Source organism: Pongo pygmaeus, chromosome 20 (assembly GCF_028885625.2).
Source record: "Pongo pygmaeus isolate AG05252 chromosome 20, NHGRI_mPonPyg2-v2.0_pri, whole genome shotgun sequence".
Classification (NCBI taxonomy): Eukaryota; Metazoa; Chordata; class Mammalia; order Primates; family Hominidae; genus Pongo; species Pongo pygmaeus.
Genome location: NC_072393.2, coordinates 61366417 through 61435774, shown reverse-complemented (window position 1 = coordinate 61435774; position 69358 = coordinate 61366417). Strand labels below are relative to the sequence as shown.

At 50.5% G+C, this 69358-nt stretch overlaps 3 protein-coding genes and 1 long non-coding RNA gene across 7 annotated transcripts in view; 3 read left to right on the top strand and 1 right to left on the bottom strand.

Moving 5' to 3' along the window:
* The window catches only part of LOC134738834 (uncharacterized), a 4638-nt gene extending 2534 nt beyond the window's left edge, over window positions 1-2104 (top strand). The window contains exons 2-3 of the long non-coding RNA XR_010124971.1: window positions 1-1087; window positions 1897-2104. The exon at window positions 1-1087 is cut by the window's left edge and continues 1307 nt beyond it. This is a non-coding gene — a long non-coding RNA (uncharacterized LOC134738834). The remainder of the gene's footprint in view (window positions 1088-1896) is intronic.
* The window catches only part of EPS8L1 (EPS8 signaling adaptor L1), a 12466-nt gene extending 8293 nt beyond the window's left edge, over window positions 1-4173 (bottom strand). The window contains exons 1-4 of one of the 3 annotated variants that reach the window (XM_054463803.2): window positions 3759-4173; window positions 2739-2792; window positions 956-996; window positions 544-602 (exon numbers count right to left, since the gene is read on the bottom strand). In XM_054463803.2, coding sequence (XP_054319778.2) covers window positions 544-602; window positions 956-996; window positions 2739-2755 — 117 coding nt within the window. In that variant the 5' untranslated portion in view covers window positions 2756-2792; window positions 3759-4173. Of the gene's footprint in view, window positions 1-543; window positions 603-955; window positions 997-2738; window positions 2873-3758 lie in introns of those variants that run through there. The other 2 variants (XM_054463806.2, XM_054463804.2) reach the window with 2 other exon arrangements.
* A 13750-nt stretch (window positions 4174-17923) lies between these two features.
* On the top strand, window positions 17924-37680 carry RDH13 (retinol dehydrogenase 13). 2 transcript variants are annotated; one of them, XM_054463799.2, is made up of 7 exons: window positions 17924-18127; window positions 21833-21951; window positions 24601-24756; window positions 33210-33314; window positions 33432-33644; window positions 34459-34560; window positions 36628-37680. In XM_054463799.2, exons 1-7 carry the CDS (start codon window positions 18063-18065, stop codon window positions 36861-36863), a joined length of 996 nt encoding a protein of 331 aa, XP_054319774.1. In that variant the 5' UTR covers window positions 17924-18062; the 3' UTR covers window positions 36864-37680. The 2 variants fall into 2 exon arrangements, with proteins under 2 accessions (XP_054319774.1, XP_063514088.1); XM_063658018.1 differs by lacking the exon at window positions 21833-21951 and having other exon boundaries at window positions 17983-18127.
* GP6 (glycoprotein VI platelet) lies at window positions 36890-66338 on the top strand. The gene is made up of 9 exons (XM_063657397.1): window positions 36890-36968; window positions 37024-37104; window positions 48968-49000; window positions 49110-49367; window positions 53987-54271; window positions 56049-56102; window positions 62180-62230; window positions 64894-64944; window positions 65458-66338. Exons 1-9 carry the CDS (start codon window positions 36890-36892, stop codon window positions 65691-65693), a joined length of 1128 nt encoding a protein of 375 aa, XP_063513467.1. The 3' UTR covers window positions 65694-66338.
* Window positions 66339-69358: the final 3020 nt, after the last annotated feature.

Genomic DNA, 69358 nt, shown 5'->3' with positions numbered 1-69358 from the left:
CTAACCACACCTCCTCCAGGAAGCCTTCCTTGATCACCTGTTCCACAAATCAGCTCCTCCTCCCAGTGCCCTCTGTTTCCCTTTCATCAGAGTGACTAGCACCTGAGTCTGGCTTCTCACATACTGGAGGCTCCTTGCCGGCAGGGAAGGAGTCTGGATTATAGCTCTCTCCTTCTAAATGCCTCCTCGGGTCTCCCGCTGTGCCCCCTGCCACCTCCATTAGAGCACCAGGCACCTCCGTGTGTTCCTCTGGACCTTGTCTACCCCCTCCTCATGCAGGGCTGTGTCTTGATTTGTCTCCATGGTCCCACTGTCCAGCACAACAGCTGGCCGGGAGGAAAGGCTGGCAGATTTGAGAGGACCCGAGGCCCCTGACTTCATATCCATGACTGAGGTGAGGCAACGGAGGTCCATTTTATGGATGGGCAAACTGACTTTCCACATGCTTCCTGCTTGGGGGCCCAGCTGCTTTCAAAAGCCCTATCTCCTGAGGCCACCTTTGCCCCAGAAGATGTCCTGGGGGAACACAGATCCCAGACTCACATTGACTGGGTACTGGGATACATCAGCCATAACAACTGTGGAGTAACGCTTCCTCTGCTCTGCGAGGGGAGAAAGAGAATGAGCCTGGGAGTCCAGGCCCAGCCCCTCCTCCATCAGACTCAGGAGTCCAGGCCCCCAGCCCCTTCTCCCTCAGACCTAGGAGTCCAGCCCCCCAGCCCCTCTTCCCTCTGACCCAGGAGTCCAGACCTCCAGCCCTTCCTCCTCCCTCAGACCCAGGAGTCCAGGCCCCCAGCCCCTCCTCCCTCAGACCCAGGAGTCCAGGCCCCCAGCCCCTCCTCCCTCGGACCCAGGAGTCCAGGCCCCAGCCCCTCCTCCTCCAAGACCCTGGATGCCAGGTCCTGTTTCTTTAGACCCAGTTCTATGGGCCTGGGGCTCCCTTGACCCCACTCACCATAGATAGACTTGGCGCTTGGCTTCGGGGCAGCTTCTGGGCTGGTGAAGAAAAGAGGAATGAGAGAGACTGTGGAATTGGGGGCAGATCCTATGGAAATGCCAAGCAGGGCAGCAAGGGATCATTACAAAGGTAATGGGGAGCGATGGAAGGGTTATTATTATTATTATTATTGAGCAGGAGAGCTCAGAGCCAGAGCTGGACTTTAAGAAGACAGGTAGGCTGGGCGCGGTGGCTCACGCCTGTAATCCCAGCACTTTGGGAGGCAAAGGTGGGCGGATCACAAAGTCAAGAGATCAAGACCATCTTGGCCAACATGGTGAAACCCTGTCTCTACTAAAAATACAAAAATTAGCTGGGTGTGGTGGCATGCGCCTATAGTCCCAGCTACATGGGAGGCTAAGGCAGGAGAATCACTTGAACCTGGGAGGCGGAAGTTGCAGTGAGTCGAGATCGCGCCACTGCACTCTAGCCTGGCAGCAGAGTGAGACCCCATCTCAAACAAACAAACAAAAAAAGACAGGTCAGGTCAGGCGGTGGTGCTGGGTGGTAGGGGAGTGTGATCTGTATCATGGCATACTCCTGGATTCAAACCTTCTGTCTACTGCCTCCTTCCATAAGACCTTGAGAAGTGGATTTAATCTCTCCTGCCTCAGTTTTTCTTTCTGTAACATAGTAATCATCTCGTAGGGCTGTTGGGCAAATTCAATCAGATGATGCAGGTGAAGTATTTTGAAGCCTCGATAACTGTTATTATCATTCTTAAGATGCTGCCAGGGCTTAGCACACAGAAGTTGCTCAATAAATGGGAATGGTTACAATAGCATTAGTGGTATCTGAAGTAGACAGGGAATTATCTGCGTCCCCTCCTACTCACATGGGCCAGGCGCTTCCCAGCCACATCCTTCTCTGTCTCCTCCTGTCCTCAATTTCTTCCTAAGGTTACCTTTCCTAAGAATTCTTGAATCCCCACTCGCCGGCACATAACAGAAGCTCAGCGATCAGGTGGCGTCAGGGGAACTGAAAAAGCCTTTTTCCCAAACTCCTGTTCCTCATCCCACTCCTGCCAGTCTGATGTCACCACAATTTGATTACCTCTGGGCCAGAGAGCTCACTACCTACCATGCAGGTATTTTGACTCATCTCTCATTGTTTTTCTCCCTGCTTACTCTGGGGCACTTGAGTCTTCATTATAAACAGCCCTGATTTTCTAGCAAAGGGTTAATATTTACTAACAACATAACAATCACAATAGCGGCTCCTATGAGTTGAGCACCTGCTGTCAGTGAGGTGGGCGGCTAAGTCCTGTAATGCACTATCCCTCCAATTTTTCAACATTGTCCCTGTGTCACAGAGGAGGGGCTGAGGCTCCAAGAGGTGATATCCTCTGACAAGGGTTACATCAGCACTGAGTGTGAGGGCCGAACTGGAGCTCAGGCCTGTCTGCTCTGCAGTGGGGGCCCCTAACCCCAGGCTGGGTAGGGAGGGGAGCGGCTCTGGCTTCCTCCTGAGTGTCGGGGCTTGGGCCAGAGTCTGGGCTGCCGCAAACAGGATCTGCGGGTGTGGGTGAGGAGGCGAGGGGAGGCGGGAGGCGAGGGGAGGCGGGAGGCGAGGGGAGGCGGGAGGCGAGGGGAGGCGGGAGGCGAGGGGAGGCGGGAGGCGAGGGGAGGCGGGAGGCGAGGGGAGGCGGGAGGCGAGGGGAGGCGGGAGGCGAGGGGAGGCGGGAGGCGAGGGGAGGCGGGAGGCGTGCTGGAGCTGGGACCTGGGATCCGGGGGCACTTACCCTGTGGCAGTGCTCATGGTGCTGAGTGGGAGCTCCTGCCCACCTGGAGGTGTCCTGGGAGCCAGCAAACATGTGAGGGCCTGGCCAGTAGGAGCCTCTAATTCCTACCCCAGCCTCCTCCCTCAATGCAGGCATCCAGGCCCCATCCCCTCCTCCCTCAGACCCAGGAGTTCAGGCCCCAAGCCCCTCCTCCCGCAGACCCAGGAGTCCAAACCCCCAGTCCCTCCTCCCTCAGACCCAGGAGTTCAGGCCCCCAGCCCCTCCTCTCTCAGACCCAGGAGTCCAGGCCCCCAGCCCCTCCTCCCTAGATCCAGGAGTTCAGGCCCCCAGCCCCTCCTCTCTCAGACCCAGGAGTTCAGGCCCCCAGCCCCTCCTCCCTCAGACCCAGGAGTCCAGGCCCCCAGCCCCTCCTCCCTAGTTCCAGGAGTTCAGACCCCAGCCCCTCCTCCTTCAGACACAGGAGTTCAGGCCTCAGTCCCTCCTCCCTCAGACCCAGGAGTCCAGACCCCAGTCCCCTCCTCCCTCAGACCCAGGAGTCCAGGCCCCAGCCCCTCCTCCCTCAGACCCAGGAGTCCAGGCCCCAGCCCCTCCTCCCTCAGACCCAGGAGTCCAGGCCCCCAATCCTTCCTCCCTCAGACTCAGGAGACCAGGCCCCCAACCCCTCCTTCCTTGGACCCCAGGGGTCTAGGCCCCCAGCCCCTCCTCCCTCAGACCCAGGAGTCCAGGCCCCCAATCCTTCCTCCCTCAGACTCGGGAGACCAGGCCCCCAGCCCCTCCTCCCTTGGATGCTGGGGGTCCAGGCCCCCAGCCCCTCCTCCCTCAGACCCAGGAATCCAGGCCCTCAGCCTCTCCTCCCTCAGACCCAGGAGTCCAGACCCCAGCCCCTCCTCCCTCAGACCCAGGAGTCCAGACCCCCAGCCCCTCCTCCCTGAGACCCTGGAGTCCAGACCCCAGTCCCCTCGTCCCTCAGACCCATTGGTCAAGCCCCGGCCCCTTCTCTCCGGACCCGGATCTCCTTACCTGCCTGCTCAGGCTCTGCCCTGCTCTCCGCTGTCCTTTCCCTTCCAGGCTGCCGGCCCCTCCTCCTGCTCCCTCCCAGGGCCGTCCTGCCTCCGCCTCCGCATACCTGAGCATTCACCTGGCACAGCCTGGCTGGAGTGACCCCGGGGCGGGGCTGGCAGACAGATCTAGGAGGGGCTGGGGGGACTGCAGGGGAGCCGGGAAACTAACCATCTGCCTTGTAGCAACAGACTAATAACAACGAACAGTACATTTGATGTCACACTTGTTCACAGGTCAGAGTTGAAAGCTCTGTCTTTAAAACTCCCTTGAAATTCTAACAGCGGGAGGAAGTTCGAGGTTTGATTCCTGCTCCACAGATGAGGAAGCTGAAGGCCAGAGAGGTTGAGCAACTGGTCCATTTCAGCACTTGGTTAAGGAGGGATTTGAACCCGGGGCTGACCTGTCTCCAGGGCCAGTGGCAGTCCGTCTTATGTGGACACCTCCTGTCCGTGATCACTGCCTCTGCTCATGCCCTCACCCCCCCATCCCGTTCCCCCTTCCTTTGGAAATTTCCCTCAATGACCCCCCCAATTCTGACAAAAGCTAAGATTTAGCTCGATAATGCCTGGCCCAGCTCCAAGTACATCACAAAAATGAACAGGCTTCCCAGGCATAAACACCTTTCTGAAATCACTTTTCGAGAACTCCCTCCATGCTGTAGAGGTTACTAGCAAAGCTTTCCACATCATTTCTCCCCAGAGCCCCTTGAGGTGAGTGTGTCTGGGTGGGAGGCTGTCTTCGTCTCACAGATGAGAAAATGAGGCAGAGAAGGGTTAAGAAACTTGCGTGGGTGCAGTGGCTCACATCTGTAATCCCAGCACTTTGGGAGGCCGAGGCAGGTGGATCACCTGAGGTCAGGAGTTCGAGACCAGTCCAGCCAACATGGTGAAACCCCATCTCTACTAAAAACACAAAAATTATCCAGGTGTGGTGGTGGGCACCTGTAATCCCAGCTATTCAGGAGGCTGAGGCAGGAAAATCACTTGAACCCGGGAGGCGGAGGTTGTGGTGAGCCGATAATTGCACCACTGCACTCCAGCCTAGGCAAGAGAGCGAGGCTCCATCTCAAAAAACAAAATACAGGCTGGGCGCGGTGGCTCACGCCTATAATCCCAGCACTTTGGGAGGCCGAGGCGGACAGATCATGAGGTCAGGAGTTCGAGACCAGCCTGGCCAACATGATGAAACCCTGTCTCTACTAAAAATACAAAAATTAGCTGGGCGTGGTGGCGGGCACCTGTAATCCCAGCTACTCAGGAGGCTGAGGCAGGAGAATCACTTGAACCCGGGAGGCGGAGGTTGCAGTGAGCCGAGATCACGCCGCTGCACTCCAGCCTGGGTGACAGAGTGAGACGCTGTCTGAAAAAACAAACAAACAAAACAAAACAAAACCCCAAAAAACAAAAAACAACTTGCCCAAGATTACCTATGCAGTGAGTGAATGATGAGAATGTCAGACTCCAACACCTAGATGGCGGAGATCAGAAAGCAGAGAGCAGGGCACGGGACAGACCTGCCCATTCTTAGCCTTTCACGTGATCAATGATTCCCATCTGGTTCCTGCCACCGCTGCCTCTCACCTGAACCACTGCAGTAGCCTTCTAACTAGTCTCCCCTCTCTATTCTCCCTGCTAAGTCTAGTCTCTGTTCAGGGATCCTGTAGAACCCGAAGTCGGCTCATGTCATTGCTGTTTAGAATCCTCTACGGCTCCCCATTTCTCTGTGTATAAAAGCTGACATCGGCGGGGCACGGTGGCTCACGCCTGTAATCCCAGCACTTTGGGAGGCTGAGGCGGGCGGATCACAAGGTCAGGAGATCGAGACCATTCTGGCTAACACTGTGAAACCCCGTCTCCACTAACAATACAAAAAATTAGCCGGGCATGGTGGCGGGCGCCTGTAGTCCCAGCTACTCGGGAGGCTGAGGCAGGAGAATGGTGTGAACCCGGGAGGTGGAGCTTGCAGTGGGCTGAGATTGCGCCACTGCACTCCAGCCTGGGCAACAGAGGGAGACTCTGTCTCAAAAAAGAAGAAGAAAAAAAAAAAAAAGCTGACATCTTGCAAGGCCTTAAGGGACATGATTCTGATCTCATCTCTTCCTTCCGTGTGTCAGCACACTGGTCTCCTTGCTGCTCTTGGAACACCCAGAGGCGGTCCTGCCTCAGGGCCTTTGCATTTGCTGTTTTCTCTGCCTGGAATGCTCTTCTACCAGATACCCTCATGCCTCACTTCCTTGCCTCCTTCGGTCTCTACCTGAATGTCAGCTTCTCAGAGGACTGGGTGACCACCCTGTTTCAAATGGCAGCATCCCTTACTCGACTTTTTTTTTTGAGACAGAGTTTCGCTCTTGTTGCCCAGGCTGGAGTGCAGTGGTGCAATCTTGGCTCACCGCAGCCTCTGCCCCCCTGGTTCAAGTGATTCTCCTGCCTCAACCTCCTGAGTAGCTGGGACTACAGGTGCATGCCACCACACCTGGCTAATTTTGTACTTTTAGTAGAGACAGGGTTTCACCATGTTGGCCAGGATGGTCTCGATCTCTTGACCTCGTGATCTGCCTGCCTCAGCCTCCCAAAGTGCTGGGATTATGGGTGTGAGCTACCGCGCCCGGCAACCCAACTTCTTTGTAGTCTCTTTCCTCTCTCCCTACTTCATTTTTGTGTGGAGCACTTTTCACCTTCTTACCTACTGTGTTCCTGGTTCATTTTGTCTGTGTCTCCTCCATTAGAATGCAAGCTTCACAGGCTGGGCACAGTGGCACACGCCTGTAATCTCAGCACTTTGGGAGGCTGAGGCCGGTGAATCACTTGAGGTCGGGAGTTCGAGACCAGCCTGGCCAACATGGTGAAACCCTGTCTCTACTGAAAATATAAAAATTAGCCGGGGGTGGTAGTGCACACCTGTAATCCCAGCTTCTTGGGAGGCTGAGACAAGAAAATCACTTGAACCCTGGAAGTGGAGGTTGCAGTCAGCCGAGATCATACCATGTCACCAACATGGTAAAACCCCATTTCTACTAAAAATACAAAAAATTAGCCAGAGTTGGTGGTGCACACCTGTAATCCCAGCTTCTTGGGAGACCAAGGCAAGAGAGTTGCTTGAACCTGGGAGGTGGAGGTTGCAGTGAGCCAAGATGATCATGCCACTGCACTCTAGCCTGGGTGACAAAGCGAGACTCCATCTTAAAAAAAAAAAAAAAAAAAAAGCAGCTGGGCGCGGTGGCTCACACCTGTAATCCCAGCACTTTGGGAGGCCGAGGCAGGCGGTTCACGAGGTCAGGAGATCAAGACCATCCTGGCTAACGTGGTGAAACCCCGTCTCTACTAAAAATACAAAACAATTAGCTGGGCTTGGTGACGGGCGCCTGTAGTCCCATCTACTCCGGAGGCTGAGGCAGGAGAATGGCAGGAACCTGGGAAGCGGAGCTTGCAGTGAGCCGAGATCGCACCACTGCACTGCAGCCTGGGTGACAGAGCAATACTCTGTCTCAAAAAAAAAAAAAAAAAAAAAATGCAAGCTTCACAAGGGCAAAGATTTTTGTGTGATCAGTCCCCCACTTAATCTGCAGCACACGGAATTGGTTCTAGCACATAGAAAGTGTTGGAGAGATACTTGTTGAGTGAACAAGCTTTTGGCATTTGGTGCATTTATGTGCATTATTGCTTCATTGCTTCATTCAAGATATGTTGCCTCCACGGTCTATGGTGAGTGAGGCTGGAAATCAGAGAAGGCACATTTTTGCCTTGGATTGATGGGGATGAAGGAACAGAGAGAAAGAGATATAGTGTGGTCTGATGGCAGAGAGCCTCGGGCAGGTGTGGGTCTGAATCCTGGCTTTGCCACTTGATAATTTTGGAGATACTTATTGTGTGCTTATATCTTCTCAGTACATCATAAATGTGTGTGTGTGTGTGTGTGTGTGTGTGTGTGTGTGTATGCATAATCCTCAACACATCCTATGGAATGGGTCCTATTATCCCCATTTTTTTTTTTTAATTGAGACAAGGTCTCTTTCTGTGGCCCAGGCTAGAATGCAGTGTCATAATCACAGCTCACTGCAGCCTCGACCTACTGGACCCCTCTCAGACCCTGCCTTCACTCTCCCAACCATAGGTGACCATGCTTGGCATATATATATATATATATATATACACATACACACACACACATATATATACACACATATATACACATATATATACACATATATATACACACACACATATATATATATACACATATATTTTATATATATATATATATATATATATATATATATATATATATTAAAGATAAAGTCTCCCTATGTTGCCCAGGCTGGTCTCCAACTCCTGGGCTCAAGTGATACTCCTGCCTCATCCTCCTGAAGTGCTGGGATGACAGGCATGAGCCACCACGCCCAGCTTATTGGGAGGATAAAGTCAGGTTGTAGAGAGTTGTCAATACAGTACCTGGCAAAGAGGAAACGCAAGGCCGGTGTTAGCAACGGCGAGGACGATGGCCTTTCTTCCCATGGGTGCTGCAAGGGAGGACACGAGGGGCTCTGCCAAGGCCAGGATAGGCTGCTGAGGGTCAGGACAGGCTGCCTGGAGGAGGAGGACAGGCTGCCTGGAGGAGGAGGACAGGCTGCCTGGAGGAGGAGGACAGGCTGCCTGGAGGAGGAGCGCAGGCCAGTAATCACCTTGAAGGATGAGTTTGACAGCCAGTGTCAATCCTAGAAGATAGGGGTGTTCTGGGCCGTGCAACTGCCTGAGTGAAGGAGGGGGGCTGCAGCGGTGGCCAGTGGGGCTAGGCTGTGAGCTCTTGGCTACCCAGCAGGTGGTCCTGGTGTGTGTAGCAGCGGGTGGGGGAGGTAGGGGTGGAAGGAGGGCCCTTACGCTTCTCTTTCTTTGGCTTCTGCAATTCTGTGTTCTCATCACATTCATGCCACAAGTATTTTCTGTGCTTGACCCTACCTGAGTTGGGGTTTGAGGGAAGGAGCAGACCCCTTGCCCCATTGACAGAGGAGAAAACAGAGGCTCAGAGAGGGAAGTCAGTAGCCTAAGGTTACAGTGGCCCTGGGCTGTGACACAGATGCAGATCTGACTGGGCCTGGGCTCATTTCTTCATGAGCAAGTGGAGAAAACTATCTCATAGAAGCATTCGGTGTGGGTCCGAGGCCTCTTGGGTCTGAGGGAGGAGGGGCTGGTGTCTGGACTCTTGGGTCTGAGGGAGGAGGGGCTTGGGGCCTGGACTCCTGGGTCTGAGGGAGGAGGGGCTTGGGGCCTGGACTCCTGGGTCTGAGGGAGGAGGGGCTATCTCATTGCTTTGGGGGTGGCGCAGGCGGCCCTCCAGACCATGGTCTGGAGCAGCAGGTGAGACCGAAACCTGAGCCTCCACCCAAGTCCCAGGGCCCAGGGCCTCTTTCCTCCTTCTCTGGCCACAAAGGAGGCCCCTCCCTCTCTGTAACCCACAGCAAATGCCTCCCAAATACCAGTCAAAGTGTCCACCCTTGCACAGTCTGACTCAGCCAGTCCAGGGCGGAGGCAGTAAAGCCCTGTCTTGGCAAGTCACCAGGGAAATCCATCACCGAAGCGCCTCTCTCCCCCCTCGGCCTGGCTGTTCTGTCATTGGCACCTGTTCTTGGGTGAGTGACAGGGCTCTGTGGTCAGGGTTTGCCTCTGTCCCAGTCTGGGATAGCTGTCTTGGGGGGGTTGGCCTTTCTTCCCTCTCACCTGGGATGTCCCAGGAATGGAACAGAATTCTCCCCTGGGGCTTGAAGAGCTCACCTCCCCATCTCCTCCATTATCCCCACCCCCATACCACCCAACACACATCCTCTAGTCTGTAGAATTTGCTGACAAATTCCTATGACAGCCGGGTGTTTTGCCTCACACCTGCTACCCAGCATTTTGGGAGGCCATCACTTGAGATCAGGAGTTCGAGACCAGCTTAGCCAACATGGTGAAACCCCATCTCTACAAAAGTAGACGGGAGTGGTGGCGTGCACTTGTAGTCCCAGCTACTAGGGAGACTGAGGCAGGAGAATTGCTTGAACCCGGGAAGCAGAGGTTTCAGCGAGCCATTACGCCATGCACTCCAGGCTGGGTGACTGACTGAGATTCTGACTCAAAAAAAAAAAAAAAAAAATCCTATGACAAGATGAAAGGTCAGATTCCCCGGCAATGGGAGCTGAGGCATGTTCTTGAGAAGGTGGGAGGTTATAAATTAGATGGGGGCTGGGTCTCAGAGAGATATAGCTACTTACATATTAAATAATGAGGCTGAATGTGGTGTCTTACACCTATAGTCCCAGTACTTTGGGAAGCGGAGGCAGGAGGATCCCTTGAGCCTAGGAGTTTGAAACCAGCTTGGGCAACATAGGGAGATTCCATCCCTACAAAAAAAAATTTAAAAATTAGCCAGGCATAGTGGCATGCATTTGTGATCCTAGCTGCTTGGGAGGCTGAGGTGGGAGGATCGCTTGATCCTGGGAGGTCAAGGCTACAGTGAGCCACGATTGCACCACTGCACTCCAGCCAGGGTGACAGAGCAAGACCTTGTCTCAAAAAAAGTAGTTAATTTATTTATTCAATACGTAGTTCCTGAGACAAAATGTGTGCCTTACTCTAGACCCTGCTGGTGTGCACAATTCATGGGGGATATGTGCGCTAATGGAAGTGTGGCACAGGGCAAGGGTGTCCCCAGAGAAAGCCCTAATCCAGCTTTATGGGTGGTTGTATGAGGCACAGAAGCCTTTCCTGGTTAAGGGATAAATGGATGGGGTTTCAAAGGATGAATAGGAGTTTGCCAAGGATAATGAAGCAAAGATTGACATTCTAAGCATTGGGAGTGTCCTATGCAAAATCCCAAAGTGATGTAGTAGCAAATACTTAAGCACCTACAGTGTGCCAAGCATGTTTCATGTGCTGGAGATACAGAGGAGGAGGAGACAGATGAAACCCCAGCCCTTGTGATATTGTCATCCTAGTGGGTGTGATGGGGAGATAAACAAGTAGACACCTGCATGAATAAGACTTTCAGATTGTGGTAAATGCTGTGGAGGAAACGAAACAGGTGAAGGAACTGAGTGACTAGGAGCAGGCAGGTGCGGCTGCTTCAGATAGGGTGGTCAGGGAAGGAGGTGGCATCTGAGCTTTGACCTCAATTTCGAGAATGAGCCAGGAATGCGGAGAGGATTTCAGGCAGGGGAAACCTCAGGGAGGCTGGCGGGTGAATTCTGCAGGGGTGTGGCTGGCCGGAGGAAGTGAGGTGTGAGACAGTCATGTTGATGGTGACAGCAGCAGTGACCGTAGCAGCCAAGAGGTGGCCGAATACTTACTCTAATGGGCTGGCCCAAGCCTGAGTGTCTAGAGTTCCCAGCTCGCTTAAGGAAGGAAGGAAAACAGGCAGCTCTAAGTGTGCGATGAGAGAGGTCTCATCGGCAGTGAGGAAGCCCAGGCGGGTCCCCTTCCCAGCTGAAAGGAGTTCGGGTAGGTTTTTCCTGGGCGTTCCTCTGAGAACAGCCAGCCCTGGTGAGGGTGCGGGGAGAGGCGCTTATGGCACAGGGAGGGTGGGTCTGGGAACCGGCCTGGCAGGAGGAGGAGGGAGACTGCGGCGGCCAGGAGCTGTTTGTTCTCTGGGAGGGATCGTGGCGGGGCGGTTTGTGCAGCCCTTTCCTGAAACCGGAGGAGCCTGGCTCCTTCCCAGGTCTCTGGGGGATGGGTTGGGGTGGGGGGTGGTGACGGGGATAGGACCCCAGACAGACTTGAATTTGGATCCTGGGTTGGAGCTGGTGACTTCACTCTCAGCTCCCTGAACATCAGGGCCTGCCTTTTTCTTTCTTTCTTTCTTTCTTCCTTCCTTCCTTCCCTTCCTTTTCCTTCCCTCCCTCCCTCCCTCCCTTTTTCTTTTCTTTTCTTTTTTTCTTTTCTTTTCTTTCTTGACAGAGTCTTGCTCTGTTGCCCAGGCTGGAGTGCAGTGGTGTGATCTCCGCTCACTGCAAGCTCCGCCTCCCGGGTTCACGCCATTCTCCTGCCTCAGCCTCCTGAGTAGCTGGAACTACAGGCACCTGCCACCATGCCCGGCTAATTTTTTGTATTTTTAGTAGAGATGGGGTTTCACCGTGTTAGCCAGGATGGTCTCGATCTCCTGACCTCGTGATCCGCCCGCCTCGGCCTCCCAAAGTGCTGGGATTACAGGCCTGAGCCACAGTGCCCGGCCTCCTCTTTTTTTTTTTTTTGAGACAGAATCTCACTGTGTCACCCAGGCTGGAGTGCAGAGGTGTGGTCTTGGCTCGCTGCAACCTCTGTCTCCTAGGCTCAAGCGATTCTCCTGCCTCAGCCTTCCGAGTAGCTGGGACTACAGGTGCGTGCCACCATGCCCAGCTAATTTTTTGGTACTTGTAGTAGAGACAGGGTTTCACCATGTTGGCCAGGCTGGTTTCAAACCCCTGATCTCCAGTGATCTGCCTGCCTTGGCCTCTCAAAGTGCTGGGATTAAAGGCGTGAGCCACCGTGCCGGGCCGTGGAGTAGCTAAACTTATCTTACACTGCTGAGGTCTCTTAAGATGTGTGTAGGGAGAGAGAGTTGAGGGGAGAGGGAGAGACAAAGGAAAAGAGGAAGAGAGAGAGAGGGAGGAAGAGAGGAAGAAAGAGGAAGAGAGAGAAACAGGAAGAGTGAGAGGAGAAAGAGAGGAAGGGGGAGAGAAAGAGAGAGAGAAGGAGACACAGGAGGGGGACAGAAAGAGGGAGAGAGAGAGATGAGAGAGAGAGAGAAAAGACACAGAGGAGGGGGGGAGAAAGAGGGAGAGAGAGATGAGAGAGAGATTGATGGCACCCAGCTAATCAATCACTGGCTTTAGTACCATGAGCTAGAAGGCAGGAATGGATACTGGGGAACAGTTGGTTGACTTTCCCTAGTGGGACAGTCCCTCTTTCTAGAACTACCTTTCCTATGTCCCCGGTGCTTCTCTCCAGTCCATACTCTACATCTCAGCTAGAAAAGAAGAAATTCTAAAACATGTACCTGCCCGTGACCCTCCGTGGCTCAACACTCTTCAGCAGTACCCAGCGCCCTCTGAGTCAACGCCAAGCTTCTTACGATGGCATTGGAGCCGCGCTCTGGGTCCTTTTACTGATGGCTCCTGCCTCATCCCTTCCACCCCCTCCCATACCCTGCATGCCAGCCCAGGCAGCCCCTCCCTCCTCCCACAATATCTCCGCTGCATTCCTGTCCCATGCCTTCTGCTTAAGCTGTTCCCACAGCCTGGAGTCTCCTCCCTGGCTGAGGGAAATCTTGCCGGCTCACATGGCCGTGATCCCCATCACTTCCTGCAGAAAGCTTGCCCAGCTCTCCGACACAGGGACCTTCTGCCCCTCCTGAGCCCTGAGTCCCCTCCATCTTAACTGGGAGGTCACCTGTTTGCGTGGTGTCTGCTCAGCTTGCAGGCAAGGCCACTAACACCCTCCTTTCCTGTCTTCTTTCCTTCCTACCATCCTCTCCTATCCACCCTCTGCCCCTTCCTCGCTTCTTCTCTTCTTTCCTTCTAGTTATTGAGCCATGCATGTGTTGCACGCAGCAAGGATGAATAAAACAAAATAAACCTAGAGCAATCATTCCAGTTACTATGGCCATGTAACAAATTATTCTAAAACTCAGTGGCTTCAGACAAGGATCATATCTATTTTACTCAAAAACCTACTATCTGCACAGGCCTTGGTGGAGGCAGCTTATCTGTGTGCCCTTTGGTGATGGCTGGGGCTGTCAAGAAGCTGGGGCGGTGCTTGGGCTGGAAAGACTCAAACGGCTGGAGTCTGGACAACTGGAGCTCCTTGCCCCCCTTTGCTTATCTCTACACAGCCTCAGGGTCGCTAAACTTACCTTACACTGCTGAGCCCTCTTAAGATGTGTGTAGGGAGAGAGAGTTGGGGGGAGAGGGAGAGAGAGAAGAAGAGAGGAGAGAGAGAGAGAGAGACAAGAAGAGAGAGAGGAAGAAAGAAGGAGAGAGAGGAAGAGGGAGGGAGAGAGGAAGAGAGAGAGAAGGAGAGAGAGGGAGAGAGAGAGGAGAGAAAGAGACAAGAAGAGAGAGGAAGAAAAAAGGAGAGAGAGGAAGAGAGGGAGAGAGGAAGACAGAGAGAAGGAGGGAGAGGGAGAGAGGAAGACAGAAAGAGAGGAAAGAGAAAGGAAGGGAAAGAGAGAGATGTGAGAGAGAGAGGGAGAGAGAGACAGGGAGAAAAGAGAGGACAGAGAGGAAGAGAGAGAAAGAGAGGAAGAGAGAGGGAGAGAGAGGGAGAGAAGACAGGGAGAGAGGAAGAGAAAAAGAAGGAGAGAGAGAGGGAGAGAGAGAGAGAGGAGAGAAAGAGACAAGAAGAGAGAGGAAGAGAGAGGGAGAGAGGAAGACAGAAGGAGGGAGAGGGAGAGAGAGAGGAAGAGAGAAAGAGAGGAAAGAGAAAGGGAAAGAGAGAGATGTGAGAGAGGGAGAGAGAGAGAGAGGAAGAGAGAGGGAGAGAGAGGTAGAGAAGACAGGGAGAGAGGAAGAGAAAAAGAAGGAGAGAGAGAGAGAGGGAGAGAGAGAGAGGAGAGATAGAGAAGAACGAGAAAGGAGAGAGAGAGAATGTGAATGAGAATTGGGTGCCGTAAACCCTCTGATGGGGAAAGCAAAGGGCATTGTGGGAGACTCCTCTCAGCACCTGGGACAGCACCCAATGCTGATCAGGAACTTGTTAACAACCAGGAAAATGGTAAAGGGGTGGACAGCCCACCTGGAGTCCAAATAGATGTTCTAACTCCCTTGGGTGTGTCTGGGAATCAGGTAGGAGATCCTCAGAGGAGGAATTTGCATGCATTGTTCTCTTTATAATCACCATATTAACAGCCAGCAATGTTCTGGCACTTACTATGGATTAAGTCCTTGTTTTGAATGACTTCATGCCATCCTTCTAAATTCAATGACAGGTAGCTGGGCGCAGTGGCTCACGCTTTGTAATCCCAGCACTTTGGGAGGCTGAGGCAGGTGGATCACCTGAGGTATGGAGTTCGAAACCAGCCTGGCCAACATGGCAAAACCCTGTCTCTACTAAAAATACAAAAATTAGCCAGGTGTGGTGGCGAGCGCCTGTAATCCCAGCTACTCATGAGGCTGAGGCAGGAGAATCACTTGAACCCAGGAGGCAGAGGTTGCAGTGAGCTGAGATTGCGCTACTGCGCTCCAGCCTGGGCATCGGAGAGAGACTCTCAAACAGGAGCTGGCAAACTGTGGCCCACAGCTTATTTTTGTAAATAAAGTGTTATGGGAACACAGCTATGCTCACTTGTTTTCATATCATCTATGGCTGCTTCCCAGCTCCTATGGCAGAGTAGGTGCAACAGGCACTGTGTGGGTCACAAAGCTGAAATTATTTACTATCTGGCTGTTTGTAGAAAAAGTTTGCTGATCTCTGTCCTGGAAGTCAATGATATTAGGATTTCAGTTTACAGAAAAGGAGAAAAAGACATAGAGAAAAACAGTGTTTTTTTTTTTTTTCCAAGATTGAGAAAATGAACATCTGAACCAATTGCCCATGTTATTAAATTTAAACATTTATTATTATTATTTTTGAGACGGAGTCTTGCTCTGTCACCCAGGCTGGGGTGCAGTGGCACAATCACGGCTCATCATAGCCTCGACCTCCTGGGCTCAAGCAAACCTCCCACCTCAGCCTCCCAAGTAGCTGAGGCTGCAGATGCGTGCCACCAAACCTGCTAATTTTTGTATTTTTTGTAGAGATAAGGTTTTGCGGTGTTGTCCAGGCCGCTCTCAAACTCCTGGGCTCATACTGTTCTCCACTTTGGCCTCCCAAAGTGCTGGGATTACAGGCATGAGCCACCATGCCCAGCCTAAAATTTTTCTTTATTTTTAGTTGTGGTAAAATATGCATAAAGTAAAATTTACCATCTTAACCATTTTAAGTGTACAATTCAGTAATGTTAAGTATATTCACATTGTTGTGCAACCATCACCACCGTCCACCTTCAGGTCTGTTTTTATTTTGCAAAACAAACTCTGTATCTATTAAAAAACAGCTTCCCGGCCAGGTGCGGTGGCTCATGCCTGTAATCCCAGCACTTTGGGTGGCCGAGGCAGGTGGATCACCTGAGGACCTCGAGACCAGCCTGGCCAACATTGTGAAACCTCGTCTCTACTAAAAATACAAAAATTAACTGGGCTTGGTGGTGGGCACCTGTAATCCCAGCAACTCGGGAGGCTGAGGCAGGAGAAAGGCTTGAATTCGGGAGGCAGAGGTTGTGGTGAGCCAAGATCACGCCACTGCACTCCAGCCTGGGCAACAGAGTAAGACTCCGTCTCAAAAACAACAGCAACAACAACAACAGCTTCTGGTGTGGCATGGTGGCTCATACCTGTAATCCCAGAACTTTGGGAGGGTGAGGCAGGTAGATCACCTGAGGTCAGGAGTTTGAGTCCAATCTGGCCAACATGGTGAAACACCATCTCTACTAAAAATGCAAAAATTAGCCAGGTGTGGTGGCACGTGCCTGTAGCCCCAGCTACTCAGGAGGCTGAGGCAGGAGAATTGCTTGAACCCAGGAGGCTAAGGTTGCAGTGAGCTGAGATCGCCCACTGCTCTCCAGCCTGGGTGACACAGTGAGACTCTGTCTCTCAAAAAACAAAACAAAACAAAACAAAACAAAAAACAAATCCTGTGACTTCCCAATCTCATCTCCTGCAGCCCCTTGCAGCCACCACTCTATTTTCTGTCTCTATGAATTTGAGTTCTCCAAGTGCCTCTTATACAGCATTTGGCATTGTGTAACTGGTTTAATACATTTGAGATGGTGAGAGCTTAAGGTCTACAGGACTAAGGTTTTTTTGGTTTTTTTTTTTTTTTTTTTTTTTTTTTTACAGAATTTCACTCTGTCGCCAGGCTGGAATGCAGTAGGGCAATCTCAGCTCACTGCAACCTCCACCTCCTGAGTTCAAGTGATTCTCCTGCTTCAGCCTCCTGAGTAGCTGGGACTACAGGTGAGCACCACCACATCCAGCTAATTTTTGTATTTTTAGTAGAGACGGGGTTTCACCATGTTGGCCAGGCTGGTCTCGATCTCCTGACCTCGTGATCCATCTGTCTCGGCCTCCCAAAGTGCTGGGATTACAGGTGTGAGCCACCATGCCCGGCCATGGACTAAGGTCTTAAAATAGCTCTTCCTGCCTGTGTAATCTGCATTATGGCAGGGCTCATATAAGAAGATGACAGTTCATCTGATGGGGAAGAAAACTTACTCCTAGTTAGAGTGACTTGGGTTGAATTCTTCCCTGTTTCCAACGGTGTCTGCTCCTGGCACCTCAGGCACTGTCAGGGGTAGGAGGTGGTGATCAGATATGCTGGCTGTGAGCAGTGCAAGGGGAAGCAGGTGCCCAGAGGTGCATCTCGGTTTGGTGGGGGTGACTAACATGGACAGGTAAGTGCAGGAGTGTGTGCAATACTCAATCTAAGAAAGGTAGTTCAGGCAGAGTTCAGGGAAGATATCTCTGTAAAGGCCCAGACATGGGGATGAGATTCTGATAATTTGGGAATGAATCAGGCCCCCAGCCCCTCCTCCCTCAGACTCAGGAGTCCAGGCACCCGCCCCTCCTCCCTCGGACCCAGAAGTCCATGCTCCTGGCCCCTCCTCCCTTGGACCCAGGAGTCCAGGCCCCCAGCCCCTCCTCCCTCAGACCCAGGAGTCCAGGCCCCCAGCCGCCTTCTCCTGCAGGACCCTAGGAGCTTGGGTACCCACAGGCTACTAGATCCTTGTTTCTGTGCATGGAAATTCTCAAATTATCCCCAAAAGTCTATGAAGAAGGTAAACACACATTTCCAGATGAGGGAATAGGCTGATATAGTTGAAAGACACACAGAGGGTCTCAGTCTGGAATTGACAGTGATGGGATTCGAACCTATTTCACCCCAGAACTGCGTCGCGCCTTATACGGTGCGGCAAGTGTGACGTCATTCGAACAAGCCATAGGCTCCGCCCCCGGACTCAGCCACGCCCACAGGCTCCTGAAACCACCACTCCCAGCTGTGACAGCGCTCAGGACCGATGCTCATAGGTCTCGCCCCTGGGATCCCCGCCCCCTCCGCCCGCGCCCCGCCCCTCGCAGCCCAGTTCCGGAACCCGCGGTCCCAGCGGCGCCTGCGCCTCGGCTCGTGTGTGTTTGCGTCGCGCGCTCTTCCTCCGAGCTGCCCAGGTGGCTGGTGTGCAGCAAGCTCCGCGCCGACCCCTGACCCCTGTCCCCGTCCCGGCATGAGCCGGTACCTGCTGCCGCTGTCGGCGCTGGGCACGGTAGCAGGCGCCGCCGTGCTGCTCAAGTGAGTACATTCTAGCCCCGCGTGCGTCGTCCTGGCGGGCCCCCAGAGCAGGGGCCGGGAAGGCGGCGGAGACCCCCGCCCCTCGCACCCGGGTCGAGGCCTCGTAGCTCCCGACCCGCAGTGCCTACCCGGAGTGGGGCAAACCTGCGCTCTGGCCGGCCAGGTCACCGGCCCAAGGTCACTCGGAGGGAAGGGCGAGCCTGGGCCCTTGTAAATGTTGCTTTCCTTCCAGACTTTTAAACTCTTTATTTTGTTGTTTTGTATTATTTATTTGTTCGTTTATTTTTAAAGGCAGAATCTGGCTCTGTCGCCCAGGCTGGAGTGCGGTGGCGCGATCTTGGCTCACTGTAGCCTTGACCTCCTGGGCTCAGGTGATCCTCCCACCTTAGCGTCCCCAGGAGCTGAAACCACAGGTGCGCCACCACGCCCGGCTAATTTTTGTATTTTTAGTAGAGACGGGGTTTTGCCATGTTGGCCAGGCTGGTCTCAAACACCTGCCCTCAGGTGATTCGCCCGCCTCGGCCTCCCAGAGTGCTGGGATTACAGACGTGAGCCACCTCGCCCAGCCTACTTAATTTAAATTTTATTAAAAATTAGCCTCAGTGGCTGGTGGCCACTGTATTGCATGGTGCCCTTCTCTCCTGTGGGTGCAGTGCTGTTTACCTGCTCAGCCTCCTGTTGCTGGACACTGCCTTGTTTCCAATGTTAACCTCTGTGGGACATGGGTGTGGTGGGCAGAGTCCGTGACTCCGTAGAGGGGTTCACGTCCTAATCCTCGGAATGTGTGACTACATTACCTCACGTGTCAGAGGTTCTTGCTGATGTGTTAAGTGAAGGATCTTTTTTTTTTTTTTTGAGACAAAGTTTCACTGTTGTTGCCCAGGCTGGAGTGCAATGGCACAACCTTGGCTCACCGCAACCTCCACCTCCCGGGTTCAAGCGACTGTCCGGCCTCAGCCTCCTGAGTAGCTGGGATTACAGGCACGTGCCACCACGCCTGTCTAATTTTGTATTTTTAGTAGAGACGAGGTTTCTCCATGTTGGTCAGGCTGGTCTTGAGCTCCCGACCAAAGGTGATCTGCCCACCTTGGCCTCCCAAAGTGCTGGGGTTACAGGCGTGAGCCACCATGCCCGGCCAAGTGAAGGATCTTATGATTATCATGTAGTCTTTTTTTTGGAGACAGGGTCTCTCTGTCACCCAGGCTGGAGTGCAGTCATGCTGTCACAGCTCACTGCAGCCTCAACCTCCTTGGGCTCAGGTGGTCCTCCCACCTCAGCCTCCCGAGTAGTTGAGTCTAGAGGTGTGCACCACCAAGCCCTGCTAATTTTTGTATTTTCAGTAGAGATGGGGTGTCAGCATGTTGGCCATGGCTGGTCTCGAACTCCTGACCTCAAGTGATCCTGCTGCCTTGGCCTCCCAAAGTGCTGGGATTATAGGTGTGAGGCACTGTGCCGGGCCTGCCTTGTGGTCTTATAGGGTCCTTATAAGAGGGAGCAGGAGGCTCAGTCAGAGGGGAGATGGAAGATAGAAGGAGAGGTTGTCGGGTGTGGTGGCTCACGCCTGTAATCGCAGCACTTTGGGAGGCCAAGGCAGGCAGATCACAAGGTCAGGAGTTCGAGACCAGCCTGACCAACATGGTAAAACTCCATCTCTACTAAAAATACAAAAGAAATTAGCCAGGTGTGGTGGCATGTGCCGGTAATCCCAGCCACTCAGGAGGCTAAGGCAGGAGAATCGCTTGAACCTGTGAGGCGAAGGTTACCATGAGCTGAGATCGTGCCACTGCACTCCAGCCTGGGCGACAGAGCAAGACTCTGTCTCAAAAAAAAAAAAAAAAATCAATCAATCAATCAATAAAGGAGCGGTTCCAGTGAGGATGCAGTTTGAAGATGGAGGCGGGGCCAAGAGTGGAGGAATGTGGTGGTCTGTAGGATCTGGAAGTGGATTCTCCCCTAGAGCCTCCAGAAGGAACCTGACTCTGCCAATACCTTGATTTATCCCAGTGAGACGTATTTTGGACTCTTGACCTGCCGAACTGGAGGAGGATGCACTTATGTGGTTTTAAGCCACTAAGTTTGTGGCAATGCGTACAGCAGCCATGGGAATCTCATGCAGCGGGCATTTTAAATTTAAATTTAAATTTTTTTGAGACAGAGTCTCGCTCTGTTGCCCAGGCTGGCACCATTTCGACTCACTGCAACCTCCACCTTCCAGGTTCAAGCAATTCTCGTGCCTCAGCCCCCTGAGTAGCTGAGATTGCAGGTGTGCGCCACCACGCCTGTGAAGGGGTGGCCTGCCCCTCCACACCTGTGGGTATTTCTAGTCGGGTGGGACGAGAGACTGAGAAAAGAAATAAGACACAGAGACAAAGTATAGAGAAACAACAGTGGGCCCAGGGGACTGGCACTCAGCACACCAAGGACCTGCACCGGCACCGGCCTCTGAGTTCCCTCAGTTTTTATTGATTATTATCTGCATTATTTCAGCAAAAAGGAATGTAGTAGGAGAGCAGGGTGATAATAAGAGAAGGTCAGCAAAAAACATGTGAGCAAAAGAATCTATGTCATAATTAAGTTCAAGGGAAGGTACTATGCCTGGACGTGCACGTAAGCCAGATTTATGTTTCTCTCCACCCAAACATCTCAGCGGAGTAAAGAATAACAAGGCAGCATTGCTGCAAACATGTCCCGCCTCCCACCATAGGGCAGTTTTTCTCCTATCTCAGAATTGAACAAATGTACAATCGGGTTTTATACCGAGACATTCAGTTCCCAGGGGCAGGCAGGAGACAGTGGCCTTCCTCTATCTCAACTGCAAGAGGCCTTCCTCTTTTACTATCCACCTCAGCACAGACCCTTTACGGGTGTCCGGCTGGGGGACGGTCAGGTCTTTCTCATCCCACGAGGCCATATTTCAGACTATCACATGGGGAGAAACCTTGGGCAATACCCCGCTTTCAAAGGCAGAGGTCCCTGCGGCTTTCCACAGTGCATTGTGCCCCTGGTTTATTGAGACTAGAGAATGGCGATGACTTTTTACCACGTATACTGCTTGTAAACATTTTGTTAACGAGGCACGTCCTGCACAGCCGTAGATCCCTTAAAACTTGATTTCATACAACACAGGTTTTTGTGAGCTCCAGGTTGGGTCAAAGTGGCTGGGGCAAAGCTACAAATTAACAACATCTCAGCAAAGCAATTGTTCTCAAAGTACAGGTCTTTTTCAAAATGGAGTCTCTTAATGTCTTTCCTTTCTATATAGACACAGTAACAGTCTAATCTCTCTTTCTTTTCCCTACATGCCTGGCTAATTTTTGTATTTTTAGTAGAGACAGGGTCTTGCCATGTTTGCCAGGCTGGACTCGAACTCCTGACCTCAAGTGATCTGCCCCCACCACCCCATACTTTGGCCTCCCAAAGTGCTGGGATTACAGGCGCGAGCCACCTCGCCCGGCCGGGAATCTCATGCAGGGAGCATTTATAAAATAACGACTGTCACTTGCTGAAGGCGTTCCACACACCAGACACTGGGTGGAGCCATTTATGGAGAACATGACAGAGATCCCGTGGTGTGATGTCATGATGTCTGTGTTTCAGTTGGGGTATGTGAGTGAGCTCAGACAGGTTTGCCTGAGATCATTCAGTCAGGGGCACGTGGGGTGAGAGTGGGCAGACAGGACTGACCGTGCCACTTCTCACCCTCAGGGACTATGTCACTGGTGGGGCTTGCCCCAGCAAGGCCACCATCCCTGGGAAGACGGTCATCGTGACGGGCGCCAACACAGGCATCGGGAAGCAGACGGCCTTGGAACTGGCCAGGAGAGGTAAAATCTCCCCTGCTTTGGCTCTCAGAGAGATACCTGCACATCCATGCTCATTACAGCATTATTCACAGTCCAGAGGTGGAAGAGCCCAGGCACCCATCCACAGATGAACAGGGAAACAGAATGTGGCCTCTATAGACAGGGGCATATGATTCAGCCTTAAAAAGGAAGGGCATTCTGGCCGGGCGTGGTGGCGCACGCCTGTAATCTCAGCACTTTGGGAGGCCGAGGCTGGCAGATCACGAGGTCAGGAGTTTGAGACCAGCCTAACCAACATGGTGAAACCCCGTCTCTACTAAAAATACAAAAATTAGCCAGGAGTTGTGGCGGGCACCTGTAGTCCCAGCTACTTGGGAGGCTGAAGCAGGAGAATCGCTTGAACCTGAGAGGCAGAGGTTGCAGTGAGCAGAAATGGCGCCACTGCACTCCAGCCTGGGTGACAGAGCGAGACTCAAAAAAAACAAAGCAAAACAAAAAAAAGGGCATTGAAACAGATGAACCTTGAGGACATTCCACGAAGTGAAATAAGCCAGTCGACAGAAGAGCAAATACTGTATGATTCCACTTACAGGAGCCACCTAGAGTTAAATTCATAGAGAGAGAAGTTTGAATGGTGCTTGCCAGGGGTCGGGAGTGGAGGGGAGAATGAGGAGTTATTGTTTAATGGAAACAGAAGTTTAGTTTGGGAAGATGAAACAATTTGAGAGATGGATGGTTGTCATGGTTGCACATTAGGAATTATTATTACTGTTTTTCTTTTTGAGATGGAGTTTTGCTCTTGTCGCCCAGGCTGGAGTGCAGTGGCATGATCTTGGCTCACTGCAACCTCCGCCTCCCGGGTCCAAGCGATTCTCCTGCCTCAGCCACCCGAGTAGCTGGGATTACAGGCATGCAGCACCACACCCAGCTAAGTTTGTATTGTGTTGGCCAGGCTGGTCTTGAACTCTTGACCTCAGGTGATCCACCTGCCTTGGTCTCCCAAAGTGCTGGGATTACAGGTGTGAGCCACCGTGCCCAGCCCAGCCATAAATGTTTTTAATACCAATGAACTGGACACTTAAAAATGGCTAAGAGGGCAGGTCTCGGTGGCTCACATCTATAATTCCAGCACTTTTGGAGGCTGAGGCAGGAGGATCACTTGAGGCCAGGGGTTCCAGACCAGGCTGGACACCATAGCAACACCCCCATCTCTACCAGAATTAGCCAGGCATGCTGGCACAGGTGGTGCCTATAGTCCCAGGTCACTTGAGCCTAGAACTTCAAGGCTGAGTGAGCTATGATGGCACCAGCACTCCAGCCACGGCAGCAGAGTGAGACTGACTCAAAAAAAAAAAAAAAAGAATAAACAAAAAGAAAAGGGGGTTAAGATGATAAATTTTAAGTGATTTGTATTTTACCACAACAAAAAAAATTGGAGGCTGGGCACTGTGGCTTATTTGTAATCCTAGTACTTTGGGAGGCCGCGGAGCGGATCACCTGAGGTCAGAAGTTCAAGACTAGCTTGGGTAACATGGTGAAACCCCTGTCTCTACTAAAAATACAAAAAAAAAAAATTAGTTGTGGTGGCAGGCGCCTGTAATCCCAGCTACTCGGGAGGCTGAGGCAGGAGAATTGCTTGAACCCAGGAGGTGGAGGTTGCAGTGAGCCGAGATTGCATTACTGCACTCCAGCCTGGGTGACAGAGTGAGACTCCATCTTAAAAACAAAAAAAAAAAAAAAGGGGAAAAAAAAAATCCTCTCGCCTTGGCCTCCCAAAGTGCTGGAATTACAGGTGTGAGCCACCGTGCCCGACCAATTCAGTGATGTTTAGTATAGTCAGAGTGATGCAACCATCTTTAAAATCAATCTTAGAACATTTCTGTCACCCTAGAAAGAAACCTTGCTCGGCTGGGCGCGGTGGCTCATGCCTGTAATCCCAGCACTTTGGGAGGCCAGGCGGGTGGATCACGAGGTCAGGAGATTGAGACCATCCTGGCTAACACGGTGAAACCCCGTCTCTACTAAAAATACAAAAAATTAGCCGGGCGCGGTGGCAGGCGCCTGTGGTCCCAGCTATTCGAGAGGCTGCGGCAGGAGAATGGCGTGAACCTGGGAGGCGGAGCTTGCAGTGAGCGAAGATTGTGCCACTGCACTCCAGCCCAGGCAACAGAGCAAGACTCCATCTCAAAAAAAAAAAAGAAAGAAACCTTGCTCACTTTAACTATCAAGCTGTAATTCCCTCTCCTCACCCCAGCCCTAGAAAACCAATCTTATTTTCTTTCTCTATGGATTTGCCTGTTCTGGGCATTTCATAGGTGTGAAATCATATAAATAGAATTCATGTAAATGGGATTGTACGCTGTGTGGTCTTTCGTGTCTGGTTTCTTTCCCCGAGCACAGTGTTTCTGACGGTCATCCTTGCTGTAGCGTGAGCCAGCGCTTCACTCCTTTTCACGGCCGTCTAATATTCCATCTCTATGGCTGGACCACATTTTGTTGTCCCTTCATCCACAGATGGACATTTGGTTGTTTCTACCTTTTGGCTCTTGTGAAGAATGCCGCAGTGAACGTTGGCGCACGTGTTTTTGTGTAGACATGTTTTCATTTCTCTGGGGTCAGTACCCAGGAGTGGATTATTAATTTAAATCTTTTTCCATCCTGGGTTTTCAGGAGGCAACATCATCCTGGCCTGCCGAGACATGGAGAAGTGTGAGGCGGCAGCAAAGGACATCCGCGGGGAGACCCTCAATCACCACGTCAACGCCCGGCACCTGGACTTGGCTTCCCTCCAGTCCATCCGAGAGTTTGCAGCAAAGATCATTGAAGGTAGGAGGAGAACGCTGGCCATGGGGGATGAGGACTGGGATAGGCGGCTCTCAGGGCCAGGCTCTGAGAAGTGAATGAAGCAAGCAAACTTTAGAGCAGAGTTTTGGCAAACTATGAGTTAGGGGCCAAATTCAGTTGCTGCCTTTTTTTGTACAGCCTGTAAGCAATGACTTTGTTAATTTATTACTATTATTATTTTGAGAGGGAGTCTCTCTCTGTTGGCCAGGCTGAGTGCAACGGCGTGATCTCGGCTCACTGTAACCTCTGCCTCCTGGGTTCAAGCATGGACCTGAGCTTCCTGAGTAACTGGGATTAAGATGCCTGCTACCATACCCTGCTAATTTTTGTATTTTTAGTAGAGACGGGGTTTCACCATGTTGGCCAGGCTGGTCTGGAACTCCTGACCTCAGGTGATCCACCTGCCTCGGCCTCCCAAAGTGCTGGGATTACAGGCGTGAGCCACTGTGCCCGGCTGACTTTATGTTTTGTTTGTTTTGAGACAGACGGAGTCTTGCTCTGTTGCCCAGGATGGAGTGCAGTGGTGTGATCTTGCCTCACTGCAACCTCCATCTCCTGATTTCAAATGATTCTCCTGCTTCAGCGTCCTGAGTAGCTGGAATTACAGGCACCTGCCACCGTGCCCGGCTAATTTTTTGTGTTTTAGGTAGAGACAGGGTTTCATCATGTTGGTCAGGCTGGTCTCGAACTCCTGACCTCAAGTGATCCGCTTGCCTTGGCCTCCCAAAGTGCTGGGATTACAGGCGTGAGCCACCGCACCCTGCCTGAATAATTAGTTTGTTTGGACAGGGTCTATCTCTGTCACCCAGGCTAGAGTGCGGTGGTGCAAACACAGCTCCCTGCAGCCTTGACCTCCTGGGCTCAAGTGATCCTCCTGTCTCAGACTCCTGAGTAGCTGGGGCTATGGAAGCACGCCACCGCACCTGGCTAATTTTTTTTTTTTTTTTTTGAGGCAGGGTCTTGCTCTGTCACCCAGCCTGGAGTGCAGTGATACAGTCATGGCTCACTGCAGTCTCAACCTGCTGGGCTCAAGTGATCCTCCCACTTCAGCCTCCCAAGTAGCTGGGAGTACAGGCTTATGCCACCACACACAGCTAATTATTTTTTTGTTTTGTTTTTAGAGCTGGGGTTTCACCATGTTGCTCAGGCTGGTCTCAAACTCCTGGGCTCAAGTGATCCACCCAGGTTGGCCTCCCACAGTGCTGGGATTATAGGCGTGAGCCACTGTACCTGACCTTATTAAGTAAGCATTTATTGATCAAGTGCCTTCCCCACCATGGTTAAAGAAATATGTATTTGTTATGGGACATTTATAAAATACTGCAGTGTAAAGAAGACAGAACTGGCCGGGCGCGGTGGCTCACGCCTGTAATCCCAGCACTTTGGGAGGCTGAGGCAGGTGGATCACTTTAGGTCAGGAGTTCCAGACCAGCCTGGCCAACATGGTGAAACCCTGTCTCTACTAAAAATACAAAAATTAGCCAGGCGTGGTGGTGCACACCTGTAGTCCCAGCTACTCAGGGTGCTGAGGCAGGAGAATTGCTTGAACCCGGGAGGCGGAGGTTGCGGTGAGCTGAGACTGTGCCACTGCATTTTAGCCTGGGTGACAGAGTGAGACTGTGTCTCAATAAAAAAGAAGACAGAACTAAACACCTTTGATCTGCACCAACCCCAGGAGAATCACTTTTATGGATTTCTTTCCAGTCTTGTGTGTGTGTATTTATATATTTTTATGTAAAATTGGGACCATCCTCTAGCTTTTCTATTCTTGGTCATCTTTAAATAGACTCAAGAATACATTAAAATTATTGATTGTTTAGTTGACATGTACACTTGTATATATTATGTACAACATGATGTACATTGTATACATTGTAGAGTGGCTCAATCAAGCTAATTAACATATGCATTACCTCAGATACTTACCTGTTTTTGTGGTGACCACATTTAAAATCTCTTCTCTTAGGTTTGCTTGAGCTCAGGAGTTAAGAGACCAGCCTAGGAAGCATAGTGAGACCTTGTGAGTACCAAACATTTAAAAAAAAAAAAAAAATTAGCCGGGCATCCTGGCCTGTGCCTATAGTCCCAGCTACTCATGAAGCTGAGGCAGGAGGATCACTTGAGCCCGGGAGTTCAAGGCTGCAGTGAGCCGTGTTTGTGCCACTGCACTCTAACCTGGATGACAGAGCAAGACCTTTTTTTTGAGATGGAGTCTTGCTCTGTCACCCAGGCTAGAGTGCAGTGATGCAATCTCGGCTCACTGCAACCTCCGCCTCCTGGGTTCAAGCGATTCTCCTGCCTCAGCCTCCCAAGACTATAGGTGTGCGCCACCACGCCCGGCTAATTTTTGTATTTTTAGTAGAGATGGGGTTTCACTATGTTGGCCAGGCTGGTCTCGAATTCCTGACCTTGTGATCCGCCCGCCTCAGCCTCCCAAAGTGCTGGGATTACAGGCGTGAGCCACCGCGCCCAGCTGCTTTGTTTCTTTTCTAGTCTGGCACTGAAAGGGCCAAAGCTTTCTTGTTAAGAGTCAATGTGAACACCACATATTCTCACTCATAGGTGGGAACTGAACAGTGAGAACACGTGGACACAGGAAGGGGAACATCACACTTCGGGGACTGTTGTGGGGTGGGGGGAGGGGGGAGGGATAGCATTGGGAGATATACCTAATGCTAGATGACAAGTTGGTGGGTGCAGCACACCAGCATGGCACATGTATACATATGTAACTTACCTGCACATTGCGCACATGTACCATGAAACCTAAAGTATAATAATAATAATAATAATAATAAAAGAAAAAAAAAAGAAAAAAAAAAAAGAGTCAATGTGCCCCGCTCAGTAGAAGCGTACTCAGGAAATGAACAAGGAAAATGGGAGTTGTGGGACCTCATTTATTTAGCAGATGTGATCTCAGACCTGACCAGGTGCTGGAGGTGTGAGATGAACCAGAGCTGTCCTTGTGCCACTCACAGCCATAGGGAGGCAGGTGCAGGTGCAGGTTCATTCATTCATTCATTCATATTGAGCCCCTGCTGTGCCCTTGGGGATCAAGAAAGAGCCGGCACTGTTGTGGAGTAGGTGAGAGGGCAATGCCTCAGAGTCTCAGAGGTGGATGAACATTTATTAAGCACCTGCTGTGTACCAGATACAGCACTGTCACCTTCATGCACACTGTCCCAGGCAGTCCCACCCGGGGCGCCTCTGATCCTGTCTCTGGCTTGTGGAGACAGGTGGCCAGAGCACTGAGGTCCCTGAGACAGTGCAGGGCCTTGTGAGCAGTGAGGACCCAGGCTGGACACACCTGGGCAGGTGATGCCTCCTCTTAGCCACACGTTCCTCTTCCGGGAAATGGAATAATAATTCCTTCTATTTTCTGGGATACTCTAGAGGATTTTTTTTTTTTTTTGAGACGGTGTCTTGCTCTGTCGCCCAGGCTGGAGTGCAGTGGCACATCTCTGCTCACTGCAAGCTCCACCTCCCTGGTTCATGCCATTCTCCTGCCTCAGCCCCCCAAGTGGCGGGGACTACAGGCGCCCGCCACCATGCCCGGCTAATCTTTTGTATTTTTAGTAGAGACGGAGTTTCACCGTGTTAGCCAGGATGGTCTCAATCTCCTGACCTCGTGACCCGCCTGCCTCAGCCTCCCAAAGTGCTGGGACTACAGGCGCCCGCTACCACGCCTGGCTAATTTTTTAATATTTTTTAGTAGAGACGGGGTTTCACCGTGTTAGCCAGGATGGTCTCAATCTCCTGACCTCATGATCCGCCCACCTCGGCCTCCCAAAGTGCTGGGATTACAGGCGTGAGCCACCACGCCCGGCCTCTCTAGAGGATTAAGTAAAACTGTGTCTGTGACTTTTTTAGCAAATCAAGTACCAGCTTCTTGGTGTTTTCCTAAGATCAACAGCCAGGAATAAAGACATCAGTGGATTTAAAAATAGTGAAGATGGTACATTTTATGTGGTGTGTATTCTACCACATTTGGACAGGCCAGGTGCAGTGGTCACGCCTGTTATCCTGGCACTTTGGGAGACAGAAGTTTTGGGAAGATCACAGTTTGTGACATGACACTCTGACAAAGCTGGAAGCTGTGGCTCTTTCCAGCACCAGACTAGAAAGAACACAAAGCAAAGAGCCCCAGGAAGCAGGTACCCACAGCCTTGTTTATCAGGGAGTTTGAGATCAGCCTGGGCAACATAGCAAGACCTCATCTCTACAAAAAATACAAAACAATTAGGCAGGCTTGCAGGCGCAGTGGCTCACGCCTGTAATCCCAGCACTTTGGGAGGCTGAGGTGGGTGGATCACAAGGTCAGGAGATTGAGACCATCCTGGCTAACACGGTGAAACCCCGTGTCTACTAAAAAATACAAAAAAGTTAGCCGGGCATGGTGGTGGGCACCTGTAACCCAGCTACTTGGGAGGCTGAGGCAGGAGAATGGCGTGAACCTGGGAGGTGGAGCTTGCAGTGAGCCGAGATGGCGCCACTGCACTCCAGCCTGGGTGACAGAGTAAGACTCCATCTCAAAAAAAAAAAATACAAAACAATTAGGCAGGCGTGATGGTGTACACTTGTAGTCCCAACTACTTGGGAGGTGGAGGTGGGCGGATTGCTTGAGCCTGGGAGGTTGAGGCTGCAGTGAGGTTTTTTTTTTTTTTTGGAGGCAGAGTTTTGCTCTTGTTGCCCAGGCTGGTGCAATGGCGGGATCTTGGCTTACTGCATCCTCCTCCGCCTCCTGGGTTCAAGTGATTTTCCTGCCTCAGCCTCCCGAGTAGCTGGGATTACAGGCGTGCGCCACCACACCTGGCTAATTTTGTATTTTTAGTAGAGACGGGGTTTCTTCATGTTGGTCAGGCTGTAACCTCCATCTCCTGGTTTCAAATAATTCTCCTGCCTCAGCCTCCTGAGTAGCTGGGATTACAGGCACCCGCCACCGTGCCCAGCTAATTTTTTGTGTTTTAGGTAGAGACAGGGTTTCACCATGTTGGTCAGGCTGGTCGACCTCAGGTGATCTGCCCACCTCGGCCTCCCAAAGTGCTGGGATTACAGATGTGAGCCACCGCGCCCGGCCTGCAGTGAGCTTTGATTGTACCACTGCACTCGGGGTGAGACCCTGTGTCCAAAAAAAAAAAAGTTGAGGCAGTTCCCAGATAAACAAAACAAAACAACAGGCCAGGCACCGTGGCCCATGCCTGTAATCCCAGCACTTTGGGAGGCCGAGGTGGGCGGATTGCTTGAGCTTAGAAATTCGAGACTAGCCTAGGCAACATAGCCAAACCCCATTTCTACAAAAAATTTTAAAAGTAGCTGCTCGTGGTGTCGGGCGCCTGTGGTTTCAGCTATGTGGAAGGCTGAGTTGGGAGGATCGTTTGAGCCCTGGCGGCGGAGGTTGCAGTGAGCTGAGGTTGAGCCACTGCACTCCAGCCTGGGCCACTGAGTGAGATTCCCTCTCATAAAAAGAAAAGAAAAAGCAGGCTGGGCGTGGTGGCTCACACCTGTAATCCTAGCACTTTGGGAGGCGGAGGCGGGTGGATCACGAGGTCAAGAATTCAAGACCAGCCTGACCAAGATGGTGAAACCCCTTTCTCTACTAAAAATGCAAAAATTAGCCGGGTGCGGTGGCGGGCGTCTGTAATCCCAGTACTCGGGAGGCTGAGGCAGCAGGCAGCAGAATCGCTTGAACCCAGGCGGTAGAGGTTGCAGTGGGCCATGGGCCAAGATCACACCACTGCACTCCAGCCTGGGTGGCAGAGTGAGACTTCATCTCAAAAAGAAAAAACCAAAAACAAAACAAAGCAACAGAAGCCGGCGGCACTCCTGGGCACCCAGCTGTGAGTGGAGTCTCCCTGCTCCCGCCTTTGGGCCTTACCTGTGCTGTGCCTGCTGCCTGCATTCCCCTTCCCTGGGTCTCCGCATGTGGGCCCTGCCTCATTTTCCCGGTCCCAGTTTCTGTGTCACCTCCTGAGAGGGGCCTCCTGTCAGCTTCCACCCAGCTCTGTTATGGGTAGATTCTCTCACGAGTGGAAGTGGCTCTCAGCTGCACTGGAATGTCCGGTCCACACGGACGGGGCCTCGGCTGTGCTGTCCACCCTGTATTTCCAGTGCTTAGAAAATACTTACCGAATGAGTTAACTATACAGTTGTACCAGGCAGGTGATGTTATTATCCTTTTTTTTTTTTTTTTTTTACAAGGAGTAAACTGAGTCACAGAGAAGCGATGTGACTTGGCCAGGATCATGCAGCTGGTCGGGGTGGAGCCAGGGTTTGAACCCGTCTCTCCTGCTCCAGAGCTCGTATTCATGACGGGTGTGCCGCAACCCCTCCTTCTCACACAGAGAACGAGACGGTGTCTCTGTGTGTTACACACTGGACACCTAATTCATAATCCCTGCCGAAAACCACTTTGGGAGCATTATGAATTCCATTGTGTCCTCCACCCCCAAGGATAGGTTGGGATCCTAAACCCCCGTCCCTCAGCATGTGACCTCATTTAGAGGTGGGTGTTTACAGAGGTCCTGAAGTTCAAATGAGGTCAATAGGGTGGGCCCTAATCCAGTGACTGGTGTCCTTATTAAAAGGGGAAATTTGCACACAGAAACAGACGAGCTAGCTGGGCATGGTGGCACGTGCCTGTGGCCCCAGCTACTTGGGAGGCTGAGCAAGAAGATTGCTTGAGCCTGGGAGGTTGAGGCTGCAGTGAGCAGTGATTGTGCCACTGTACTCCAGCCCAGGTGTCAGAGAGAGACCCCGTCTCAAAGAAATATAAAAAATAGACCAAGTGGACTGAGTGTGGTGGCTCACGCCTGCAATCCCAGCACTTTGGGAGGCTGAGGCAGGTGGATCATGAGGTCAGGAGTTTGAGACTAGCCTGGCCAACATGGTGAAGCCCCATCTCTACTAAAGATACAAAAAATTAACCAAGTGTGGTGGTGGATGCCTGTAGTCCAGCTACTTGGGAGGCTGAGGCAGGAGAATTGTTTGAACCCGGGAAGCAGAGGTTGCAGTGAGCCAGGATCGCACCATTGCACTCCAGCCTGGGTGACAAGAGTGAAACTCCATCTCCAAAAAAAAAAAAAAAGGCTGGGGGCAGTGAAATTGCAGCACTCTGGGAGGCCAAAGCAGGAGAGGATTGCTTGAGGCCAAGAGTTTGAGACCAGCCTGGGCAACATAGTGAGACCATGTCTGAAAAAAAGAAGTATATATATATATATACACATATAAAATTAAAAAAGGAAAAATAAAAGGAAAAAAAAAAAGACAGCTCCGAAGGGAAGAGGAAGGGAAGAGGGAGAGAGGAGATGGTCACCTGTGAGCCAAGGAGAGAGGCCAGAGCAGATTCTCCCTGAGGGCCCTCAGAGGGAACCAGCCCTGCCCACACCTTGATCTGGTCCTTCCAGCCTCCGGGACTGTGTTTTTTTTGAGATGGAGTTTTGCTCTTATTGCCCAGGATGGAGTGTAATGACGTGATCTCGGCTCACTGCACCCTCTGCCTCCTGGTTTAAGCGATTCTCCCGCCTCAGCCTCCTGAGTAGCTGGAATTACAGGTGCACGCCACCACGCCTGGCTAATTTTGTATTTTTAGTAAAGACGCAGTTTCTCCATGTTGGCCAGGCTGGTCTCAAACTCCTGACCTCAGGTGATCTGCCCACCTCGGCCTCTCAATGTGCTGGGATTACAGGCGTGAGCCACCGTGCCCGGCGAGGTCTGTGAGGTTTTAAACCGCCTGTCTGTGGCACTTTGTTATGGAACCCGAGCTGAGTGGTACAGGGAAGAAAGGCCCTGTGGTTCAGCGCATTTTACAGCTGAGGCAACTGAGGCTGCAGTCGCCATCTGTGTGTCCTTTGGTTGCTTGTGTGAGATGGCAGGTTTGGGAATGAAACCACACCTGCGAGCCTGCGGTGCCGGGGCTCCCACCGGTAACCCCCTGTTTTTGGCCTCAGGGCTCCTGCAGGAAAGAGTCCCAAGGCTTAGATGGAGGTGCGGAGGGTGCGTGAGTGTCCTGGGGCTGCTGTAACAATGTACTGCAAACCCAGTGGCTTACACCCTCAGACATGCCTTTCCTCACGGTTCCGGAAGCCGGCAGTCTGAATCATGGTGTCCCTGTGGCTGTGACCTGTGAGACGGGCCATAATCCTCCCAGCCTCTTCCACTTCCAGCGGGGGTGCGCACCCTCACCTTGGAGCTGTGCCTCTCTGGTCTCTGCCTCCATCCACGCATGGCCTTCTCCCCATGTGTCTCTGTCTCTGTTTCCCTTCATATAAGGACACCAGTCATTGGATTAGGGCTCACCCTAATGACCTCATCGTGACGTGGCCACTTCGGCACAGGCCACGTTCACGGGTTCTGGGAGCACAGGAGTGTTTCTGCGGGCGCCTCAGGCTGGGGTCTGTCCTCACCCTGATGTCTCCTTCCCCACCCCTCTCTTCCAGAGGAGGAGCGAGTGGACATTCTAATCAACAACGCGGGTGTGATGCGGTGTCCCCACTGGATCACCGAGGACGGCTTCGAGATGCAGTTTGGCGTTAACCACCTGGGTGAGGCCTGGGCAGGGGCTGCACCATGGGTTCAAGCGATCCTCCCCCGTCGTCCTCCCAAAGTGCTGGCATTTTAGGCGTGAGCCAAAAGTGATCTTTTCGTCATCCTTAATCCAGGTCACTTTCTCTTGACAAACTTGCTGCTGGACAAGCTGAAAGCCTCAGCCCCTTCGCGGATCATCAACCTCTCGTCCTTGGCCCATGTTGCTGGGCACATAGACTTTGATGACTTGAACTGGCAGACGAGGAAGTATAACACCAAAGCCGCCTACTGCCAGAGCAAGCTGGCCATCGTCCTCTTCACCAAGGAGCTGAGCCGGCGGCTGCAAGGTATGGGGGCGCTAGGCTCGGCCTCCTTCTTGCTTTACTCTGAGCCTAGAGCGGCCTTTCCATGATCCTAGGCTGATGGGAGGCCAAGCAGTGGATCCAGAACAGAGTTGGCAAAAGTAGAGCATGTGGACCACGCTGCCCCCTTCTGGTGCCTACAGCAGACATCACTAATCGATCGTTCTGATGATTGTCTGTTCATCCCAGGTGGTTTAGTCTGCCTGGATCAGATGTCCTTCCCTGCTGCTGTTGGGCAGGCAGGTCAGCCTTTTGGCTCCAGCCAGTGAGTCTCAACCAGGGGCAGTTTTGACCCGCAGTTGTCAATGCCTGGAAACACAGTGATCACAGCTGGGTTGGGGAGAGATTGCTCTGGGCATCTGGAGGGTAAAGGCCCGGATGCTGCTCAATGTCCTACAGCACACAGGACTGCCCCTCACTCCTCCCAACCCGCAGCGTCCATAGTGCTGAGGTCGAGAAATCTGTGCTGGGCCTTTGCTTCTGAAAGACGGTCTGTGGACCAGCGGTGCCAGCCCCACTGGGAGCTGGTCAGAGTTACAGTATCTCAGATCCTGCCGCCACCCACCGATGCAGGCTCCCGGGGTAAGCTCAGCGTTCTGGGTTTATCAAGCGCTCCAGGAAAGCTCGGCTCCCAGCAGCCATGTGGCAGAGCTGCCCTGCAAGATAAGACCACTTCACTAAGATTTCAGAGCAAGAGGGACGATGGGGTTTGAGTGCAGGAAGCAGCCTGGCGCCCGGAAGCCCCACAGCCTCCCAGGTGAGGCTGGACCCCTCCCTCAGTCTTCTCTTCCTTCCCCAGGTTCTGGTGTGACTGTCAATGCCCTGCACCCCGGCGTGGCCAGGACAGAGCTGGGCAGACACACGGGCATCCATGGCTCCACCTTCTCCAGCACCACACTCGGTGAGTCCCCTCCCAGCCTGGGGTCTCCATGCTGAGTCCTCCACCCCTGCTTTCTCAGCCCAGGGCCCAGGACCCTCCCTCAGAGACGGTCCCTGAGGCCTCATGCCTGCTCCTCACCTGTGTCTTCTGAGGCACAGAGCACAGGTCCCTTTCCTCTGTCGACCTGGCCTGCCAGCCTCTAACAGTCCCGGGAAGTAGGCAGAGCCCCTCTGGCCGATGAGAAAACCGTGTCTCAGAGGAAGAGGCCGTGGAGCTGACTCCTGGAGTCAGGCTGTGCTCAGGGTAACTCCAGCTTCACCCCAAACCAGCTACGCCTCCTGGGGAAGAGCTGTTACCCCTCTGAGCCTGTTTCTTCATCTGCAGAGTGGAGGCCTTAATAGGACTCACCTCACAGTCAGTGGGATGGTTAGATGAGACCTTCCTTGAAAGCGCCAGCACAGTACACCACCCAGAGAATAGGCGGAATAAACAGTTGGAGCTTTACTTATTTTTGAGATCAAGTCTTGCTCTGTCACCCAGGCTGGAGTACAATGGCATGATCTGCACTCACTGCAACTTCCACCTCCCAGGTTCAAGTGATTCTCCTGTCTCCAAGTAGCTGGGATTACAGGTGCACACCACCACGCCCAGCTAGAGGTGGGGTTTCACCATATTGGTCAGGCTGGTCTTGAACTCCTGACCTCAGGTGATCCAACTGCCTCGGCCTCCCAGAGTGCTGGGATTACAGGTGTGAGCCACCTCACCCCCAGCCAGTTCAAGCTTTATAACTAGTGTTTATAATCCTGAAAAACATGGAGTGGGTGAGTGGTTGGCATCAGGAATCTTAACTTGGCGAGGCTAATAGCCACGCCTGTAATACCAGGACTTTGGGAGGCTGTGGTGGGTGGATTGCCTCAGGTCAGGAGTTTGAGACCAGCCTGGTCACCATGGTGAAACCCTGTCTCTACTAAAAATACAAAAATTAGCCAGGCATGGTGGCATGCACCTGAAGTCCCAGCTACTCAGGAGGCTGAGACAGGAGAATTGCTTGAATCCGGGAGGCGGAGGTTGCAGTGAACTGAGATCGCACCACTGCACTCCAGCCTGGGTGACAGAGCGAGACACCAGGTCTCAAAAAATAGTCTTTTTTTTTTTTTTTTTTTTTGAGACGGAGTTTTCTCTTGTCACCCAGGCTGGAGTGCAGTGGCACAATCTTGGCTCACTCCAACCTCTGCTTCCTGGGTTCAAGCAATTCTCCTGCCTCAGCCTCCCGAAGTAGCTGAGATTGCAGGTGCCCGCCACCACACCCAGCTAAGTTTTTATTTTTAGTTGAGACAGGGTTTCACACGTTGGCCAGGCTGGTCTTGAACTCCTGACCTCAGGTGATCCACCTGCCTCAGCCTCCCAAAGTGCTGGGATTACAGGCGTGAGTCATCACACCCAGCCCCCCCCTTTTTTTTTTTGAGACAAAGTCTTGCTATTGTCACCCAGGCTGGAGTGCAATAGTGTGATCTCAGCTCACTGCAACCTCTGCCTCCCAAGTTCAAGGGATTCTCCTGCCCCAGCCTCCCGAGCAGCTGGGATTACAGGCACCCGCCACCACACCCAGTTAATTTTTGTATTTTTAGTAGAAATGGGGTTTCACCATGTTGGCCAGGCTGGTCTGGAACTCCCGACCCCAGGTTATCCGCCCGCCTCAGCCTCCCGAAGTGCTGGGATTACAGGCCTGAGCCACCTCGCCTGGCCAAAAAAAAAAAAAAAATCCTTAACCTGAGGCTGGTGCCAGGTGCATTTAATAAGTTAAGTTATTTAAGGAGAAATGGGGTAGGATGAGGACTGGGGCTGCCCAGGAGGAGGAGAGCTTCCATTTTCCTGGACAAAGCCAGGAAGGCTCCTTGGGGTAGGCAGCTTTTGGTCTGATCCCTGGTCCGGTGGGATTTGCCTGGGCAGTGCCAGGGAAGGGAACTGCAGATGGAGGCAGCCAAGGGGAAAGGGCTAGAGGAGGGCTCTGTGGGACTCCAGGGGCCCGGAGCTTCCTCCCTTCTCTCTGAGCGAGTGTGGACTGAATGCCCTGTGGGCTGATTGCAGGGCCCATCTTCTGGCTGCTGGTCAAGAGCCCCGAGCTGGCTGCCCAGCCCAGCACATACCTGGCCGTGGCGGAGGAACTGGCAGATGTTTCGGGAAAGTATTTCGATGGACTCAAACAGAAGGCCCCGGCCCCCGAGGCTGAGGATGAGGAGGTGGCCCGGAGGCTTTGGGCTGAAAGTGCCCGCCTGGTGGGCTTAGAGGCTCCCTCTGTGAGGGAGCAGCCCCTCCCCAGATAACCTCTGGAGCAGATTTGAAAGCCAGGATGGAGCCGCAAGACCGAGGACAGCTGTCCGCCATGCCTGCAGCTTCCTGGCACTACCTGAGCCGGGAGACCGAGGACTGCCTGGCCGCCATGCCCGTAGCTTCCTCTAGGGGGTGGCGCTGGCACCACCTGAGCTGGGAGACCCAGGACTGGCGGCCGCCAAGCCAGCAGCGTCCTCTACGGGGCGGTGCTGGCCGCAGTGGACTGCCCTGCAGGTGAGCACTGCCCCGGGCTCTGGCTGGTCCCGTCTGCTCTGCTGCCTGCAGGGGAGAGGGGCCATCTGATGCTTCCCCTGGGAATCTAAACTGCGAACGGCCGAGGAGGAAGGGGCTCCGTGCGCTTGTGGGCCATGTCAGGAGAGCCAGCGGTGCCTGTGGGGGAGGGCGCCAAGGTGCTCGGTGAAGAGCATGGGCAAGTTGTCTGACACTGGATTCTTGGGTCCCTCTGGGACCTTGTGTATGCATGGTCCTGTCTGAGCCTTGGTTTCAGCAGTGAGGTGCTCAGAATAACTGCTGTCTCCCGCGATGGTATGGTGAAGTGAGCTGTTGTCTGGCTGTGCACAGCCCTTGCCAGGGGTGTTTGCTGAGGGCTTCCTGTGCCAGAGTCTGGCCAGAGAGCAGGTGCAGGTGTCATCCCAAGTTCAGGCTCTGCACGGCATGGAGTGGGAACCCCACCAGCTGCTGCTACAGGACCCGGGATTGCCTGGGGCTCCCACCTTCCTATCAATTCTCATGGTAGTCCAAACCGCAGACTCTCAAACTTGCTCATTAAAAAAAAAAAAATGTGCCCGAGTTGTAGGTTTTACTTTTTCCTCTGTGTATGGGTGAATGCCCATGAGCTGAACAAAGGCAAGTCATGGATTTACTCCTTTCAGGAAACAAGGCATCAGTTTATCACCAGGGCAACAGGCCACGCAAAAGTTCAGACTTTTTAGAGATGAAAGCCCCTTTCACAGGTAATAACCGTTTAAGTCCGGGCATCTTACAAGACTGCTGTGTTAGAAACTGGATAAAGATCAGGCTGAGATGAAGTGGTTCTTAGCTTAGGTGCAGAACAAAAGGAGGCACCGAAAAGCTCAGTAATCAAGATAGAAAACATGTTTTCATATTTGAGATGCTGGGGAGGCCAGGGATGCTGCTCAATATCCTACAGCACACAGAACAGCCACCCAGTCTCGCTCTGTTGCCCAGGCTGGAGTGCAATGGCATGATCTCGGCTCACTGCAACCTCTGTCTCCCAGGTTCAAGCGATTCTCATGCCTCAGCCTCCCGAGTAGCTGGGATTACAGGCGCCCACCACCACACCTGGCTAATTAAAGACGGGTATCACCATATTGGCCAGGCTGGTCTTGAACTCCTGACCTCAGGTGATCCACCCGTCTTGGCCTCCCAAAGTGCTGGGATTATAGGTGTGAGCCAGTGCACCTGGCCCTTTTTGCTTTTTAGCGACAAGGTCTCACTGTGTTGCCAAGGCTGGAGTGCAGTGCCATCACAGCTCACTACAACCTCGACCTCCTGTGATTCTCCTGCCTCAGCCTCGTGAGTATCTGGGACTACAGGTGCATGCTACCACACTTGGCTAATTATTTGTAGAGGTGGGGTCTTGCTATGTTGCCCAGGCTGGTCTCAAACTCCTGGGCTCAAGTGACCCTTCTGCCATGGCCTCCCAAATTGTTGGGATTACAGGCATGAGCCACCATACCTGGCCTTAGTTTTCTTTCCAATGCCATACCAAATGGCTGGAGGGTGTGTTTGGGATGACCTGACTCTGGTAGGCAACTTCCAGTGGACCCCACAGTGAGACCACCTCCCTTTGAGTGTGGGGGAGATGTAGCGACTGGCTTCTAGCAGTAGGATAGGGCAGAGGTGACGGTAGGTTAGTCTTCTGGTTAGGTTACAAAACTGACCTCTGTGATGGTAGCGTCCCTCTTGTCAGCCCTCTTGTCTTGCCCTCTCGCTGGCCGGCGGTGATGGAGCCGGCTGCCACGGCGAGCGGTGATGGAGCCGGCTGCCACGGCGAGCAGTGATGGAGCCGGCTGCCACGGCGAGCGGTGATGGAGCTGGCTGCCACGGCGAGCGGTGATGGAGCTGGCTGCCACGGCGAGCGGCCCTGCGGAGAAGCCAGGGAGAAACAATCACACCGACAACCATGTGCGTGAGCTTGCTATGTGCTCTTGCTTGGGAGCAAGTTACAGGTTCAGCCCAAGAGGAGTGGACCAGTCCAGGGTGTGAATACCAGGAGGGAGAATCGGAAGACTACCCTAAACACACCGACCGGAGACAGTGTGTGTGTAGTAGGTATTTCTTACTGGGAGTTCATGGAAAAGCAAGGTTGAGGAACACTCCCATCAGATGGGTGGGCCGAGGATAACGTCAAAGCCTTTGGATCTCTGAATAGGTGCATAGGACTCACGCAGGCACTCTTTCCTTTTTTAAATTGTGGTAAAAAGTACGTAACACTGGCCAGGCGTGATGGTGCACTCCTGTAATCCCAGCTACTAGGGAGGCTGAGGCAGAAGAACTGCTTGAACCAAGGGGGCACCGCTCCTGGCTGTAACATGTTTTCAACATCCCCCCCTCTTCGGTGGTATAGGGGATGGCCCCATATACATATGCGATGGCAACTGGACTGGGTCCCCGATACACCGGAGTGCTCCAGAAACACCCCGTTGCCTGGGACGGAGGATGTTATGTGGCCCTCCTAGGGTTTGAGTTTGATAAATGGGCAAAGGAAGTGGTTTTTAGTAGAAAGCCAGCTTTCCTTTTTTTTTTTTTTCCAGCCAGCAAACCCCAAACAGGAACCTATGGTTGGTGATGGATGTGCGTTCAGAAAGCGGGGAGGGAGGGGGAGTCAGAGGTGAGGGGGGTCATCAGCCATAGCTGTCTGCTGCATCACCCCCTCACTACCTCCAGAAAGTTTTCTGGGCTTTTCCTGTTGCGCAGTGTGGAAGTGCCCCATCTTCATTCATATCGAGGAAAGTCAAAGGACAAACTCTAAAGATGGCAGCGTCCTTCTGCCTTTCTAGTCAGGCTGCTGCTGTAGCGCAGTGTCACCCTGATTTCCAGCCCCGCAGCACACAGTCGCACAGTGAAACCCTGCCTGGCGTGATTCAGAGGCAACATATTTCCCAAGGTGGCTGTGAAGGAACCGGGGGGATAAACACAGCCCGTGAACCGCAAGCCAGAGGACAGGTCCAGCTGGCTGCTGCGGAGTCATCACGGCATGTCGCATCTGAGCACTTCTCCAAACCACCCAAGTGGCACCCGGGGCGACATTTACATCATCTCGAGTACAAGTCTCTCAAGGAAAAAGCGAGCCCAGCATCTTCTGCCATGGCAGCCCTGGCTTGGAGCCTCATAGGAGAGAAGGCCCTAAGAATACCATTTTCTTGCTCTAAGTTGCTCTTATGGGAAAGAAGTGATAATATTCTTCCTAAATGCCATCATTCGTGCATCCTTCCCGCCTACATGTGTCACCGGATCATTCTCTACCTGGGTGGGGCTGTCCTGTGCACTGCAGAATGCTGAGCAGTGTCCTTGTCTTCAACCGACCAGATGCCAGGAGCACCCCAATTTCTGCCATTGGGTGATTGACTTCACTGTTGCATTTGATTTTTTATGTATTTTTTTTTTTTTTTTTTTTTTTTGAGATGGAGTCTTGCTCTGTTTGTTGCCCAGGCTGGAGTGCAGTGGCGCGATCTCGGCTTACTGCAAGCTCCGCCTCCTGGGTTCATGCCATTCTTTCGCCTCAGCCTCCCGCGTAGCTGGGACTACAGGCGCCTGCCACCACGCCCGGCTAATTTTTTTGTATTTTTAGTAGAGACGGGGTTTCACCGTGTTAGCCAGGATGGTCTCGATCTCCTGACCTCGTAATCTGCCTGCCTCGGCCTCCCAAAGTGCTGGGATTACAGGCATGAGCCACCGCGCCCGGCCTTTTTATGTATCTTTTAAAAGGGACCCAGTAGGGCCAGGCACAGTGGCTCGCACCTGTATTCCCAGCACTTTGGGAGGCCGAGGTCGGCGGATTGCTTGAGCCCAGGACTTCAAGACCAGCCTGGGCAACGTAGTGAAACCCCAACTCTACAGAAAGCAATTTTTTTATTTTTATTTTATTTTAGACGGAGTTTCGCTCTTGTTGCCCAGGCTGGAGTGCAGTGGTGCAATCTCGGCTCACTGCAACTTCTGCCTCCCGGGTTCAAGCGATTCTCCTGCCTCAGCCTCCTGAGTATCTGGGATTACAGGCATGCGCCACCACGCCCAGCTAATTTTGTATTTTTAGTAGAGACAGCGTTTCTCCACGTTGGTCAGGCTGGTCTTGAACTCCCGACCTCAGATGATCTGCCTGCCTCGGCCTCCCAAAGTGTTGGGATTACAGGCGTGAGCCACCGCGCCCAGCCAGGTTTATAGTTTTATAACCCTTATGGCAAATCTCATGGTATTCTGCAGGGATAAGCATGAAACCACTTGTTCAATACATGCAAACAAAAACACCAACAATTCTTAAGACATTTCTAATCTTATTTTACCAATAATTTTAAAGTCAGCTTATGTATTAAAGATTTATAACCACTGTTATTAATGTTTAAAATTCTATGCAGCTTAAAGCATTTTTAATTGATAAAACTGCTGATACTGAGTGCCTGACATAATATTTGAAAGGTGGCAGGCATCCAACCATGGTACTGAACTAGAGATGTAGGGAAGATGATGGCAGGGAGGTTTTTAGATATCAACACTCTGATATTTATAATTTTAACTACTTGTAAGTGCACATACACGTCAATGGCATTGGCCAGGCACGGTGGCTCACGCCTGTATTCCCAGCACTTCGGGAGGCCAAATCACAAGGTCAGGAGATCAAGACAATCCTGGGTAACACGGTGAAATCCTGTCTCTACTAAAAATACAAAAAATTAACTAGTCATGGTGGCACGCACCTGTAGTCCCAGCTACTCAGGATGCTGAGGCAGGAGAATCGCTTGAACCTGGGAGGCAGAGGTTGCAGTGAGCCAAGATCGCGCCATTGCACTCCAGCCTCGGCGACGGAGTGAGACTCTGTCTCAAAAAACCAAAAAACAAAAAACAGTCAATGGCATTAAATATAAATACATTTACAGTGTTGTGTAACCATCACCACTATGGATACCCCAGACTTTCTCATCACCTTCAACCTAAGCTCTCCCTATTAAATAGCAACTCCCCACTTTTCCCAGGCCTTGCCACCACCATTCTAATCCCTGTCTTTATGAATTTGACTCCTCTCGATACCTCAGATAAGTGGAACAATGCAGTATTTATCCATCAAGTCTGGAATATTTCCTTTAGCATAATGTCTTCAAGGTCCATTACGTTGTAGCATGTATCTGAATTTTATTCTTTTATAATATTTTTTATTTTATTTTATTTTTGGAGACAGCATCTTGCTCTGTCACCCAGGCTGGAGTGCAATGGCGCGATCTCGGCTCAGTGCAACTTCTGCCTCCCGGGTTCAAGCCATTCTCCTGTCTCAGCCTCCGGAGTAGCTGGGACTACAGGTGCCTGCCGCCATGCCCGGCTATTTTTTTTGTATTTCAGTAGAGACAGGGTTTTACCATGTTGCCCAGGCTGGTCTTGAACTCCTGAGCTCAGGCAATCTGCCTGCCTCGGCCTCCCAAAGTACTAGGATTACAGGCATGAGCCACCGCGCCCGGCCTTATTTTTATTTTTGAGACAGTCTCACTCTGTCGCCCAGGCTGGAGTGCAGTGGTGCGATCTCGGCTTACCGCGATTTCCGCCTCCCAGGTTCAAGCGATTCTCATGCCTCCGTCTCCCAAGTAGCTGGGATTACAGGTGTGTGCCACCATGCCTGGCTAATTTAATGCCCAGCTAATTTTTGTATTTTTAGTAGAGATGGGGTTTCACCATGTTAACCAGACTGGTCTCGAACTCCTGACCTCAGGTGATCCATCCGCCTCGACCTCCCAAAGTGCTGGGATTACAGGCGTGAGCCACTGTGCCTGGCTGATTTTTATTCTTTTAGTTAAGGCTGGTTGATACCACCTTGTGTGTATATACTGCATGTTGTTTATCCATTGTTGTTGATGGACATTTGGGTGGTTTCACCTTTTGGCTACTGTGAATAAAGCTGCTGTGAACACTGTACAAATATGTTAGAGACCCTGTTTTCAATTCTTTCAGGTGTATACCCAGAAGTGGAATTGCTGGATATTATGGCAATCCCATGTTTAACTTTTGGAGGAGCTGCTAAAACTGCTTTCCACAGCAGCGGCACCATGTAACATCCCTGCCAGCAATGCACACGCGGTCCAATTTCTCTGCATACTCACCAATATTTGCTATTTTCCATTAAAAAAAATTATAGCCGGTCAGGTGTGGTGGCTCATGCCTATAATCCCAGCACTGTGGGAGGCTGAGGCAGGCAGATCAACTGAGGTCAGGAGTTCAAGACCAGCCTGGCCAACATAGTGAAACCCCATCTCTACTAAAAATACAAAAATTAGCCCGGCGTGGTGGTACATACCTATAATCCCAGCCACTCGGGAGGCTGAGGCAGGAGAATCGCTTGAACCCGGGAGGTGGAGGTTGTAGTGAGCCAAGATGGCGCCACTGCACTCCAGCCTGGGCAAAAAGAGTGAGACTTTGTCTCAAAAAAAAAAAAAAAAAAATTACAGCCATCCCAGAAGGTGTGAGGTCATATCTCACTGTGGTTTTGATGCGTATTTTCCTAGTGACATTAGGGAGTTTATGGGAGCACGGGAACACAGACCAGGCCCCAGCAGGCGGATGAACGGTACAATGCCAGGCTGGCCAGAGGAGATAAGTGCGGCTCCTTGGAGCTTGTGTGCAAGTCACTGTACTGAGGAGCCGGCTACGGCTCGATGAGTCTCAATTAGGAAAGGCCGGGGCTGGCGGAGGAAGGGAGGAGAGCATTCTTCATCCTCATCACATCCTGAGCCTGTGCCCCAGGCTCCTACCACTTCCCTCCCTGGCCACAGAGCTCAGGACAGGGCTGAGGAACCATGTCTCCATCCCCGACCGCCCTCTTCTGTCTTGGTGAGTCCTGAGGGTCGATCTGGGAAATGCTGAAGGACAGGCATGGACTGCCAGGCAAAGGATTTTTAAGAAATTTGCATTGGTGATGAATTTCAGGACAAAAAGGAACCTGTGAGAGCCCCTTCATTTGTTGGGTGGGGAAATGGGGGGCCAGCGAGGTGGCATGTTTTGCATGAGTTATTCCAGTGTATTCATGGCTGGGTCAGGAGATGAACAGAGGTATCCTAGCATCGGTCTCAACTTTGTTCTACTACACTGCAATTGCCCCTTTTTAAAAAAATGTGGGCCAGGCACGGTGGCTCATGCCTGTAATCTCAACTTTGGGAGGCTGAGGTGGGTGGATCACCTGAGGTCAGGACTTCAAGACCAGCCTGGTCAACATGGTGAAACCCCATCTCTACAAAAATTAGCTGGGCGTGATGGCGGGTGCCTGTAATCCCAGCTACGGGAGGCTGAGATGGGAGAATTGCTTGAAACCGGGAGGCAGAAGTTGCAGTGAGCTGAGGTCAGGCATTGCACTCCAGCCTGGGCAACAGAGAAAGACTCCATCTCAAAAAAAAAAAAAAAAAAGGCAGAGTGCCATGCCTCACACACTTTGGGAGGCCAAGGCAGGTGGGTCACCTGAGGTCGGGAGTTTGAGACCAGCCTGACCAACATGGAGAAACCCCATCTCTACTAAAAATACAAAATTAGCTGGGCATGGTGGCACATGCCTGTAATCCCAGCTACTCTGGAGGCTCAGGCAGGAGGATCGCTTCAACCCGGGAGGCGGAGGTTGCGGTGAGCCGAGATCGCGCCATTGCACTCCGGCCTGGGCAATAAGAGCGAAACTCCGTCTCAAAAAAAAAAAAAAAAAAAAAAAAATTGTGGAATTGATGATATCTGGACTAGATATGGATTTAATTTGTGAGTATCCCCTACAGTAGTGGAGTAAATAAGAGTCTCCTGATGGATGGGTGGCAGGTCGAATGCATTTCTGCTGCCTGATCTTCACTTGCGCTGGGCATGTCGAATGCATTATTTCCTGATTTCTTCAGAATTTGACCACTAAAGGGATAGCATCTCCAAAAGGCTAAGCAGGAAGGAGATGGTTGTATTACTGGAGATGAGAGGGTTAACTGTGAATATAAACAACCTCTCATTCATTATCCATCCACGGATGTATTCTTGTTTGTTTGTTTTTTGAGATGGAGTCTCGCTCAGTCGGTCGCTCAGGCTGGAGTGTAATGGCATGATCTCAGCTCTCTGCAAACTCCGCCTCCCGGGTCCAAGTGATTCTTCTGCCTCAGCCTCGCGAGTAGCTGGGATTACAGGCATCCGCCACCAGGTCTGGCTAATTTTTGTATTTTTAGTAGAGACGGGGTTTCACCATGTTGGCCAGGCTGGTCTTGAACTCCTGACTTCAGGTGATCCACCCGCCTCAGCCTCCCAAAGTGCTGGGATTACAGGCATGAGCCACTGTGTCCGGCCTGTTTTAACTTTTATTTGTTTAATTTTATTTGAGACAGGGCCTCACTTCTGTGGCCCAGGCTGGAGTGCAGTGGCATGATCATGGCTCACTGCAGCCTCAACCTCCCAGGCTCAATCAGTCCCTCCCCATCAGCCTCCTGAGTAGCTGGAACTACAGTTGCACACCATCATGCCTGGCTGATTTTTGTGATTTTTTTTAGTTACGGGGGTCTCACTATGTTGCCCAGGCTGGTCTCGAACTCCTGGGCTCAAGCGATCCACCCACCTCAGCCTCCCAAAGTGCTGGGGTTACAGGTGTGACCTGTACAGGTTACTGCATCTGGCTTAATTTTTGCTTCAGTAGCTTTTGGGATACAAGTGGTTCTTGGTTACATGGATGAATTCTATTCTGGTGAATTCTGAGATTTTAGTGCACCTGTCACCTGACTACTGTACCTTGTACCTAATGTGTAGTTTTTCATCCCTACCCGCCTTCTGCCCTTCCCTTCTGAGTCTCCGAAGTCCATTACATCACTCTGCATGCCTTTGCATACCCACAGCTTAGCTCTCACTTATAAGTGAGAACATACAGATTTTTGTTTTCCACTCCTGTGTTACTTTACTTAGAATAATGCCTTCCACCTCCATCCAAGTTGCTGCAAAAGACTTTTTTTTTTTTAAGACGGAATCTCGCTCTCTCACCGAGGCTGGAGTGCAGTGGTGTGATCTCGGCTCACCGCAAACTCCACCTCCCGGGTTCAAGCGATTCTCCTGCCTCAGCCTCCCAAGTAGCTGGGACTACAGGCGCCCACCACCACACCTGGCTAATTTTTGTATTTTTAGTAGAGATGGGGTTTCACCGTGTTGGGGAGGATGGTCTTGATCTCTTGACCTCGTGATCCACCTGCCTCGACCTCCCAGACTGCTGGCATTACAGATGTGAGCCACTGTGCCTGGCCAAAAGACATTATTTTGCTCCTTTTAATGGCTGAGTAGTATTCGACACTCATTTATTTTTATTTATTTTTATTTTTTGACATGGAGTCTCACTCTGTTGCCCAGACTGGAGTGCAGTGGCATGATCTCGGCTCACTGCAACCTCCACCTCCCAGGTTCAAGCGATTCTCCTGCCTCAGCCTCCCGAGTAGCTGGGATTACAGGCTCCTGCCACTACGCCCCACTAATTTTTGTATTTTTAGTAGAGATGGGGTTTCACCATGTTGGTCAGGCTGGTCTCGAACTCCTGACTTCAGGTGATCCGCCCACCTCGGCCTCCCAAAATGGGATTACAGGCGTGAGCCACCGCGCCCGGCCGGTGAGAACATTTAAAATCTACTCTCAGTGATATGCAAGTGTACAATATGTTGTTATTAACTACAGTCACCATGATGTGCAGTAGATCTCCAAGACATACTCCTCTTATCCAACTGAAACTGCCTCCTTTGACCAACATCTCCTCAAACCTTACCCCACCACCCCTGGTAACCACCACAGCGCTCTCTACTCCTGTAAGTTCCCAAGTCCACACTCTTTACCACTAATCGGTGCTGCTAGGGTTTGCATCTACTCCTGCCAGCTGTAGGACTGTGGATAAGATACTGTCTGACTAGCCTGATGTATAAGAGGGGACTGATAATGGTAGCTAACCCGTACGATTATGGTGACTTGGAGTCCATGCACAGAAGGCGCTCAGCACGGCGCCTGGAAGATTCCCAGCCATGGTACAGCATCGCATGGAAACCTACAAAGAGGCTGAGGGGGGCTGTGATGGGGCAGGAGGAGGGGGACAGAGAAGCGGCACGGAGCTTAGGTTGGGGTGCAGAGGGAGCCTGGGGTGGACAAAGGGTGGTGGCCACGGGGGAGCTGGTGACAAGTTGTCACTCTCTGAGCTCAGAGTCAAGAGATGATCTGGGTTCACCCACTTCTTGCTATGTGAGCTATACAAGGTTGCTCAGCCTCTGCCCAGTTTCCTTATGTTTACAGCGGGAATGACAACTATCCCACCTTTGTGTGTGTGTGTGCGTGTGCGTGTGTGTAAGAATGAGGGTTACCAGATAAAACACTGGATGCCTGGTTAAATTGGAATTTCAGATAATTAGTACTTTTTTTTCTCCTCTTCTTCTTTTTCTGAGACAGGGTCTTGCTCGTTGCCAGTCTGGAGTGCAATGGTGCAATATCAATTTTTTTTTTTCCCTCAAGTTGGAGTCTTGCTCTGTTGCCCAGGCTGGAGTGTAGTGGCGTGATCTTGGCTCACTGCAACCTCTGCCTCCCGGGTTCAAGCGATTCTCCTGACTCAGCCTCCCGAGTAGCTGGGATTACAGGCACGTGCCACCATGCCCAGCTAATTTTTTGTATTTTTAGTAGAGATGGTGTTTCACCATGTTGACCAGGCTGGTCTCGAACTCCTGACCTTGTGATCCGCCCACCCTGGCCTCCCAAAGTGCTGGGATTATAGGCATGAGCCACCGCGCCTGGCTGGTGGTGCAATCTTACCTCACAGCAGCCTTGACCTCCTGGGCTCAAGCAATCCCAGGAGGGGATCGCTTATATACGTGTATTTGTATACATATATATATATACACACACATGCATATACACATATGTATACATATATGCCTATATGTATATGTATGTACACACATGTATATGCACATATACATGTACGTATAGATGTATGTTTACATATATGCACTATATGTGTATATACATATAGTGATCAGATCAGGGTAAGTAGCACACCCATCTTCTCAAACATGCATCTTTTCTTTGTGTTGGAAACTTTCACCATCCTCCTTCAGACTATTTGAAATGATATATTATTATATATATTACATCCTATCATGTAATCATGGAATATTGATTCAACCAAACGTTGTAAATACCGGGAACCCCATGGCCAGCACACGCTGAGACGTCCTGACTTACACACTGAGGCTCCATCCTGCCCCATCCTTGGAGCCCAATGCATCCCATTAGTGTGGGTTTTATCGCATATATTACATAGACAATAAACTACAATAATATACAATATGCAATAGTATTTACAATACTTGTCTATACAATTGCATACTATTGTAATGCACTTGGATATTATTTAATATTGGGAGACTGAAGGGAGGAAACGAAGGAACAGCAATGTCTGAGGTCCCATTCCTCACACCCACTGAGGAAGTCAATGGGCAATGTCTAACACGAACGAATCCACAGTGTCTAACACGAACCAATCCAGAATGTCTAACACGAACGAATCCACAGTGTCTAACACGAACGAATCCACAGATAGCAGTACGCCGCCGCGCCTCACCCTCCTCTCCCACCACCGCCAGCCATGGATCTGTTTTCTTCTCCGTCTCCTATAGATTTACCTGTTCTGGATATTTCATGTAAATGACCTCATAAACTACATGGCTTTTTCTGACTGGCTTCTCTCACTTAAATTACATTCCTGTGTGTCTTTTGAAGAAATAATTAGGACAGAGTAAAGCATATGCACGCAAATGTCTTATCACCACGACCAGCAGGCACGAATGTCCATAAAAGCGAGTCCTGGCATCTGGTCCCTTTCTTCTTTCCTCAGGGCTGTGTCTGGGGCATGTGCCAGCACAAAGTGGTGAGTCCTTCCCCAGACCCCTTCCCTCCTGCGGGATCCGCCAGCGCGGGGGCAGCGGGGCCCAGGTGGGGTCTGCGGGGAGGCTGACCCAGCCCTGCTCCTCTTCCAGGACCGCTCCCCAAGCCCTCCCTCCAGGCTCTGCCCAGCTCCCTGGTGCCCCTGGAGAAGCCAGTGACCCTCCGGTGCCAGGGACCTCCGGGCGTGGACCTGTACCGCCTGGAGAAGCTGAGTTCCAGCAGGTACCAGGATCAGGCGGTCCTCTTCATCCCGGCCATGAAGAGAAGTCTGGCTGGACGCTACCGCTGCTCCTACCAGAACGGAAGCCTCTGGTCCCTGCCCAGCGACCAGCTGGAGCTCATTGCCACCGGTAAAGGAAGGGGGACTGGAGACTGGGACTGCGTGGTCCTCCATTCAGGACACAAATATGGGGGACATTGAGGGCAGGGATTAGGGTGAGGCAAACGAGGCACTGGCCTAGCGGGTGGTGGTGCCACAACATTTATGGATCGATGTGAATAATATTTTGTTTTATTTTTTGGACACAGGGTCTTGCTGCGTCACCCAGGGTGGAGTGCAGTGGCGCGATCTTGGCTCACTGCAGCCTCCACCTCCCCGGCTCAAGCGATTCTCCTGCCTCAGCCCTCCAAGTAGCTGGGACTACAGGTGTGCACTGCCACGCCCAGCTCATTTTTTATGTTTTTGTAGAGATGGGGTCTCTTGACAGTTTTCACAAAAGACATTAAAATACAAAAGAGAGAGAGAGAGGGTCTCGCTATGTTGCTCAGGCTGGTCTCGAACTCCTGGGCTCAAGCAGTCCTTCCATCTTGGCTTCCCAAAGTGTTGGGATTACAGGCGTGAGCCACTGCATCTGGCTGTGAATAACATTTTCATGCAATTTTTAAAAAAATCAAAATAAATAGCAAAAACATCCACAATGAAAAAAAATCAGAATTTCAAATAAAGGCAGAATCAGCCAGTGCCGGTGCCAAGTCATACCAGAGCCTGTGCCAAAACGAAAAACAGGCACCCCTTTATCTGTGTTTTAACGTACTTAAAAAAATTAGAGATGGGGTCTTGCTACCTTGCCCAGGCTGGAGTGCAGTGGCTGTTCACAGGAGCAATCATAGCTCACTGCAGCCTGGAACTCCTTGCCTTAAGCAATCCTCCTGCCTCAGCCTCATGAGTAGCAGGGACTACAGGCACAGGCCACCGCGCTTGGCTCGGGATTCTTTTTAAAACTGTATTTTGGAATAATTTTTAGACTGACAGAAAAGTTCCAAAGATAATATTAATGGAAATATTTCACCCAGGATCCCCTCATGTTAACATCTTACATTTGTTACAACTAAAAAATAAACGTAGCACTGGTCCCAGTGGTTTACACCTGTAATCCCAGCACTTTGGGAGGCTGACGCGGGAGGATTGCTTGAGCTCAGGAGTTCAAGACCAGCCTGGGCAACATAGTGAGACCTCATCTTCAAAAAAAAATTAAAAATTAGTGGGGCACGGTGGCATACACCTATAGTCCCAGCTACTAAGGAGGCTGAGGCAGGAGGATTGCTCGAGCCAGGGAGGCCGAGTCTGCAGGGAGCTGTGATCATGCCTGGGTGACAGAGTGAGACCCTGTATCAAAAAACAAACAAACAAAAAACCATAGATACAACTATGTTATATCAAGTAAACTCCAGGCTATTTGAATTTCACCAGTCTTTCCACTAATATCCTATTTCTGTTACCAGACCCCATCCAGGGCCCCACAGTGCATTTAGTATTTATGTCTCCTTAGAATCTTGATTGGTGCGAATATTCTAATTTCTTTTCTTTTCTTTCTTTTTTTTTTTAGAGAAGAGGTTGGGCCAGGCGCGGTGGCTCACGCCTGTAATCCCAGTACTTTGGGAGGCCAAGGCGGGTGGATCACTTAAGGTCAGGAGTTCGAGACCAGCCTGGCCAACATGGTGAAACCCCGTCTGTACTAAAAAAAAAATAAAAATAATTAGCTGGGTGTGGTGGCACACGCCTGTAATCCCAGCTACTCCGGAGGCTGAGGCAGGAGAATCGCTTAAACCTGGGAGGCAGTGAGCTGAGATTGCACCACTGCACTCCAGCCTGGGCGACAGAGCAAGACTCCGTCTTGGAAAAAAAAAAAAAAGAGAGAAGAGAAGAGGTCTTACTATGTTGCCCAGGCTTTAGTACACTTGCTATATTCACAGGCACGATCATAGCTCACTTTTGTGGTCCTCCCTAGTAGCTGGGACTACAGGTGCACCCAGTTAGTGCACTTTTAAATGGTTAATTATTTTCTAGAAGTAGGTTTTGGAAATATCACTGATGGGCTTGCAACCACAAAAGCCTAGAATGTAAAATCATGATAAATCTTTCTTTCGGGGGAAGAAATAAAGTATTCAAACAGAATAATGTGAGTTTTAATGATCTACTCTTCAAATTTTCAATAATTTTTTCAAATATGTTGTTTGGGAATAATTAAATTTTACATCCCAGGAGAGTGCCTCACTCACGCCACCCTAATTCCTGGCCAGCTGCACTGTGTTCTATTCCGCATTGTAAATCCTGCCTCTCTCCCCTCCACAGCATCACCGGCCTCCTCTCTGCTACTAGAATGGGCCAGCCTGGCTGCCTCATTACTTCTTTTGGGGTCAGACTCAAATGCTCTCTTCTCACTAAGTATATCCCCCACCACCCTAGTCAAAGTGGCCCTCCTCACTATCTGGTATGTGAAGTATACCTTTATTTATCTTGGTGGTGGTTGTCTATTTTTAATTCCTGGCCGGGCGCGGTGGCTCACGCCTGTAATGCCAGCACTTTGGGAGGCCGAGGTGGGCGGATCACCTGAGGTCGGGAGTTCGAGATCAGCCTGGCCAACATGGTGAAACCCTGTCTCTACTAAACATACAAAATTAACTGGGCATGGTGGCACATGCCTGTAGTCCCAGCTACTTGGGAGGCTGAGGCAGGAGAATCGCTTGAACCCAGGAGGCGGAGGTTGCAGTGAGCTGGGATCACGCCACTGCACTCCAGCCTGGGCAACAGAGTGAGACTCTGTCTCCAAAAAAAAAAAAAAAAAACAACTTTTAATTCCTGATGGAATTTTTATTTGTTAGAATACAGGGCTAGGAGTGGTGGCTCATGCCTGTAATCCCAGCACTTTGGGAGGCCAAGGCAGGTGGATCACCTGAGGTCAGGAGTTCAAGACCAGACTGGCCAACATGGTGAAACTCTACAAAATACAAAACTTAGCCGGGCATGATGGTGAGTGCCTGTAATCCCAGCTACTCGGGAGGCTGAGGCAGAAGAATCGCTTCAACCTGGGAGGCGGAGATTGCAGTGAGCCGAGATCGTGTCATTGCACTCCACCCAGGGCGACAAAGCGAGACTCCGTCTCAAAACAAAACAAAACAAACGAAACAACAAAAAAAGAATATAGACAGACACATAATAGTTGCTTAAGTGAAAATTAAGAGAAAATATTGCTGAGTGAATGTTACAATTATCAGGCAGCTTATATATTTCTTTCCTTCCTCCCTCCCTTCCTTCCTCTTTCTCTTTCTTTTTCTTCTTGTTGAGTGAATGCCATAATTATCAGGCAGCTTATATATTTCTTTCCTTCCTCCCTCCCTTCCTTCCTCTTTCTCTTTCTTTTTCTTCTTGTTGAGTGAATGCCATAATTATCAGGCAGCTTATATATTTCTTTCCTTCCTCCCTCCCTTCCTTCCTCTTTCTCTTTCTTTTTCTTCTTCTTGAGTGAATGCCATAATTATCAGGCAGCTTATATTTTTCTCTCCTTACTTCCTTTCTTTTGCTTTCTCTCTGTCTTTTTTTGAGACAAGGTCTCACTCTGTCACCCACGCTGGTGTACAGTGATCATGGCTCACTGCAGCCTCGCCTTCCTAGGCTCAAGCGATCCTCCCACCTCGGCCTCCCAAAGTGCTGGGATGACCGGTGCGAGCCGCCGCACCCAGCCTCAACCTTTGTTTTCCGACTCCTGTGTGCAGGCGTGCATCACCACACTGGACGATGACAATACCCTCACATCAGAGCAGTGTAGGTTTGTGTTTACGAGTGGAGACCCTGGAATCAAACTCCGTGAGTGCAGATTGCAACTCTGCCACTTATGATCTTGGACAAGTTATTTATTTATTTTTAAATTAAAAAATGTCCAGTTTTGTTGAGGTATAATTGAAAAACAAAAATGGAATATATCCAAGGCATACAAGTTGATGTTTTGATATACGAATCCACTGTGAGACAACCACCAACTAGCAAGCTAATTAGCATACATCACCTCACACAGTTAACTTTTGTGTGTGTGTGAGAACACTTATAATCTACCCTCTTAGCAAATTTCAGGTGTACACTGCAGTATTGTTACCTAGAGTTGGACAAATTATTTAATGCCATGTGCCTTAGTTTCATTTATAAAATAGGGACATTAAGAGTGAAGACTCCATAGGTCTCTGAGGATTCACTGAACTGATATACATCATGAGTTTGGAAGGCACCCGGAAGCTGGCACTGTCAGCCACGTTTACAATGTAACAATTGTATGTGGCAATACAAGCTTACAGCACAGTATAAGCTTAAGCTATTTACTTACTCCCGTCTTATTTCCAGGGCTTGGCTAGGCAACAGGCACTCTGCAAATTACTGTGTACTGTCTCATTCAGTCATCCCCATTTTAACAGAACAAGGCAGTGAGGCTCAGATACAGAGGGAGATTTGTCTCCAGGGCACCAGGCCCTTAAAGGCAGAACTAGGATTTTCACCCAAGCACTAGGACGTGAGCACAGCCTCGCTTCCTCAACCACTTCCTCAACCTCACCTCTCTGTGAGCTTGGGTGGGGGAGTGCGCTCTCTGGAAGGGATACAGCCAAAAAGCTCCCCAGCCCTTAGGCAGGTGTGGGGACCTCCCCAGTCTCAGCTGAGATGCTGGCTGCTGCCTTTAACATCAGACTTTTCCTTTTCTCCCAGGAGTTTTTGCGAAGCCCTCGCTCTCAGCCCAGCCCGGCCCAGCGGTGTCCTCAGGAGGGGACGTAACCCTACAGTGTCAGACTCGGTATGGCTTTGACCAATTTGCTCTGTACAAGGAAGGGGACCCTGCGCCCTACAAGAATCCCGAGAGGTGGTACCGGGCTAGTTTCCCCATCATCACGGTGACCGCCGCCCACAGCGGAACCTACCGATGCTACAGCTTCTCCAGTGGGGACCCATACCTGTGGTCGGCCCCCAGCGACCCCCTGGAGCTCGTGGTCACAGGTAGGGGTGGTGCAGACCAAACCTTTCTTCCTCAGCCTTTATAGGTCCTGATGGCCATTCCAAGGGAGGGGCCGTAAGTGGGAAGGAAGTGGGAGAGCAGGAAGCCCTGGGCTGCAGGCAGCTGGGAGAACGGAGGTTTCTTTTTTTTTTTTTTTTTTTTTTTTTGACGAGGTCTCACTGTCACCCAGGCTGGAGTGCAGTGGCACGATCTCAGCTCACTGCAACCTCCGCCTCCTGGGTTCAAGCGATTCTCCTGCCTCAGCCTCTCGAGTAGCTGGGATTACAGGTGCCTGCCACCACGCCCGGCTAATTTTTGTATTTTTAGTAGAGACGGGGTTTCACTATGTTGGTCAGGCTGGTCTCGAACTCCTGACCTCATGATCTGCCCGCCTCAGCCTCCCAAAGTGCTGGGATTACAGGCGTGAGCCACCGCGCCGGCCTTGGCTACCATTCTTAAAGGGGGTTTCTTTCAAAAGAGAGCAGCGTACCTCATAGTGTGGTTATATACATGCAATGGAATATTATGCAGCCTTAAAAAAGGAAATTCTGACACATACTACAACATGGATTTATCTTGAGGACATTATGCTAAGTAAAATAAGTCAGTCACAAAAGGACAACTAGTGTATGATTCTACTCAAAGGAGGTATCTAATGTCAACACTGTAGAAACACAAAGTACAATGGTGGTTGTTAAGGGCCAGAAAGAGGGGAGAGAAGGAATTAGTGTTTAATAGGCACAGAGTTTCAGTTTTGCAAGAAAAATAAGTTTTAGAGGTCAACACATTGTACCACGATGTGAACATACCCAACGCCACTGATGAGCACACTTAACCATGTCGTATGAAATCAAACAAAATACATCATTTAGTGTCTGGAGAAAAATCTGTTTTGCCCCCAGGATCACAGTGAGGGGTAGGACACAGGAGTCCAGAAGAAACAGAACTGAGGTCGAAAAAGGAGGGATGGGAGCTGCATGCATTTCCTGTTAATATCCCAGAATGTGCCAGGTGTGCTTTGCAAATGCTTCTTCTTCCTCTTTTTTTGTTTTTTGAGAGTCTCACTTTGTCGCCCAGGCTGGAGTGCAGTGGAGTGATCTCAGCTCACTGCAACCTCCACCTCCTGGGTTTAAGCGATTCTCCTGCCTCAGCCTCCCGAGTAGATGGGACTACAGGCACCTGCCATCATGCCCAGCTAGTTTTTGTATTTTTGTAGACACAGGGTTTCACCATGTTGGCCAGGCTGGTCTTGAACTCTTGACCTCAGGTGATCTGCCTGCCTTGGCCTCTCAAAGTGCTGGCATTACAGGTGTGAGCCACCATGCCCGGCTAAGCCTTTTTTTTTGAGATGGAGTCTTACTGCGTCGCCCAGGCTGGAGTGCAGTGGTGCGATCTCAGATCACTGCAACCTCTGCCTCCTAGGTTCAAGCGATTCTCCTGCCTCAGCCTCCTGAGCAGCTGGGATTACAGGTGCACACCACCACGCCTGGCTAATTTTTATATTTTTAGTGGAGACAGGGTTTCACCATACTGGCCAGGCTGGGCTTGAACTCCTGACCTCAAGTGATCTGCCCTCCTCGGCCTCCCAAAGTGCTGGGATTACAGGCATGAGGCACTGCGCCCAGCTCAAATGCTTATTAACATCCACAACAGTCCAGTGATGTAAGCTATTTTAGGCTCATTTTTCAGGTGAGGAAACTCAGTCACGGAGATGTTTCATTATTTGTTCAGGACCCACAGCGATAGAGCACAGATTTATCTCATTTTCTGATTTCCCAGCAACCTCTGTGACCCCCAGCCAGTTACCAACAGAACCACCTTCCTCGGTAGCAGGTAAGTTCTGCAGGGTCCATTCTGGTGCACAGCGTATGAGGTACACGGACCCCTTCTTCTCTTTCTCCTCTCTGCCTAGACTTCTCGATTTAATTCACTTGGTTCTTTCACAGATTTGCTTTGTTTTAAAAATCCTTTACTCCTGCCTGTAAACAGGGTGGGTGTCCTAAGTAGTTAGATGTTAAGATGCTGCCCCCAATCCTACTCTGGGTGGATGGTTTATCACATATAACACGCAGAAGAATAATCGGAGTGGCTTGCTATACTGTGGAGTCCAGCTGGTTGAATATGGGTGACAAAAACAAACTAACCAACCAACCAACCAACCTGTAGAGTCCGGGACTCTGTTTCTGAGTCACTGATTCCATTGATCAGCGGTTCTCAAACTTCCATGAGCATAAGAATCACCTGGAGGCTTAAAGAACAGATTTCTGAGCCCCCAGGGCTTCTGCTTCAGTAGGTCTGGGGTGGATCCAGTCATTTTCATTCCTAGTAAGTTCCCAGGTGATGCTGATGCTATGCTCCAGGATGCCACTTTGAGAACCACTGTGGTAAGTTTTGTGTGAGGCGTGCTACCCCCTCCACTTTCAAAAGCATGTCAGCTGAATATGGTGTACCGGACTACGGCCTGCACTTTAAGAATATTATACACGAGGCTGGAGGCTGGGCATGTCTAACATTCCCTGTGTCTCAGAGTGAAGCACCAAGGCAGGAGAAACATGCTAGAAAGAGCCGAGGTTGATAAGGATGAGATTCGCGGGGTTGAGGGCAGAATGGGGCCATTATGCCCAGTGGGCAGGGACATGGAGGATGGTCACACACTGTGCATGCATGTGCGTGTGTGTGTGCACGCATATGTGTGCGTGTGCTTCTGACTGGATTTTTGAACTTTCTCTTTTGAAATGGTTCTAGAGTCACAGGAAGTCTACAATGATAGAACAGAAGAATCCCATCTGCTCTTTTTCCAGTTTCCCCTAATGGTTACATCTTACATAATTACAGTACAACATAAAAACCAGGAATTTGACATTGGCATAAAGTAGGTGTCTAGTTCTATGCCAATTTGTCACAGTTGTAGATTCGTGTCACCATCACTGCATTCACTGTACAGAACTCTTCCGTCTCACAAGGGCCTCCCTTGGGCTACCCTTTTATATTCACACCCACACCCTTCTCCTTCCCTTGCCATCCCTAACTCCTGGTATCCATTAATTGGTTCTCCATCTCTATAATCTTCCATTTCTAGAATCTGATGTAAATGGGATCATCCAGTATGCAACCGTTTGAGATATCCTTTTGTCACTCAGTGCAATGCCCCTGAGGCACATCCAAGCTGCTGTATGTATCAATGATGTGTTCCTTTTGATTGCTGAGCAATATTTCATGCTGTATTAGGCTGGTTTTGTGCTGCTATAAATACCTGAGACTGGATTATTGATAAGAAAAGAGGTTTAATTGGTTCACGGTTCTGAAGGCTGTATAGGAACAGAAGGCTGGCTTCTGGTTTTGGGGAGGCCTCAGGAAGCTTACAGTCATGGCAGAAGGCAAAGGGTGGGTAGCTGTCTCACATGGTGGGAGCAGGAGCAAGAGAGAGAGAGAGTTGGGACTGGGGGACGTGCCACACTTTGCAATAGCCAGATCTTGTGAGAATTCACTTACCATTGCAAAGAAAGCACCAAGCAATGAGGGATCCACCCCTATGATCCAAACACCTCCCACCAGGCCCCCACCTCCAACACTGGGGATCATAATCCAGTATGAGATTTGGTGGGAACGTGTATTCAAACTGTATCACATGGCATGCTCATACCACACGCCGTATTGAAATCAAAATCAAAACAAGGTGTATTAAATAGGGAATCCTTTCCCCATTGCCTGTTTTTGTCAGGTTTGTTGAAGATTAGATGGTTGTAGGTGTGTGGTCTTATCTCTGAGATCTCTATTCTGTTCCATTGGTCTGTGTCTGTTTTTGTACCAGTACCATGCTGTTTTGGTTACTGTCACCTTGTAGTATAGTTTGAAGTCTGAGCCTGATGCCTCCAGCTTTGTTCTTTTTGCTTAGGATTGTCTTGGCTATATGGGCCCTTTTTTGGTTCCATATGAATTTTAAAGTAGTTTTTTCTAATTCTGTGAGAAATGTCAGTGATAGTTCAATGGGAATAGCAACGAATCTATAAATTAGTTTGGGCAGTATGGTCATTTTCATGATATTGATTCGTCCTATCCATGAGCATGGAATGTTTTTCCATTTGTTTGTGTCTGCTCTGATTTTCTTGAGCAGTGAATTGTAGTTCTCCTTGAAGATGTCCTTCACTTTCCTTGTTAGCTGTATTCCTAGGTATTTTATTCTGTTTGTAGCAATTGTGAATGGGAGTTCCTTCTTGATTTGGCTCTCTGCTTGTCTATTGTTGGTGTATAGGAATGCTTGTGATTTTTGCACATTGATTTTGTATCCTGAGACTTTGCTGAAGTTGCTTATCAGCTTAAGAAACTTTTGGGCTGAGATGATGGGGTTTTCTAGATATAGGATCATGTCATCTGCAAAGAGAAATAGTTTGATTTCCTCTCTTCCTATTTGAATATCCTTTATTTCTTTCTCTTGCCTGATTATTCTGGCCAGAACTTCCAATACTATGTTGAATAGGAGTGGTGAAAGAGGGCATCCTTGTCTCGTGCTGGTTTTCAAAGGAAATGCCCATTTAGTATGAAATTAGCTGTGGGTTAATAAATGGTGCTGGGAGAATTGGCTAGCCATGTGCAGAAAATAGAAACTGGACCCTTTCCTTACACCTTATACAAAAATTAACTCAAGATGGATTAAAGACTTAAATGCAAAACCCGAAACTATAAAAACTCTAGAAGAAAATCTAGGTAATACCATTCAGGACATAGGCACAGGCAAAGATTTCATGACAAAAATGTCAAAAGCAATTGTAACAAAAGCAAAAACTGACAAATGGGATCTAAATAAACTAAAGAGCTTCTGCTCAGCAAAAGAAACTATCATCAGAGTGAACAGACAACCTACAGAATGGGAGAAAATTTTTGCAATCTATCAATCTCACAAAAGTCTAATATTCAGAATCTACAAGGAAGTTAAACAAATTTATAAGAAAAAAAATTAAAAAGTGGGCAAAGGACATGAATGATCACTTCTCAAAAGAAGATGTTTATGCGGCCAGTAAACATACGAAAAAAAGCTGAACATCACCAATCATTAGAGAAATGCAAATCAAAACCACATTGAGACACCATCTCACACCAGTCAAAATGGCGATTATTAAAAAGTCAAGAAACAACAGATGCTGGTGAGGCTGTGGAGAAATAGGAATGCTTTTACACTGTTGGGAATGTAAATTAGTTTATTGTGGAAGACAGTGTGGTGATTCCTCAAAGACCCAGAACCAGAAATCCTTTTTTTCTTTTTTTTTTTAGATGGAGTCTTGCTCAATAGCCCATGCTGGAGTGCAGTGGTGCGATCTTGGCTCACTGCAACCTCCACCTCCCAGGTTCAAGCAATTATCCTGTCTCAGCCTCCTAAGTAGCTGGGACTACAGGCACCTACCACCACGCCTGGCTAATTTTTTTTTTTTTTTTTTTTAATAGAGATGGGGTTTCACCTTGTTGGTCACGCTGGTTTCAAACTTCTGACCTCAGGTGATCCACCCGCCTTGGCCTCTCAAAGTGCTGGGATTACAGGCGTGAGCCACCGCACCCGGCCAGCTTTTTTTTTTTTTTTTCCAAACAGAGTCTCACTGTGTCACCCAGGCTGGATTGCAGTGGTATGATCTCGACCCACTGCAGCCTCTGCCTCCAGGGTTCAAGCGATTTTCCTGCCTCAGCCTCCCGACTAGCTGGGACTGCAGGTGCATGCCACCACGCCTGGCTAATTTTTGTATTTTTGATAGAGAGGGGAGTTTCACCATGTTGGCCAGCGTGCTCTCAAGCTCCTGACCTCAGGTGATCTGCCCACCTCGGCCTCCCAAAGTGCTGGGATTACAGGTGTGAGCCACTGTGCCTGGCCAGAAATATCATTTGACCCAGCAATCCCATTACTGGTTATATACCCAAAGGAATATAAATCATTGTATTATAAAGATACATGCACACATATGTTCATTGCAGCACTATTCACAATAGCAAAAACAAGGAATCAACCCAAATGCCCATCAATGATAGACTGGATAAAGAAAATACGGTACATGTACACCATGGAATACTATGCAGCCATAAAAAGGAATGAGATCACGTCCTTTGCAGGGACATGGATGGAGCTGGAAGCCATTATCCTTCAGCAAACTAACGCAAGAACAGGAAAGCAAACACTGCATGTTCTCACTTGTAAGTGGGAGCTGAACAATGAGAACACGTGGACACAGGGAGGGGAGCACACACCCCGGGGCCTGTCGGGGGCTGGGGGAGGGAGAGGATCAGGATAAACAGCTGATGTGTGTGGCGCTTGATACCTGGGTGATGGGCTGATGGGTGCAGCAAACCACCATGGCACACGTTTACCTATGTAACAAACCTGCACATCCTGCACATGGATTCTGGAACTTAAATTTTAATTTAAAAAAAAAAGAAACAAGGTTTATTAATGCATCTCACAGGAAGAGAAGTAACAAAGACCAAATAATACCCACACTCTCATTATGCCACAGAGAGCTGAGCATAAAGTAGTTTTTGCCAAGCTGGTTCCACCATAAAAAGACTCCCAGGATAGTACCCACCACCACAAGAGCTTCATATTTATCAGCTGAGGCAGTTCAGGAAATATTTTGGTGGCCACAGGAGGCCCCTGGTTAAGAAAATGGCCTGGCCGTGTGCGGTGGCTCATGCCTGTAATCCCAGCACTTTGGGAGGCCGAGGAGGGTGGATCACGAGGTCAGGAAATCGAGACCATCCTGGCCAACACGGTGAAACCCCATCTCTACTAAAAATACAAAAAATTAGCCAGGCGTGGTGGCAGGTGCCTGTAGTCCCAGCTACTCGGGAGGCTGAGGCAGGAGAATGGCATGAACCCGGGAGGCGGAGCTTGCAGTGAGCCGAGATCGCGCCACTGCGCTCCAGCCCGGACGACAGAGTGAGACTCTGTCTCAAAAAAAAAAAAAAAAAAAAAAAAGAAAATGGCCTAAGTAGGAAGGTGGAGATCCCGTGTTCTGAGGCTAACGCGAGCTCATTCTTCCTTTAAGCTCATGAAGACATGGATCCACATCTGATTATTCAAATTGAGATCTAATTCACATACCATAAAATTCACCATGCCAACTAGGATGACTGTGATTATTAAAACAAAACACACAGACGAGAAGTATTGGTGAGATTTGGAAGAACCTTCTTGTATTGCTGGTGGGAATATAAAATGGTGCAGCTGCTTTGAAAAACAGTCTGTGGCCAGGCGCAGCCTGTAATCCCAGCACTTTGAGAGGCCGAGGAGGGTGGATCATGAGGTCAGGAGATTGAGACCATCCGGGCCAACATGGTGAAACCCCGCCTCTACTAAAGTACACAAAAAGAGTTGGCCGGGCGTGGTGGCAGGTGCCTGTAATCCCAGCTACTCAGGAGGCTGAGGCAGGAGAATCGCTTGAACCCCCAGGAGGTGGAGGTTGCAGTGAGCTGAGATTGCGCCACTGTACTCCAGCCTGGGCAACAGAATGAGACTTCGTCTCAAAAAAAGAAAAAAGTCTGGTAGTTCTTCAAAAGTAAAACACAGAGTTACTGTATGACCCAGTAATTCTGCCACACCTGGGTGTGTACCCAAGAGAACAGAAAACTTATGTTCACACAAAAACTTGTATGTCAATGTTACAGCAGCAATATTCATAACAGCAAAACGTGGAAACCCAAGTGTCTATCAATTGATGAACGGATCTGCTTCTTACTAAGCCAGTCATGGAAGATAAGTCTTACACCTTTCGAATTTGTCTGTCTTCAGTGTCTGTGCAGTGTGTGTCAGAGAAAGGGGTTTCAGGGAGCCTAGATATCTCAGAAGGGGAATGGAGATATCTAGAGGATATAGGGAACCACGGGGAAGACCTAACATTGTTTTGCTTTCTTACAATTCTTAAAATCCTCAGAAGCCACCGCTGAACTGACCGTCTCATTCACAAACAAAGTCTTCACAACTGGTGAGTAACCAGGCATTTCACAAACAAAGTCTTCACAACTGGTGAGTAACCAGGCATTTCATGCTCAGCAGAAAGGAGTGTGAGGACGGAGCTCTCTCTTCCATTATCTAAGCCTATAGGCTTTTAATCACTCCACTGAACTGTCTGTCTCTTCCCAAGAAAGTCCTTGGTGTGAGGCTAGAGCATGGGTGCAGAGTGGAGCTCTGGGGTTCAGAAGGAGGAGCATTTTGGGTAATGGGGCCATTTCAAAGATGGCGGCGCCAAGGCTGTGGCGGGAAGACCGCCACCCATCCCTACGCACTGCTCCCAGGATAAAGTCCTAGGCTTTGGACTTGGCTGTGATTCCAGGTATTTAACCTTGCTCCCCACTGTGTCCAGGTAGAGCCCGTGCTCGGACGCACACAGACTGTAGGCGCCTGGACATAGTACATCTTCTAACCGCTCCAGGCCTCTGCAGATACGCTTTCCTCAGTCTCTTTCCCCTTGCCTTTCCTGGAAAATCGCCATTTCCTTCCAGACTAAACACCTTCACAGATTCCCTGATAATAGGTTAGCTACCTCCACTGGGCCACATGACTCTGGCTTTCATGAGGCACCTGATCCCAGATAGTTCTATTTTTATTTTTTATTTTTTTTGAGGTGGAGTCTTGCTCTGTCGCCCAGGCTGGAGTGCAGTGGTGCGATCTCGGCTCACTGTAACCTCTGCCGCCCGGGTTCAAGCGATTCTCCTGCCTCAGCCTCCCGAGTAGCTGGGATTGTAGGTGCGTGCCACCACGCCTGGATAATTTTTGTATTTTTATTAGAGACGGGGTTTCAGCATTTTGGGCAGGCTGGTCTTGAACTCCTGACCTCGTGATCCACCCGTCTCGGCCTCCCAAAGTGCTGAGATTGCAGGCATGAGCCACTGCGCCCGGCATATCCCAGGCAGTTCTGTGATGGGAGCCTTCCCTATCTTCAGTTCAGAACCTCCCAATCACCCTCCAGATGCAGTTCCAGTTCCTCAGCTTGCTGTTCTGTGAGCTTAGATATCCAGCCCCTGTTGATCCCTCCAATCTTGTCTGCATACCTTCCACACATTCCCATGCTGTTCTCAGCCACACAGTCACTTGAAGCTCTTCTGGAGGCTTCCTAACCTCTCCTGACTCTGCACCCAAGCCACTCGCTCTGCCTTTTCTTCCATTTCCCCATGGAGTCAATTCCTCAAGAAAGCCTTGTCTGTCCAGGCTGGATCGGTGGTTTCCTCTGCTCTCGCTCAGTGTCTTGTGGGCTGCCTATTACAGCAATTTTCACAGTATGTTAAAATTGTCGCTTTGTCTGTAATCCCAGCACTTTGGGAGGCCAAGGTGGGTGGATCACCTGAGGTCAGGAGACCAGCCTGGCCAACATGCTGAAACCCCGTCTCTACTGAAAATACAAAAATTAGCCGGGCATGGTGGCGGGCACCTGTAATTCCAGCTACTTGGGAGGCTGAGGCAGGAGAATCCCTTGAACCCAGGAGTTGGAGGTTGCAGTGAGCCGAGATCACACCACAGCCCTCCAGCCTGGGCAACAGAGTGAGACTCCACATTAAAAAAAAAAAATCGCTTTACTTTTCGGTCTCCTCCAATAGTCTGGGAACCGCAGATGGACAATGTCTTATGGTTTTTTTGTTTTTTGTTGTTGTTGTTGTTTTTGAGACAGAGTCTCACTCTGCTCACTCTGTGATCTGTGATTTCGGCTCACTGCAATCTCCGGCTCTTGAGTAGCTGGGACTACAGGTGTGTGCCAGCACGCCCAGCTAATTTTTGTATTTTTAGTAGAGACGGGGTTTCACCATGTTGGCCAGGCTGGTCTCGAACTCCTGACCTCAGGTGATCCGCCCGCCTCGGCCTCCCAAAGTGCTGGGATTACAGGCATTCAGCCAGTGTCATGCCTTGCCTGACAATGTCTTATTAATATTTGGGTTCCCATGGCCCAGCACATGGCTGAGTATCTCGCGAGTCTCAGGAGATACTCGAGGAATAAGAGAGCTGGCACGTATGAGATGCTCATATGTCAAGCACTGTGCTTTATATTTCTACCATTATTATTATTTTGACTTTCACATCAACCTATAAGGGATCTTGTTAATTTTATTGGACACACGGGGAAACTGGCTCACAGATGCTGAGTCACTTGCCAAATAACTGACATCTAATAGGTGATAGAGTTGGGGTTCAAATCTGAGGACAGCCTGACTCTATTGTTCTGGTTTTTTTGTTTGTTTGTTTGTTTTTTTTTTGGACAAGGTCTTGCTCTGTTTCCCAGGCTAGAGTGCAGTGGTATAATCCTGGCTCACTGCAGCCTCAACCTCCCAGGGCTCAGGTGATCTTCCTGCCTCAGCCCCCACTGAGTAGCTGGGATTACTGGCACATGCCACCACGCCTGGCTAATTTTTGTATTTTTTTGTAGAGATAGGGTTTTTCCACGTTGCTCAGGTTGGTCTTGAACTCCTGGACTCAAACCAGCCTCCTGCCTCAGCCTCCCAAAGTGCTGGGATTATAGGCATGAGGCACCGTGCCCGACCCATGCTCTTCTTAAATACTGTGGAATTGTGCCTCCCCATGTGTGTGTTAGGAGTAGGAACAGTGGCAGGGGGCGGGAATATGGTTTCATTTCACACTTAGCCTTTGTTTGGTTCCCAGAGACTTCTAGGAGTATCACCGCCAGTCCAAAGGAGTCAGACTCTCCAGCTGGTAAGTCATCCTCTCCAGACCCCCTTCCTTCCCACCCGTCTCTTCACCAAAGCCAACTCCTTTGTCTACACAGGGGCTGCAGCTCTCAGATCTTGGGTTCCAGTGTGTAGAGCAAAGGCAGAATATCAGCGTATGGGGTTCAGAATTGGGCATCAAGATCAGGTGGGAAGGTTGAGATTTTAAAAAGGGTCAGAGAAAGAGAGATTCCATCTCTTCCCCACCCCTTATAACTGTCTTCTCTTTTGCAACCCATCAGATAACGAGGCAGCATCTGTGTCTGGGGAGGAGTTGTCTCAGAGCCCTGTGAGAGCACATGAGGGAGAGGTGCTACTTAGAGAATTGGGGTCATCTGGCCCTGACCCCTACTTGGGAGGGGAGGGACCCTGCAGGAAAGCGAGTGGCATCCCCTAGCTAGTAGAGAATAATAGGATCTCTCAGAAGCCCAGATGTGGCTTGGAGGGGATCCTGGAGGTGAGCTCTTTTACCTGCTCCTGCCTCTCCTCATTCCTCCAGGTCCTGTCCACCAGTACTACACCAAGGGCAACCTGGTCCGGATATGCCTTGGGGCTGTGATCCTAATACTCCTGGCGGGGTTTCTGGCAGAGGACTGGCACAGCCGGAGGAAGCGCCTGCGGCACAGGGTCAGGGCTGTGCAGAGGCCGCTTCCGCCCCTCCCGCAGACCCAGAAATCACACGGGGGTCAGGATGGAGGCCGACCGGATGTTCACAGCCGCGGGTTATGTTCATGACTACTGAACCCCAGGCATGGTCGTATCCAAGGGACGGATCATGGCATGGGAGGTGACTCAAAGACTGTGGCGTGTGTGGAGCGTGGAAGCAGGAGGGCAGAGGCTACAGCTGTGGAAAGGAGGCCATGCTGCCTCCTCCTGGTGTTCCCTCAAGGAGCCGTTCAGCCAGTGTCTGTCTGTCTGTCTGGCTCTCTGTCTGAGCGCACCCTCCATTTGGGATGGAAGGAATCTGTGGAGACCCCATCCTCCTCCTTGCACACTGTGGATGACATGGTACCCTGGCTGGACCACATACTGGCCTCTTTCTTCAACCCTCTCTAATATGGGCTCCAGACGGATCTCTAACGTTCCCAGCTCTCAGGGTTGACTCCGTTCCACCCTCTGTGAAAAACCCTCCCGTGCTTCCCCTTGGCCCTCTGTGCTCGTTTGATTTTCCCCAGAAACTCTCACCCTCACTCCATCTTCCACTGCAGTCTAACAAATCTCCTTTCGTCTCTCAGAACGGGCCTTGCAGGCAGTTTGGGTATGTCATTCATTCATTTTCCTTAGTATAAAACTAGCACGTTACCCGCTTCCCTTCACATTAGAAAACAAGGTCAGCCTGTGCAACATGGTGAAACCCCATCTCTACCAAAAAAACAAAAATTAGCCACGTGTGGTCGTGCATCCCTATACTCCCAGCAACTCGGGGGGCTGAGGTGGGAGAACGGCTTGAGCCTGGAAGGCAGAGGTTGCAGTGAGCTAAGATCACACCACTGCACTCTAGCCCGGGTGACAAAGCCTGACTTTGTCTCGAAAAATAAATAAAGTGATGAATATGTTAATTACCCTGATTTGATCATAACACATTGCATACATGTATTGAAATATTGCCGTCTATCCCATAAATATGTACAATTATGTATAAATTTTTAAAATAATAAAAATAAAATAAGATAATGCACCATCTCCACCCCTCTCATATTTACTTTCTGAAGGAAATGTTAGGTCTTCGCAAGGTAAAGTTCTATATTTATTATAGCATTTAGGCATTTCTTGACCATCTAATGAGTGTAAAACTGGGCCAAGTGCAATGGATCATGTCTGTAATCCTAGCACTTTGGGAGGCCAAGGCAGGAGGATCACTTGAGCCCAGGAGTTCAAGACCAGCCTGGGCAACATAGTGAGACCCCATCTCTACTTAAAATAAAGAAGATAAAAATTGTTTAAAAAAAGGAAAAGAATGGCTGGCCACAGTGGCTAACGCCTGTAATCCCAGCACTTTGGGAGGTTGAGGTAGGTGGGTCACTTGGGAAAAGACAGAAGGATGGCAGAAAGAAGTTCCAGGACGACGGCTGTGAATCAGGGCTAGTGAGCACACAGCTTGGGTGAAGGGGGAACGGGAAAGTTGCCTAGAGAAGCCTCCAAATGTAAGAATGGGTCAATTATTTGTCTTAACATAGTGGAAAATCATACTGAGATGCTATCAGAAGACAGAGGAAAAATAATTATAGAGGTCAAGTAAACTAAGTAGATTTTAAAAAGACCAGTATAGCCTAGGCACAGTGGCTCACACCTGTAATCCCAGCACTTTGGGAGGCTGAGGCGGGATCGCTTGAGCCTAAGAGTTTGAGACAAGCCTGGGCAACATGGTGAAACCTTGTCTCATATACAAAAAATACAAAAAATCAGCTGGGTGTGGTACCACATGCCTACTCTCAGGTACTCAGGAGGCTGAGGTTGGGGATCACCTGAGCCCAGGGAGGTTGAGGCTGCAGTGAGCCATGATGGCACCACTGCTCTCAAACCTGGGTGACAGAGTGAGACCCTGCCTCAAAAGAAAATAAAAATAAAAAACAAATCTAAACTTTAGGGGAACAATAACAACAACAAAAATAAAAGAAGCAAGTTATATTACCTGAAAATTCTCAGCTGCGAATATCTGTGGGTATAAAAATGTGATACTGGCCGGGCGTGGTGACTCATGCCTGTAATCCCAGCACTTCAGGAGGCTGAGGTGGGCAGATCACGAGGTCAGGAGATCGAGACCAGCCCAGCTAACATGGTGAAACCCTGTCTCTACTAAAAATACAAAAATTAGCCAGTCGTGGTGGCACACGCCTGTAGTCCCAGCTACTCAGGAGGCTGAGGCAGGAGAATCACTTGAACCCAGGAGTCGGAGGCTGCAGTGAGCTGAGATTGTGCCACTGCACTCCAGCCTGGGTGACAGAGCGAGACTCTGTCTCAAAAAAAAAAATAAATAAAAGTGATACTGAATGTTGATATGCAGACATAGACATAAACATTGGAAGAGAAAAAACAGTAAGAACAACACTGTAGAAGAACTAAGTCCCTGCCTATTATGATAGGAATCCAGTAAGTCTAAGCTCATTCACACGGTTACACATTTTTAGAAACCTAATATTAACAAGTTCCTAAAGAAAACAGATAAAAGTGGGTGTCTCTTAGGCGGAGCAATGGAAGAGACGGTTGGTTAGTCACTGCATTTTGTACACACCCTTTTAGTGCTATTGGAATTTTTTAGGTAGGTGCTGTCAGGCCTCTGAGCCCAAGCTAAGCCATCATATCCCCTGTGACCTGCACGTACACATCCAGATGGCCGGTTCCTGCCTTAACTGATGACATTCCACCACAAAAGAAGTGAAAATGGCCTGTTCCTGCCTTAACTGATGACATTATCTTGTGAAATCCCTTCTCCTGGCTCATCGTTGCTCAAAAGCTCCCCCACTGGGTACCTTGTGACCCCCACTCTGCCTGCCAGAGAACAACCCCCCTTTGACTGTAATTTTCCTTTACCTACCCAAATCCCATAAAACGGCCCCACCCCTATCTCCCTTCGCTGACTCTCTTTTTGGACTCAGCCCGCCTGCCCCCAGGTGAAATAAACAGCCTTGTTGCTCACACAAAGCCTGTTTGGTGGTCTCTTCACATGGACGCACATGAAATTTGGTGCCGTGACTCGGATCGGGGGACCTCCCTTGGGAGATCAATCCCCTGTCCTCCTGCTCTTTGCTCCGTGAAAAAGATCCACCTACGACCTCGGGTCCTCAGACCTATCAGCCCAAGAAACATCTCACCAAGTTTAAATTGGGTAAGTGGCCTCTTCTTACTCTCTTCTCCAACCTCTCTCACTGTCCCTCAACCACTTTCTCCTTTCCACTCTTCAATCTCTCCCTTCTCTTAATTTCAATTCCTTTCATTTTCTGGTAGAGACAAAGGAGACACGTTTTATCCGTGGACCCAAAACTCCGGCGCCGGTCACGGACTGGGAAGGCAGCCTTCCCTTGGTGTTTAATCACTGCAGGGACGCCTCTCTGATTATTCACCCAGGTTTCAGAGGCATCAGACCACGCAGGGATGCCTGCCTTGGTCCTTCACCCTTAGCGGCAAGTCCCGCTTTTCTGGGGAAAGGGCAAGTACCCCAGCCCCTTCTCTCCGTGTCTCTACCCCTTCTCCACCTTTCTGGGGGGCAAGAAACCCCCAACCCCTTCTCCTTCACTCTTAGCGGCAAGTCCCGCTTTTCCACAGGAGGGACAAGTACCCCAACCTCGTATCTCTGTGCCCCAATCCCTATTTCCGTGCCCCAACCTCTTATATCTCTGCACCCCAATCCCTTATTTCCATGCCCCAACCTCTTATCTCTGTGCCCCAATCCCTTATTTCCG

Coding starts and splice junctions, on each gene's coding strand:
- RDH13 (XM_054463799.2), top strand. CDS start 18,063: ATGAGCCGGTACCTGCTGCCGCTGTCGGCGCTGGGCACGGTAGCAGGC. Junction 18,128..21,832: donor GGCGCCGCCGTGCTGCTCAA/GTGAGTACATTC, acceptor TCTCACCCTCAG/GGACTATGTCACTGGTGGGG. Junction 24,757..33,209: donor TGCAGCAAAGATCATTGAAG/GTAGGAGGAGAA, acceptor CCTCTCTTCCAG/AGGAGGAGCGAGTGGACATT.
- GP6 (XM_063657397.1), top strand. CDS start 36,890: ATGGAGCCGCAAGACCGAGGACAGCTGTCCGCCATGCCTGCAGCTTCC. Junction 36,969..37,023: donor GAGCCGGGAGACCGAGGACT/GCCTGGCCGCCA, acceptor GCACCACCTGAG/CTGGGAGACCCAGGACTGGC. Junction 37,105..48,967: donor CGCAGTGGACTGCCCTGCAG/GTGAGCACTGCC, acceptor TTCTTTCCTCAG/GGCTGTGTCTGGGGCATGTG.